The 72,089-nt window shown below is 45.4% G+C and overlaps 1 long non-coding RNA gene across 1 annotated transcript; it reads left to right on the top strand.

Moving 5' to 3' along the window:
• The first annotated feature begins 2,934 nt into the window (after nucleotides 1-2,934).
• Nucleotides 2,935-50,235, top strand: LOC130267234 (uncharacterized). The gene is made up of 5 exons (XR_008843113.1): nucleotides 2,935-3,681; nucleotides 11,841-11,894; nucleotides 12,391-12,494; nucleotides 47,887-48,044; nucleotides 50,137-50,235. It is a non-coding gene; the product is annotated as an uncharacterized LOC130267234 (long non-coding RNA).
• The last annotated feature ends 21,854 nt before the right edge of the window (nucleotides 50,236-72,089 follow it).

A 72,089-nucleotide genomic window follows, 5' to 3' on the forward strand; every position in this document is an offset into this window, starting at 1 on the left:
AGGCCGGTGCGTGGTATACCCCGATAAATACGGTATATACATATTTGGTATCGCCGCGTGCATAAATATCCCAACTATTAAAATAAAATGTTAATTTTACTGTACGGCGAATGGCGTGAATGTTATAAAAAAGCAGCTATTATGGAATTATTTTTTTTTAACATTTTATTCCCCAAAATTTTTTTTATAAAAAAAGTATTAAAAGCTTTATATAAGCAAATATGGTATCAATAAAAAGTACAGATCACGGCGCAAAAAATGAGCCCTCATACCACCGCTTATACAGAAAAATGAAAGTTATAGGTCTTCAAAATAGGGCGATTTTAAACGTATTAATTTGGTTAAACAGTTTGTGATTTTTTTTTAAGCGCAACAGTAATAGAAAAGTACGTAATCATTTTAATCGCATTGACCCAAAGAATAAAGAACACATTTATTTTTACCATAAATTGTATGGCGTGAAAACGAAACCTGGCAAAATTGTGGTTTTCTTTTTAATTTCCCCACACAAATAGTATTTTTTTGGGTTGCGGCATACATTTTATGGTAAAGTGAGTGATGGCATTACAACGGACAACTGGTCGCTCAAATAACAAGCCCTCATACTAGTCTGTGGATGAAAATATAAAAGAGTTATGATTTTTTGAAGGCGAGGAGGAAAAAACGAAAACGTAAAAATACAATTGTCTGCGTCCTTAAAGGGGTAGTCCAGTGGTGAAAAACTTATCCCCTATCCTAAGGATAGGGGATAAGTTTGAGATCGCGGGGGGTCCGACCGATGGGGCCCCCTGCGATCTCTCTGTACGGGGCCCCGGCTCTCCGCCGAGATAGCGGGTGTCGACCCCCGCACGAGGTGGCGGCCGACACGCCCCCTCAATACATCTCTATGGCAGAGCCGGAGATTGCCGAAGGCAGCGCTTCGGCTCTGCCAGAGAGTTGTATTGAGGGGGCGTGTCGGCCGCCGCCTCGTGCGGAGGTCGACACGCCCCCTTCCCGCGGGCTGTCGGGACTCCGTACAGGAGATCGCGGGGGGCCCCAGCGGTCGGACCCCCCGCGATCTGCAACTTATCCCCTATCCTTAGGATAGGGGATAAGTTGCTCACCACTGAATCACCACTGGACTACTCCTTTAAGGCCCAAATGGGCTTCGTCCTTAAGGGGTTAACTTTCTGGCATCAGTTGATTTAAAAAAAAAAAAAAAAAACATTCACCAGAGTATACCTTTAAGGTACGGACCAATTTTCGTTTTTGCACTCGATTTTTCCTCCTTGCCCTATAATAGCCATAACTAATTTATTTTTATATTTACAGACATATGAGGGCTTGTTTTTTGTGGGACAGATTGTAGTTTGTAATAACACCTTTTATTTTTCCATAACATATGCTCCAAAACAAAACAAAAAATTATTTGTGATGCGAAATTGAAATAGAAAAAAAAAGAAAATTTAGCAAATTTGGTGGTTTTCTTTTATACTCCATTTATCTTGTGGTCATGTTATTTTGATGCTTTAGGTCAGCCTGAGAACAGCAATATTGTACCAAATTTGTATACTTTCCATCACGTTTTACAAATAAAAAATTTTAAAAAATCAAAACTTTTTAGAATTTTTCTTTTAATTGCCATTCTATGACCCCTGTGACTTAACTTTTTCGTACACTAGGCTGTATGAGGGCAAATTTTTTTGTGCTGTAATCTGTTTTTATTGGTAAAATTTTAGTATTGACAGACTTTTTTATCACTTTTTACTCTATTTTTTTCTGGGATATGAGGTTATGATATAAAAAAATGAAATTCTGTTTTATCTTATTTTACATTTATGACATTTAGCGCACGGGACATAAAATGTTATATTTTAATAGTTTAGATTGCGATTGCGAGCGGATAATACAGGGATAATACACACAGTGATGTCACAGTACAGGGATAATACACACAGTGATGTCACAGTACAGGGATAATACACAGTGATGTCACAGTACAGGGATAATACATACAGTGATGTCACAGTACAGTGATAATACACACAGTGATGTCACAGTACAGGGATAATACACACAGTGATGTCACAGTACAGGGATAATACACAGTGATGTCACAGTACAGGGATAATACATACAGTGATGTCACAGTACAGGGATAATACACACAGTGATGTCACAGTACAGTGATAATACACACAGTGATGTCACAGTACAGGGATAATACACAAAGTGATGTCACAGTGCAGGGACAATACACACAGTGATGTCACAGTGCAGGGATAATACACAAAGTGATGTCACAGTGCAGGGATAATACACAAAGTGATATCCCAGTACAGGAATAGTACCCAGTGATGTCACAGTACAAGGATAATACACCGAGTGATGTCACAGTACAAGGATAATACACCCAGTGATGTCACAGTACAGGGAGAATACACACAGTGATGTCAGAGTACAAGGATGATACACACAGTCATGTCACTGTACAGGGATAATAAGCAGTGATGTCACAGTACAGGGAAAATACACAGTGATGTCACACTACAGGGATAATACTGCACAGTGATGTCACAGTACAGGGAAAATACAAATTGATGTCACAGTACAGGGATAATACACAGTGATGTCACAGTACAGGGATAATACACCCAGTGATGTCACAGTACAGGGATAATATGCACAGTGATGTCACAGTACAGGGGTAATACAAAGTACAGGGTTAATATTGAATTACAAAACAGTACAGGGTTAGATTTCAGAAGGGGGGGGGTAGTGAGGAACGGCAGGGGTCAGGGGCACAATATTTATAATGTTACCTGTGTAACCTTTACTTTGACCCCAGCAAGCCTCCGTTTGAGTCTGTGATCACATGACCAGCAAGGGAGGGAGGAGCTAAGCAGGAGGCCGAGATCGCTGTGTGTATGGCAATGTCTCTCAAGCTGGGTGCCTACAGATATGGCAAAACTACAACTCCCAGCATGTCCGGACAACCTTTGGAGCATGCTGATGACCTCTAGGAATGCTGGGAGCTGTAGTTTTGCAACAGCTGGATGCACACTGCTTGGGAAACACTTCTGTATGTAGGCAGTGAAGGGTGGATGGGGTGACACCATTGTGGGATTCCTTCCCACTTGGTGTTGTCACCCTATTTGTGGTTGTCACCCTGTGTGGTCCACACCCCCCGCACCTCCCTAGCAATGCCACTGACTACTAAAAGTCTCAGAACTGAACTATGGAGCAATAGACTAAGCTGAATTGGTCTGATGAATCTTTTTTTATGTGGACAGCCAGGTGCATGTGAGTCACTTACCTAGGGAAAAGGAGGCATTATGGGGAAAAAGCAAAGCAGTGAAGGCTATTTGACGGGTGCTACCTAGACCCTGGACATTTTTTTTTTCTTTTTTAGTCAGTGAGTGGGCCCGCCACCCACTCCTGACTGATAACTTACAGTTATCTTGGGTCACACACGACGACGATGCTGCTTCTGCACATTGGGCCTGTCTCTTTAAGTTTGCAGTGGTCGGCGGGAGGTGCTACTTACACCCGCATGGCCGCTGCGCTGCCTGCGCATTGATACAGCCGCGGCCTCACAGTAGCGCTGTGGCGGAGGCTGAGCAGAGGAGAGTCTGTCTTCTGCCTCCTGAGAAAGTCAGCTGCGCCGTCCGCAGCTCCGCTGTCAGTAAGGATGGTGAATAGGTGAGTGGTGGCAGTCCTAAATTAGCGCAATGCCGGCGCCATAATAAATGTATATAAAATCTAAATATATGATCATTTGGGGCTGGGAGGCGAGCAGTTGCATAGCGCAGCAGGTGGCACTGGCAGCTGAGCTGATCTGGGGCCTGCTGCCAGTGCCTGGGCAAAAGATTTGATGAAGACTCGGAGGCATTCAGGCATAAACTAATGGGGGCAACCATTTGCAGCAAAAAGGGGCCTACAACAACTATATAGTGGAAGTTGTGCCCCGGCCCATATAGTTGTTGTAGGCCCCTCTTTGCTAATAGTTTCCCCCCAATATAGTTGAAGGCCTCTCTGAGAGGGGCCTACCACAACTATGGGGGCAACTATTAACAGAGGGGCCTACCTCAATTATATTAAGCCACCTATATAGTTTGGGTAGGCCTCTCTGTTCATAGTAGCTGCTTGCTTCCATATAGTTTGGGTAGGCCCCTCTGTTAAAGCAGTAGTCTGGTAAAAAATAACATCCCCTTTCCAAGGATAGGGGATAAGTTATAGATCGTGGGAGGTCCAAGCACGGGGCCCCAGCAGTTTGCCGGAAGCTGACGTCTGTACCCCGCATGAAGCCGCTGCCGGCACACCCCCTCCATGTATCTCTATGGGGTACATAGAGGGGCGTGTCGGATGGCACTATGTGCGGGGTACGGCATGCCCCCCTTCCAGCCAACTTCTCCGATCCCGTGCAGGAGATAGGGGGGGGGGGGGGGGGACACAGCTTTCTGCTGAATCACGAGCACAGTGCTCTCTGCTGACATCTAAAAACTGTCCAGAGTAGGAGAAAATCCCCATAGCAAATATATGCTGCTCTGGACAGTTTCTAAAATGGACAGAGATGTCAGCAGAGAGCACTGTGCTCGTGATGTCAGCAGAGAGCTGTGTGTTCCAAAAAGAAAATAATTTCCTCTGTAGTATTCAGCAGCTAATAAGTACTGGAAGGATTAAGATTTTTTTATAGAAGTAATTTACAAATCTGTTTAACTTTCTGCCACCAGTTGATTTAAAAAAAAAAAAAAAAGTTTTCCACCGGAGTACCCCTTTAAAACCCCTTAAGGACACATGACGTACTGGAACGTCATGTGTCCACTCCCGATCTATAACGCGGGGCCACGGCGTGGCCCCGCGTCATAGCGGTTCGGGCCCGGCCTCTAACAACGGCCGGGACCCGTGGCTAATAGCGCGCGGCATTGATCGCTGTGCCGCGCGCTATTAACCCTTTAGACGCGGCGTTCAAAGTTGAACGCCGCGTCTAAAGTGAAACCAAAAGCATGCCGGCTAGCTCAGTGGGCTGTTCGGGATAGCCGCGGTGAAATCGCGGCATCCCGAACAGCTGACAGGACAGCGGGAGGGCCCCTACCTGCCTCCTTGCTGTCCGATCGCCGAATGACAGCTCAGTGCCTGAGATCCAGGCATGAGCAGTCATGCGGCAGAATCATCGATCACTGGTTTCTTATGAGAAACCAGTGATCAATGTAAAAGATCAGTGTGTGCAGTGTTATAGGTCCCTATGGGACCTATAACACTGCAAAAAAAAAGTGAATAAACATCATTTAACCCCTTCCCTATTAAAAGTTTGAATCACCCCCCTTTTCCCATAAAAGAAAAAACACAGTGTAATTAAAAATAAAAATAAACATAAATGGTATCGCCGCGTGCGGAAATGTCCGAATTATAAAAATATATCGTTAATTAAACCGCACGGTCAATGGCGTGCGCGCAAAAAAATTCCAAAGTCCAAAATAGTGCATTTTTGGTCACTTTTTATATCATGAAAAAATGAATAAAAAGCGATCAATAAGTCCTATCAATGCAAAAATGGTACCGTTATAAACTTCAGATCACGCGCAAAAAATGAGCCCTCATACCGCCCCATAGACGGAAAAATAAAAAAGTTATAGAGGTCAGAAGATGACAATTTTAAACATATAAATTTTTCTGCATGAAGTTATGATTTTTTCCAGAAGTGCGACAAATTCAAACCTGTATAAGTAGGGTATCATTTTAATCATATGGACCTACAGAATAAAGGTAAGGTGTCATTTTTACCGAAAAATGTACTACATAGAAACGGAAGCCCCCAAAAGTTACAAAATGGCGTTTTTTTTTTCAATTTTGTCTCACAATGATTTTTTTTCCCGTTTCACCGTAGATTTTTGGGCACAATGACTGACGTCATTACAAAGTAGAATTGGTGACGCAAAAAATAAGCCATCATATGGATTTTTAGGTGCAAAATTGAAAGAGTTATGATTTTTTAAAGGCAAGGAGCAAAAAACGAAAATGCAAAAACGGAAAAAACCCCGGTCCTTAAGGGGTTAACCCCTTAAGGACTCAGGGTTTTTCCGTTTTTGCACTTTTGTTTTTTCCTCCTTACCTTTTAAAAATCATAACCCTTTAAATTTTCCACCTAAAAATCCATATTATGGCTTATTTTTTGCGTCACCAATTCTACTTTGCAGTGACATTAGTCATTTTACCCAAAAATGCACGGCGAAACGGGAAAAAAAATCATTGTGCGACAAAATCGGAAAAAAAACGCCATTTTGTAACTTTTGGGGGCTTTCGTTTCTACGCAGTGCATATTTCGGTAAAAATTACACCTTATCATTATTCTGTAGGTCCATACGGTTAAAATGATACCCTACTTATATAGGTTTGATTTTGTCGCACTTCTGGAAAAAATCATAACTACATGCAGGAAAATTTATACGTTTAAAAATGTCATCTTCTGACCCCTATAACTTTTTTATTTTTCCACGTACAGGGCGGTATGAGGACTCATTTTTTGCGCCGTGATCTGAAGTTTTTATCGGTATGATTTTTGTTTTGATCGGACTTTTTGATCACTTTTTATTCATTTTTTAATGGTATAAAAAGTGACCAAAATACGCTTTTTTGGACTTTGGAATTTTTTTGCGCGTACGCCATTGACCGTACGGCTTAATTAATGATATATTTTTATAGTTCGGACATTTACGCATGCGGCGATACCACATATGTTTATTTTTTATTTTTTTTACACTGTTATTTTTTTTATGGGAAAAGGGGGGTGATTCAAACTTTTATTAGGGAAGGGGTTAAATGACCTTTATTAACACTTTTTTTTTACATTTTTTTTGTAGTGTTATAGGTCCCATAGGGACCTATAACACTGCACACACTGATCTCCTATGCTGATCACTGGCGTGCATTAACACGCCTGTGATCAGCATTATCGGCGCTTGACTGCTCCTGCCTGGATATCAGGCACGGAGCAGTCATTCGTCGATCGGACACCGGGGAGGCAGGTAAGAGCCCTCCCGGTGTCCGATCAGCTGTTCGGGACGCCGGGATTTCACCGCGGCGGTCCCGAACAGCCCGACTGAGCAGCCGGGTCACTTTCACTTTAGAAGCGGCGGTCAGCTTTGACCGCCGCTTCTAAAGGGTTAATACCGCACATCGCCGCGATCGGCGATGTGTGGTATTAGCCGCGGGTCCCGGCCGTTGATTAGCGCCGGGACCGACGCGATATGATGCGGGATCGCGGCGCGATCCCGCTTCATATCGCGGGAGACGGCGCAGGACGTAAATATACGTCCTGCGTCGTTAAGGGGTTAATGAACTTTTATTAAAAAAATGTACACTATTTATTTATTTATTTATTTTTTGCCCCCATAGGGGGCTAAAGCATGCAATCTTCTGATTGCATACACTGTTCAGTGCTATGCCATTGCATAGCATTGATCAGTGTAACCGGCGCTCTACTACTCTAGCCTGCTGCGCAGGCAGGGAGCAGTAGATCGCCGATCCGACAACAGAGAAGCAGGTGAGGACCCTCCTGTCGTCCGGTAAGTTGATCGGGACATCGCGATTTTGTCGCTATAGTCCCGATCAGCTCCGCTGAGCTGCCGGGATACTTTTGTTTTAGATGCTGCGATCAACTTTGATGGCGGCGTCTAAAGGGTTAATGCCGGGCATCGGCCCTATCGGCCTTTCTTTGTAGTACTAAGAAGAAATACATAAAAAATTGGGTGTGGGTCGTAGGAGAGGTCTAGGGGCGGAGTTAGGGGCCTATGGGCGGAGTCGGGGCGGGCCCAGGTCTTTAGCTGTGTAAGGGGCCCCAAAATTCCTGATGGCAGCCCTGTGTGTGTGTGTGTGTGTGTAGGAGAGACCTGTTATGTGGGCTGGGGTTGGGGGGGGGGGGAACCTACCGTTACTACTGTGTGAGGAAAGGGAGCAGTTTGGTTTTCTTCTTTTACAATTTGTTAATAGTTTTTTAAATTAAGTATTAATATTTTATATATTCAACTATAGTTAAAGGGAACCTGTCCACCTACTCCTGCCCACATCAGCCTTATTCCCACCCATGCCCACACGTTTTTCATTTGGTCCTGCAGTATCCCAATCCTAATGTAAGGCTCTACCGCAGTTGACTTGCTTTTGCATCTTTATTGAGACTTATAGGGACATTTATCAAAACTAGGGATGCACCGAAATTTCAGCTGCTGAAAATTATCGACCGAATATGCCCCTTTTCAGCCTTTTCGGCTAAGGGGATTTCCTGCCGATAATTTTGGTGGGCGTGGCCTAAAATAGGGGCATGGCTTTCAACTTATACCCTCTCCAGTGTAAGGTGCAGAACCCCCCCCCCCGGGTTGTGTGTGGGCGTGTTCCAGGCTCCCCTCTTCCCCAGGTGACATGCGGCATGGCCCAGGTTCCCCTTCCCCCCTTGGGTCTCGTACGGCATGGTCCAGGCCCCTCCCCCTCTCTTCTCCAGGTCTTGTGCAGCGCAATTTTGCCCCTCCATTACGGGCCCACTGTCACTCTTCCCAGCAATGCAGAGTGCTGGGAGGAGGTGACTTAACCCTTACACGGCTGACCGCCGTGTGTATATGGCGCAGGCGGGCGTATGAAGCGAGCTCAGGAGCTGAGCTCGCTCCATATTGGCTAATGCCGGACATCACTGACCCATGTGAGGTCTGGCATTAACCCTTTAGACGCCTCGATGAAAGTTAGACACAAAAAAGTTCAGCACCAAAAAGTTATTTTGTATTTTGCAATCCACGTTTTATGCTTACTGCGTGCTGAGGGTCTAAATACTAGTAAGTCAGTATAGCTCCATAACTACTTAAACCAAAATGAAAGAGATCAAGAGCAATTGCTACTAAACAACTTTAAATTTACAGATTTTATTAGATTAAGTACATGTTAAAAAGTCACCACATGTGACTAAAAGGAAATAAGACAAAATACCAACAATAGTATCTAAAACAATATGAATGTGTGAACAGAATCAACCCTAATATGTAGGTGAGACAAGTAGTGAATATAAGTTACAATAACAAACCATGTACCAAGTGAGGTGGGAGCAGTAGTTAGAGGCTCTATGCGGTATGCGTGTAATACAGAGGGGGTATAAACTACCAACCCATGACCAGATCTTAGCTGCCTGCTCTGTAGTATGTAACACACTGCATCCAGAATAAAATGCCAAGCAATAATATGCCTCCTCACTTACCCATAGTGGACACTTGTCTGCACCGTCCCAACGCACGTTTCGTCACCCGACTTTCTCAAGGGACTCTACCTCTGTGTCGGTTATGCTCCCTTATATACCATGCCTATTGGCATTAGTTTGCGCAACACGGCGCATGCGCAAGGCCCTGACCCGGAAACATACGGCGCTCCCCGCCTCGTCACAGCCGCTACACGCAGGTCTCGGATGATTCACATCCGGACCTGCGCGCGCGGCCTCTTGACGCCCGGGGAGTCCGTGCCAAGAATCGGGCTCCGCGCATGCGCACAAGCGGAGATCGGCAATTACGTAAGAAGTATATGATGTGCTATCAGGTATTTAACCCTATATGCACTACCTAAACTGCAAGGATGTCCTGTAGCTAAATAGAGCCTCCCACTACTGCTTTCCATGTATAGGCGGTATCAATACAATAAATTATTGTATACCATGTGTCCATAGTACAATAATGATAAAGAATAACCACACATAAAAATATGTCTCGGAGGTGGCTGCCTATACTATAATACATAGTTACATTCCAACTATAGATAACCCATGAAAATAATAATAATAATGTGCAGAAACCCATTAAAACATAAAGTGACGTGTATAGCATGTGAAGAAATATAAATAAATAAAACAAAAAAATGAAAATTACCCCGTATATGGGGCTGTATGGCTAATGTATGCCGAGAATAAATTCATTAAGATCCATAGTGAATCAAAATGTGAAAAATATGAATAAATTAGTAAGTAGAAAAAAATTATATTTTTTTGGATCAATGATAAGACCATCATAAGGATGGAAGCTATATAAAAACCCCTGTGTGAAAAAAAAAAGTACAACCAATTGTGTACAAAAAGTATGTTAATCCAATTAGAAAAGTATATATGAATGTGATCAAATACCGTATATACTTGAGTATAAGCCATCCTGAATATAAGCCGAGGCCCCTAATTTCACCCCAAAAACCCAGGAAAAGTTATTGACTCGACTATAAGCCTAGGGTGGGAAATACATCATCCCCCCATGTCATCATCCCCCCCCTGGCATCATCCAGACCCCCATTATCATCACCCTGGTTATCATCACCCCGTCATCATCCCCACCCCCCTTTATCATCACCGCCTGTCATCGTCCAGCCCCCCGTCGTTAACACCCACATCATCATCACCCCGTCATCACCCCCCCTTCATCATCACCGCCTGCCATCAGCTGTCCGGGCATGCCGGGAGTTGTAGTTTTGAAACATCTGGAGGTCCGCAAGTTGAAGACCACTGCGGCCTTCGTGATCATCCAGACCCCCCTTTTGTTTTCTACTCACCTCCCCTTGGTGGGAAGGGCCATCTATGCTGCAGAGGCCGTCCGGTGGGGAGGGCTAGTAGTTCCGAGCTGTCCATCTTCACTGGGAGGCTCTCTTCTCCGCTCCGGCCCCGGAGTAGTGATGTTGCCTTGACGACGCCACGCACTTCACGTCCGTGCGCATCAACGTCCCTGCGCGGAGGCGTCAATGCAGCGTCACTAGTCCGGGGCCGGAGCGGAGAAGAGAGCCTCCCGGTGAAGATGGACAGCCCGGAACGACTAGCCCTCCTCACCGGTCGGTCTCTGCAGCATAGATGTCCCGGACCAGCTCACCCTTCCTTCCCACCGAGGGGAGGTGAGTAGAAAACAAAAGGGGGGTCTGGATGATGACGAAGGCCGCAGTTGTCTTCAACCTGCGGACCTCCAGATGTTTCAAAACTACAACTCCCAGCATGCCTGGATGGCCGATGGCTGTCCGGGCATGCTGGGAGTTGTAGTTTTGCAACATCTGGAGGTCTGCAGGTTGAAGACCACTGAGAAGGGATTTACAGGCCAGAAAGTTTTTTTGTTCACTCGAGGCCGAGCCGAGAGGGGGCGTTTTCAGCAGGAAAAATTGTGCTGAAAAACTCGGCTTATACTCGAGTATATACGGTATGTGAGGGGAAAGGAAAAATTTTTTTAAAAGATTGCAGAATAAATATGCGAATAACAATATACTAAAAAAGGGGGGTCTGGATGATTTTATACTCCCACATGGGAATATGACTAAAAATGTATATAGTGGGCTGCAATCCTACTCCTAAATTATATACTCAAATATGGCAGACCACTCAAACTAAAGTAACACCTACGCATTATGCTATATCACCTAGCCAAGAGGCCTAAAAATATATGTTCATTTAAAGTGACGGTGCAAGAGTATATTTATTACTATGTTACAATATAGTCAGGTACAAAATATAATAAATAGTATAGTAAATAGATGTACTGTCTAGCAGCATAGTCTTGGTAGGATAAGATACTTCATGGATCATGGGCTGTGGCCAATGGTAGATATACAGGGAGCTGGTTGATGTAGATGGAGAAAAATCCAAACAATTAAAACCTTAGAAGAAAAGAAGATAGCATTAAAATCAAGGCAAATATCTGTACAAAGACAAGGAAGACCTATAGGAATTGTGAAAAATTAAGTTGCTCGTTTAAACCGTTGGGTACCATTGTGCCCAATTTCACTATCCACCTAGCCTCATTTTGGGCAAGGATTTTTTTTGTAATTTCCACCTCTAATATTCATGTTTAAACATTATTTTCCTTTAATTTTAGGGACATGGGATCTGAGCTATGAAACTCGCTGAAATGTCTTGGAAGTGTTTTGAGGTGGGTGACATCTTCTACCTCTTTTGTCACCAGTATGTCTCGTACATGCTCCCTCGTTTTTATGCGTAATTCTCTGGACGTAAGTCCAATATATATTTTAGAACATCCACATGTGGCATAATAAATCACATAGGTGCTACTGCATGAGACATACTGGGGAATTTCAAAATGACGTTGGCCATCTGCTGAACAAAAATCTGAGGCCCGCTGGATGTTACTGCAAGCGTGGCACTGGCCACAGAGGTAACATCCCACTGTGGGTCCTTTTGACCCGAACAAATTTGGGGTCTTGGATATATAGTGGCTTTTGACTAGCATATCGTGTAAATTACGACTCCGTCTGGCTGTCATTTGGGCACTTTCAGGTAAAGTAGCTGCTACCAACGGGTCTGTCTGTAGAATTGCCCAATTGTTATGGACACAGGACCTCATTTGCTCCCATGTACAATTATATGTGGAAATAATTCTCACATTATTACTTTGTTTATTTTTTCAGTTTTGGTCCTACCTTGGAGAAGATCTTCCCTGCAGGCATGCTGAGCTCTCTGATAGGCTTTTTTAAGGGATCGTCTGCTGTAACCACGCTGGAGGAAACGTTTGGTAAGTATTTTACTCTGTTTCTTAAAGTCCTCGTCTGAGGAACAAATTCTGCGTACTCGTAGGAATTGTTCTGTTGGTATTGCTTTAACCCCTTAATGACCCAGCCCATTTATACCTTAACCCCCATAAGGACCATGGACGTACGCGTACGTCTAAGCATCCTGGTAGATTAGGACCAAGGACGTACGCTTACGTCCATGGGAATTTCGGTCCCTGCCGGGCGGGGACAGAACGGGGGTGACTGCTGATATCGATCAGCGGTCAACCCGCGCAAATGCCCAGGAGGGTCATCACACCCCCCCCATGTCGGTGATCGCTGAAAATTGCAAGTGAATTCACACTTGCGATTTGCGGCTATTCCAGGTCATTCGGGTCTATGGTGACTCGGTGACCCGGAATATTACACCCACGATCCCCCTGAACCGATAGGAGTGAGGTGGCAGGGGTGCCACCCCTCCTATCCCTGCTATTGGTGGTCTAGACGCGACCACCAATAGCAGATCGGGGGCGGGGGGCTTTACTTTCGGTTTCCCCGTTCTGCACACCCACAATAGGCGGGGCAGAACGGGGAACCGACAGAGGACCGGCGCCGACGTCCACTTACACCGCGGGCGAGGCTGCGGGCGACCATTGGTGGAGGAGATCGGAGTCCGGCGATGTCGTGCGGCAGGCTCCCTGGATCCGATGGAAGCCGGTAAGTTGCCTAGCAACATCTGGAGGATACAGTTTGAGACCACTATACGGTGGTCTTTAAACTGTAACCCTTTAGATGTTGCAAAACTACAACTCCCAGCATGCCCAGACAGCTGTTTGGGCATGCAGGGATTTTTAGTTTTGCAACAGCTGGAGGGCCCCAGTTTGGAGATCACTGGCAGTGATCTCTAACTGTGGCCCTCCAGATGTTGCAAAACTGCAACTCCTAGCATGCCCAAAGAGCAGTTTGCTGTCTGGGCATGCTGGGATCTGTAGTTTTGCAACAGCTGGAGGTCCACAGTTTGGAGATCTCTAAATTGTAGCCCTACAGATGTTGCAAAACTGCAAATCCCAGCATGCCCAAACAGCAAACGGCTGTCTCGCTATGCTGGGAGTTGTAGTTGCGTACCTCCAGCTGTTGCATAACTACATCTCCCAGCATGCCCTTCTGCGATCAGTACATGCTGGGAGTTGTAGTTTTGCAACAGCTGGAGGCACACTGGCTGGTAAATACTGAGTTAGGTAACAGAACCTAACTGAAGATTTTCCAACCAGTGGGCCTCCAGCTATTGCAAAAGTACAACTCCCAGCATGCACTGTCTGTCAGTGCATGCTGGGAGTTGTAGTTTTGAAACAGCTGGAGGTTTGCCCCCCCCCCCCCCCCCATGTGAACGTACAGGGTACATTCACATGGGCAGGTTTACAGTAAGTTTCCTGCTTCAAGTATGAGCTGCGGCAAATTTTTCACCGCAGCGCATACTCCTAGCGGTAAGCTCACTGTAAACCGCCGCCAGTGTGAATGTACCCTAAAAACACTACACTACACTAACACATAATAAAAAGTAAAACACTACATATACACCCCTTTACACTGTCCCCCCCAATAAAAATGAAAAATGTATTGTACGGCAGTTTCCAAAACGGAGCCTCCAGCTGTTGCAAAACAACAACTCCCTGCATTTCCGGACAGCCACTGACTGTCCAGGCATGCCGGGAGTTTACAACAGCTGGAGGCACCCTGTTTGGGAATCACTGGCGTAGAATACCGCTATATCCACCCCTTTGCAATCCCTAACTTAGTCCTCAAATGCGCATGGCGCTCTCTCACTTTGGAGCCCTGTCGTATTTCAAGGAAACAGTTTAGGGCCACATATGGGGTATCTCCGTACTTGCACTACAAATTTTGGGGGCTTTTTCTCCTTTTACCCCTTATGAAAAAGAAAAGTTGGGGTCTACACCAGCCTGACATGCTGGTGTTGCCCCATACTTTTTATTTTCACAAGAGGTAAAAGGAAAAAGACCCCCAAAATTTGTTAAGCAATTTCTCCTGAGTACGGAAATACCCCATATGTGGGCGTAAAATGCTCGGGGGGGCGTGCGCACAACAAGGCTCAGGAGTGAGAGTGCACCATGTACATTTGAGGCCTAAATTGATGATTTGCACAGGGGTGGCTGATTTTACAGTGGTTCTAAATGCAAATAAAGAAATACCCACATGTGACCTCATTTTGGAAACTACACCCCTCACGGAACGTAACAAGGGGTATAGTGAGCCTTAACACCATACAGGTGTTTGACGAATTTTCATTAAAGTTGGATGGGAAAATGAGAAAAAAAAAATTTTTTCACTAAAATGCTGGTGTTACCCTCAATTTTTCATTTTCACAAGGGAAAATAGGAAAAAAGCCCCCCAAAATTTGTAGCCCCATTTCTTCTGAGTAAGATCATATCCCATATGTGGATGTAAAGTCCTCTGCGGGCGAACTACAATGCTCAGAAGAGAAGGAGCGCCATTGTGATTTTGAAGAGAAAATTTGTCTAACTTTGAAACTCTCTGCTTGTAAGGAAAACAGACATTCCAAATAAATTATATTTTGATTCACATATACAATATGTCTACTTTATACTTTCATCATAAAGTTGACATGTTTTTACTATTGGACGACATCAGAGGGTTTCAAAGTATAGCAGCAATTTTCTAATTTTTCACAAAATTTTCTACATCGGAATTTTTCAGGGACCAGTTAATTTTAAAGTGGATTTGAAGGGCTTTCTTATAAAAAATTCCTCATAAATTACCCCATTATAAAAACTGCACCCCTCAAAGTATTCAAAATGACATTCAGAAAGTTTTTTTTAACCCTTTAGGTATTTCACAGGAATAGCAGTAAAGTGGAGGCGAAAATTCAAAATCTTCATTTTTTACACTCGGATGTTCTTGTAGACACAGTTTTTTTTATTTTTACAAGGGGTAAAGGAGAAAAAGCCCCCCAAAATTTGTAACCCAATTTCTCTCGAGTAAGGAAATACCTCATATGTGGATGTCAAGTGTTCGGCGGGCGCTGTAGAGGGCTCAGAAGGGAAGGAGCTACAATGGGATTTTGGAGAGTAAATTTTGCTGAAATGGTTTTTGGGGGGCATGTCACATTTAGGAAGCCCCTATGGTGCCAGAACAGCAGCAAACCCCCACATGGCATACTATTTTGGAAACTACACCCCTCAAGGAACGTAACAAGGGTTCCAGTGAGCCTTAACACCCCACAGATGTTTGACAACTTTTCGTTAAAGTCGGATGTGTAAATGAAAAAAAAAAAAATTTCACTAAAGTGCAGTTTTTCCCCCAAATTTATCATTTTTACAAAGAGAAATGGGAGAAAATCCCCCCCCAAATTTGTAAACCCATCTCTTCTGAGTATATAAATACCCCATGTTAGGACGTAAAATGCTCTGCAGGCGAACTACAATGCTCAGAATAGAAGGAGTCACCTTTAGCTTTTAGAAAACAAATTTTGCTGAAATATTTTTCGGGGGGCATGTCACATTTAGGAAGCCCCTATGGTGCCAGAACAGAAAAAAAAAAAAAAAACACATGGCATACTATTTTGGAAACTACACCCCTCAAGGAACGTAACAAGGGGTACAGTGAGCCTTAACACTCCACAGGTGTTTGATGACTTTTTGTGAAAGTTGGATGTGTAAATGAAAAAAAAAAATTTTTTTCACTAAAATGCAGTTTTTCCTCCAAATTTTACATTTTTACAAGGGGTAATAGTAGAAAATGACCCCCAAAATATGCAACCCCATTTCTTCTGAGTATGGAAATACTCCATGTGTTGACGTCAAGGGCTCTGCTGGCGCACTACAATGCTCAGAATAGGAGGAGCTCCATTGAGTTTTTTGAAAGAGAATTTATTTGAAATGGAAGTAGGAGGCCATGTTCGTTTACAAAGCCCCCTGTGGTGCCAGAACAGTGGACCCCCCCACATGTGACCCCATTTTGGAAACTACACCCCTCACAGAATTTAATAAAGGGTGCAGTGAGTATTTACACCCCACTGGCGTTTGACAGATCTTTGGAACAGTGGGCTGTGCAAATGAAAAATAAAATTTTTCATTTTCACGGATCACTGTTCCAAAAATCTGTCAGACACCTGTGGGGCGTAAATGCTCACTGCACCCCTTATTACATTATGTGAGGGGTATAGTTTCCAAAATGGGGGTCACATGTGGGGGGGGGGGGCTCCATTGTTTTGGCGCTATGGGGGCTTTGTAAACACACGTGGCCTTCAAATCCGGATACATTTTCTCTTCAAAATCCCAAAGGCGCTCCTTCTCTTCTGAGCATTGTAGTTCGCCCGCAGAGCACTTTACATCCACATATGGGGTATTTTCTTACTCAGAAGAAATGGGGTTACAAATTATGGGAGGCTTTTTTCCTATTTTCCCTTGTGAAAATGAAAAATTTAGGGTAACACCAGCATTTTAGTGAAAACATATTTTTTTTCTCATTTTCCCATCCAACTTTAATGAAAATTCGTCAAACACCTGTATGGTGTTAAGGCTCACTATACCCCTTGTATGTGGGTATTAATTTTTTTTGTGTTTGTCAGAACCGCTGTAAAATCAGCCACCCAATTTAGGCCATAGTATGTACATAGTGTGCTCTGACTCCTGAGCCCTGTTGTGCGTCCGTAGAACATTTTACGCCCCCACATATGGGGCATTGCCGTACATATGGGGTCTTTTTTTCTGCTTTTACCGCTTGTCAAAAAATAAAAAGTATGGGGCAACACCAGCATGTTAGTGTAAGGGTGCATGCACACCACGTGTTTGCTATACAGTTCCCGTATACAGTTTCAAGTTTAAATCCGTATGGAACTGTATAGAAAACTGTATGCATTGACTGAACATTGTAAACTGTATCATCCGGTTTAGTCCGTATTGCATCTCATACGGTTTTGTCCAGTTTTTTACCTTTACCCAAAACTGTAGTCTACCACGTTTTTTGGTCCGGTTGAAAAACTGTATTAAACCGTGTACGTTTTTTTTTTTTTTTACATGGGAGTCAATGGGAACCATACAGAACTGTATGTGCATACTGTTCCATCAGGTTTTCACCATACGTTATTTTTCTTGGAAATTCAATCAAACAAGTGAAACTTTATTCAAAATGGAGTGAAAAGTTAACAACGTATACGTTTTCTTCTTAAAAAACGGATGCAACCGGACATCATTTTTCAAACTGTATACGGTTTTCAACTGTATATGGGTTAAAATTTGTACACACTTTTTGATACAGTTTAGTCAGGTTTTGAGGAATCCGTTTTTCATCAAAAACCTGATACAGGAACTGTATTGCAAAAACGTGGTGTGCATGCACCCTAACATTTTTTATTTTTTTTACACTAACAGGCTGGTGTAGCCCCCAACTTTTCCTTTTTCTAAGGGGTAAATGGAAAAAAGCCCCCCAAAATTTGAAGTGCAATTTCTCCAGAGTACGAAAATACCCCATATGTCACCCTAAACTGTTTCCTTGAAATACGACAGGGCTCCGAAGTGAGAGAGCGCCATGCACATTTGAGGACTACATAGGGATTGCATAGGGGTGGACATAGGGGTATTCTACGCCAGTGATTCCCAAACAGGGACAGTCAGTGGCTGTCCGGAAATGCTAGGAATTGTTGTTTTGCAACAGCTGGAGGCTCCGTTTTGGAAACACTGCGATACCTTTTTCATTTTTATTGGGGGGGAGACAGTGTAAGGGGGTGTATATGTAGTGTTTTACCCTTTATTATGTATTAGTGTAGTGTAGTGTTTTTAGGGTACATTCACACTGGCGGGCGTTTATGGTGAGTTTTCCGCTAGGAGTTTCCGTTGCGGCGAAAAATTTTAAGCAGAAAACTAACTGTAAACCTGCCCGTTTGAATGTACCCTGTACATTCACATGGGGGGGGAAAAACTCCAGCTGTTAAACTACAACTCCCATCATGTACTGACAGACTGTGCATGCTGGGAGTTGTACTTTTGCAACAGCTGGAGGCATACTGGTTGGAAAACCTTCAGTTACCTAACTCAGTATTTTCCAACCAGTGTGCCTCCAGCTGTTGCAAAACTACAACTCCCAGCATGTACTGATCGCCGAAGGGCATGCTGGGAGATGTAGTTATGCAACAGCTGGAGGTATGCAACTACAACTCCCAGCATGGCGAGACAGCTGTTTGCTGTTTGGGCATGCTGGGATTTGCAGTTTTGCAACATCTGCAGGGCTACAGTTAGAGACCACTGTACAGTGATCTACAAACTGGCCCTCCAGATGTTGCAAAACTACAAATCCCAGCATGCACAGGCAGCAAACTGCTGTGTGGGCATGCTAGGAGTTGTAGTTTTGCAAGATCTAGAGGGCCACAGTTGGATCACTGCACAGTGTTCTCCAAACTGTAGCCCTCCAGCTGTTGCAAAACTGCAAATCCCAGTATGCACACACAGCAAATACCTGTCTGGGCATGCTGGGAGTTGTAGTTTTGTAACATCTGGAGGGCTACAGTTTAGAGACCACTGTATAGTGGTCTCAGACTGTAGCCCTCCAGATGTTGCTAGGCAACTCACCGCATTCTGTAGGATCCAGGGAGTCACATATCCATCCTCTTCTTCTGCTGATCGTCGCCCGCTGCCACCGCCGATCATCGTCCGATCATCGTCCGCTGCCGTCGCCGATGGGTGAGTGGATTTCTCCCCCGGTCCTCTTGTTGGTTTCCCCGTCCTGCCCCGCCTATTGTGGGTGGGCAAAACGGGGAAATCGAGAGTTAACCACCCCGCCCCCGATCTGCTATTGGTCATCACGTCTTGACGACCAATAGCAGGGATAGGAGGGGTGGCACCCCTGCCACCTCACTCCTATCCCTTCAGGGGGATCATGGGTGACATGGACAATCTCGATCCCCCTTATTTTCTGGGTCACCGAATCACCATAGACCCGAATGACCAGGAATCGGCGAAAATCGCAGGTGTGAATTCACTGACATTGGGGGGGGGGGGGGGGGGGGGCTGGGGGCGGTAGGATAAGACCTCCTGATCGATATCAGCAGTCACCCTAGTCCAGTCCCTGCCCGGCACGCGGCGGGGACCGAAATTCCCACGGGCGTACAGGTACGCCCCCGGTCTTTTAGTACCAGGGACCTAAGTTGTACCTGTACGCCCTGCGTCCCTATGTGGTTAACCCCTTAAGGACTCAGCCCATTTTGGCCTTAAGGACTCAGACAATAAAATTTTTACGTTTTCATTTTTTCCTCCTCGCCTTCTAAAAATCATAACTCTTTTATATTTTCATCCACAGACTAGTATGAGGGCTTGTTTTTTGCGCAACCAGTTGTCCTTTGTAATGACATCACTCATTATGCCATAAAATGTGTGGCGCAACCAAAAAACACTATTTTTGTGGGGAAATTAAAACGAAAAACGCAATAATGCTGATTTTGGAAGGTTTCGTTTTCACGCCGTACAATTTACGGTAAAAATGACATGTGTTCTTTATTCTGAGTGTCAATACGATTAAAATGATACCCATTATTACATACTTTTATATTATTGTTGCGCTTAAAAAAAATCACAAACTTTTTAACCAAATTAGTACGTTTATAATCCCTTTATTTTGATGACCTATAACTTTTTTATTTTTCCGTATAAGCGGCGGTATGGGGGCTCATTTTTTGCGCCATGATCTGTACTTTTTTTTGATACCACATTTGCATATAAAAAACTTTTAATACATTTTTTATAATTTTTTTTTAATAAAATGTATTAAAAAAGTAGGAATTTTGGACTTTTTTTTTTTTTTTTCGTTCACGCCGTTAACCGTACGGGATCATTAACATTTTATTTTAATAGTTCGGACATTTACGCACGCGGCGATACCAAATATGTCTATAAAAAAACTTTTTTACGCTTTTTGCGGGTAAAATAGGAAAAAACGGATTTTTTACTTTTTTATTGGGGGAGGAGATTTTTCACTTTTTTTTTACTTTTACATTTTTTTACATTTTTTTTTACACTTGAATAGTCCCCATAGGGGACTATTCATAGCAATACCATGATTGCTAATACTGATCTGTTCTATGTATAGGACATAGAACAGATCAGTATTATCGGTCATCTTCTGCTCTGGTCTGCTCGATCACAGACCAGAGCAGGAGACGCCGGGAGCCGCACGGAGGAAGGAGAGGGGACCTCCGTGCGGCGTTATGAATGATCGGATCCCCGCAGCAGCGCTGCGGGCGATCCGATCATTCATTCAAATCGCGCACTGCCACAGATGCCGGGATCTGTATTGATCCCGGCACCTGAGGGGTTAATGGCGGACGCCCGCGAGATCGCGGGCGTCGGCCATTGCCGGCGGGTCCCCGGCTGCGATCAGCAGCTGGGATCAGCCGCGCATGACACGGGCATCGCTCCGATGCCCGTGGTTATGCTTAGGACGTAAATGTACGTCCTGGTGCGTTAAGTACCACCGCACCAGGACGTACATTTACGTCCTGCGTCCTTAAGGGGTTAATGGTCGATGGGGAATGTGAGGAGGCTGCATGCAGGAGGGTATTGGTGGCAGTGGGTTTGCGGTATACATCTGTTGACAAGAGATCATGTGTGTTATATTTATTTTGTATATCCAAAAACTCAATGCATTCTCTGCTGGTCTTGTAAGTAAGTTTCACATTAATGTCATTGGTGTTAAGTATTGTCATGTAGTCCTTCAATTGGGATGCCGACCCCTGCCATACAAAAAAGAATATCGTCTATATATCTTATCCAACACTGCACATGGGAGCCCCCCTCCACCTCTCCGCACTGAAACAAACCCCTCTCCCGGTATCCCAGGTAGAGGTTTGTATACGAAGGGGCGCAGGCAGCAAACATGGCTGTGCCCGATTTCTGTAGATAAAATGGTTTTTGAATGTAAAAAAAAAACTTAGTCAAAATATACTCTAATAGTTCTAGAATAAGCTGGCAGATGTCGGCATCCTACTGATTGGACTCAAAATAAAACTTCGTAGCCCTCAGGCCATCCTGATGGTTAATGCATGTATATAGGCCCTCCATGTCTGCTGTTACTATGCACATGTCTTTCTCAAGGTAAATTCCATCAATCCGTGCCAGGGCGCCCATTGTGTCTTTTATGAATGACCTAAAGCATTCAACTAAAGGCTGCAAATAGTAGTCAACAAATTTGCAGATGGGATCGCATAATTCGTCGATCCCTGACACAATCGGGCGTCCTGGTGGATTGAGAGGGTCGTTGTGTACTTTTGTAATGATGTAGAAGATAGGAATCTGTGGATATGGCAACATAAAACCATCACGTTTTCTTACTGATGATACCATTTTCAAATGCTTTGTCTAAAATATGACTAAGTTGTAAAGAAAAATGAAAGTCTAAAATGCCGAAAACAATCTGCGGTAGCTCAGTGGAGCTGATCGGAACACCCGCGGGGTACCGATCAGCTGAGAGGACGGACGGAGGTTCCCTACCTTCATCTGTCCTGTTTGATCGACACTCCGATAATGCAGGTATCCTTAGCAGCCTGTATTAATGGAGCACCGATAACACTGATCAGTGCTGTGCTATAGGCTCCTATAGAATAGCATTGATCAGTGTCCAGAAGTAAAAAAACTTCTGTGTGCCTCCAGCTGTTACAAAACTACAACTCCCAGCATGCCCTACAGCCATTGGCTGTATGGGCATGCTGGGAGTTGTAGTTTTGCAACAACTGGAGGCACACCGTGGAAAACACTGCCCTATGGGGGACAAAGAATATTGTGAAAATAAATTTGTAAAATGTAAAGGCAAAAAATGCTAAATATTTTGAAATATTATGTGTAATATAACTAAATAGCTCACTAAGATTGTTTGGGTCGTATGTGGCTGGGAAAGAGTTAATCAACTCTTCTACTCACCCTAATTCTTTTCCACCTGGATGGGTTGCTGCTCGGATGTTTCTCAGCCAAAATTCATCATTTCCTGTTCATAAAGGCAGGGAGGTTTTGTTCGCGGTGGGTTCCTGACATGATTCAGTGGCTATTTAAACCCCCGTGTGACATGATATCAGTGCCATGACGAAGAGCGTTTGCTCGAAACGCGTTGGAGTTTCACTCTTGTTTTAACGAGTGACATGTCACTTGCCACCCTATCCCTAAATAAAAGATTAAATAACCCCCCCCCTTTTTTCAAATAAAATAAAGTTAACAATAATAAACATATTTGGTAACGCCACGTGCATAAATGTCCGAACTATTAAAATATAATGTTACTGAAACCGCACGGTCAATGGCATAAATGTAAAAAAAAAATAAAAAATCAACGGACAGAATTGCGGATTTTTGTTCACTTAATGTAGCAGAAAATAAAAAGTTATCCAAAAATAAAAGAAAAATGGTACTGATAAAAAATACAGAACACAAAAAAAATACAGTGCAAAAAATTTGCTCCTATACAACCCCATATATGGGAAAAATAAGAAAGTTATAGGGGTCAGAAGATAACATTTTAAGCATACTGATTTTATTTTTATTTTTTTACGATATAAGGGAGGGATTTATCGGAATGTGCTGGGGAAAAATGGAGTAGGTGCCCATAGCAACCAGATAGGTGTGTATCCTGGAGTCAATGTATGGTGAGTGACAGTGCTGTGGCTGCAAGCCCGGCCAGCACCTTCTATAGCCACCCCGAATGTGTTCCATTGTCACCTTCAAGTACGTGACATCAGGAACTAAAAAATTCTGATAATACAATTTTACAAAAACTATTGTGGTGAGTCACCGGTGTTATGGCAGGACCACGGGGTGTATCGGTGTAGGTAGCAGGGCCAGATGGTATTAACCCCTGGGGCAAGATGTTGTTAACCCCTAGTGTTCGTGACGCCAGGATGTGGTTGTATGGTGTGGGGCACCGCCAACGACCAACCCAAAACGGCATATAGTAAATGAGATTCCAAAGCAGAGTTTTGATTCAACTGGAACTTTACTGAAGAAGGCAGTACAGTGGTCCCTCAACATACAATGGTAATTCATTCCAAATTAACCATTAGTTGAAACCATCGTATGTTGAGGGATCCGTGCAGTATAGTATAGGAAGTTATACTCACCTGTCCCCGCCACTCCAGACTGTCACCGCTGCCCTGGATGTCGCCCTTGTAGTTGCAGTAATAATGATGCAGGTCACTGTACTACTGTTATGACTTTGTTAGGGACTGTAGAGACTTGACTTGTACTCACTGATTCACTGATTTGATGTGGCTGCAGATTTATAGGCTTTGTCCTAGATATGCTGGACTTGACTTGCTTTCTTGTCCAGGTCTAAAAAGCAGGAACTAAGAGCGAGAATGTGGAGACTACAGCCCCTTATATATCAGGGGGCTGGACTAAAGCCCATTGGTATCTGGTTGCCTGTGGTTACCTGTGTCCCTGGAACTCTGGGTATATCATGTGAGCCCATAGCACATGACATATCACATGACCTTAGGAAGGTCCTATACAAGGTAAATATCCTAACAACCTTCATATATTACTTACATTCACTGTACAATACATACAATAGCTGTACATACTTAATATACAAGACAATACCATATCATGACTTAGGGGGGAACCCTGCAGGAGAGCCCTGTGGACCTGAGGGACTCTACCTGAGGGGACTTTAGGACTGTACAGAACCAGGTTCTGTTCCAGGACACAACACTATATTGAAAAAAGTGGGCAGGGCAATGCAATTTTGGTTTTCGGCCAAGCACAGTCTAAACTTTCCCTTTCGGTGCATCCCTCAGGGGTGTGGAAATTAAAAAAAAAACTACTTGTCCAAGGGACTAAAGCGGAACACAATCTACTTGTCCCTCAAGAAAATCCACTTGTCCTGGTAGATAAAATAATTTCAACCAAAATAGTACGATCCACCCCACTAGACAACCAGGGATGGATATAAGATCCTTTTAGACACTGCTGTCAACTTTAACAGCGGTGACCTAATGGTTTAATAGCGGCCACGGCAGCATGCCAGGCTATTAGTGGCGGGAGAGCTGTAGCTAGCTCCTTTTACACCCGAGGCAAGCCCAGGAAATTGCCCCCCCCCCCCCCCATCTGACCCCTATAACTCCAATTTTTCCATATACAGGGATGAGGGTAATCTTGTGTGACATGATCTGTAGTTTTTATCGGAACTTTTATTAGGAAAGGGGCTTATTCACATATATACGCACTTAAAATATTTTAATCACTATTTTCAATCTTCATAGGGACTTATATATGGAGTCTTTTGATTGGAAACCACTGAACAACGCTGTGTTACTGGGGGGGGGGGGGGTTCTGCTTCTCCAGTTTATGTGGTGCATTTTATTTACTCTAATTATGTGTCAGAAAATGCTGGAAGTTGCATTTAGTTACTAGATAACTACAACTCCCAGCATGCCCTGATGCAGCCTATGGTTGTGTGGGTGTTGCAGCATGTTGCACTGTATAGAAGTACAGTTAAGGTTATTGTGTAACATGATGAGAGTTGTAGTTTTGGTTTGTGTCAGCTGCAGAACTATAGGCTGTGTCAAGGAATACTGGGAATTGCAGTTAGTAACTACAACACCCAGCATGCCCTGATGCAGCTTATGGCTCTGCAGCTGACCCGAACCAAAACTGCAAAACCCAGCATGTTATGATGCAACATGCTGAAAGTTGTAGTTTTGGTTCGGGTTTGTTTGCGTCCATCTGTGGGGCTCTTGGTTGGCAGGGGAGTATGAAGGGGTTGGTTGGCAGGGGATTCTGGGGGTACAATTTAGTTTGGGTGGCCAGAAGCCACTGAAAATAAATAAAATGAGATGGCACAACTGACAGCACTTGTCAGTCCGCCCCTGAACAAAACATACATGCATACACATATACATACACATACACCGGGCCACTGACCCCTATATTATACAGTAAATACATACATCATACATAGACACATCATACATACACCTGCCGCTGCTCCCCCCCCCACATCATACATTACATACACACATCACACCTATACCATACACACATCATATATACACATACACTCACACCCTAAATATACACCATACATATGCACACATCATACATACACCTGCTGCTGCCCCCTATATCATACATTACATACACACATCACACATACACAGACACCATACACACATCATATATACACATGACACATACACCATACATATGCATACATTATACATACACCCGCCGCTGATACACCCCACATCATACACACATCACACATACAGACACCATACACATATACACTTCAGTTTTGGTCGCCTGTTCATAAAAGGGACACTGCGGAGTTGGAAAGGGTGCAGAGACGCGCGACTAAACTAATATGGGGCATGGAACATCTTAGCTATGAGGAGCGATTAAAGGAGTTACAATTGTTTAGTCTTGAGAAGAGACGTTTAAGGGGGGATATGATAAACGTATATAAGTATATAAATGGCCCATACAAAAAATATGGAGAAAAACTGTTCCAGGTTAAACCCCCCCAAAGGACGAGGGGGCACTCCCTCCGTCTGGAGAAGAAAAGGTTTAGTCTAAAGGGGCGACACGCCTTCTTTACCGTGAGGACTGTGAATTTATGGAACGGTCTACCTCAGGAACTGGTCATAGCAGGAACAATTAACAGCTTTAAAACAGGGTTAGATACATTCCTGGAACAAAATAACATTAATGCTTATGCAGAATTATAAAACTATATCCCTTTCCCTTATCCCCTTACACCCTTCACTTCAATTCCCTGGTTGGACTTGATGGACGTATGTCTTTTTTCAACCATACTAACTATGTAACTATATATACACATGACACATCCACCATACATATGCACACATCATATATACACAGACATCATACATATGCACACATCATACATACACCCGCCGCTGATACACCTCCCCCTAATTATACATTACATACATATACAACCACCCTTCCCGCCGCCTGCATGCTCGGCCTCCTCACCTGAGCTGGTGTGAGGTGAAATCCCCAGCCAGTGCAGTGCAGTCTCCTCACACACGTCCTCTTTCCGCTCTGTATTTTCCCCTGTGAATACTTAAAACCTCCCCGTGATAAATGACGTCCTGTGTAGACAGAGCAGGGGGAAGGGAGAGGCTGTGTGTGGGGGAGGGAGGAGCTGTGTATGTCCTCATTCTCCCCGTCTTCTTGTATTATGCAGAGCTGCGCTCTCCATCCTCCGGGAGGGGGGATGAGGGGGCGTGGCTTAATTCTCTCCTGCAGACGTGCTCTGCCCTCGCTCCTGAGATCCCCTCACACCGGCTGGGGGGCTCTGAGCAGCGGCCCCCGGCTACTGGAATCATCTGGGGGCCGCCACTGCCCCCTCCATACACTCTGAGCGCCGGTGTGAGGTGCAGACTTGCATCGGCTCCTGCACCTCACACCGGCATTAAAGAAAAATAATGGAGAAGTCTGTCTGTCCCTGCTAGCCCGATACAGGGCTAAATCTATAAAAAATTCACCTGCCCGGCGTCCAAAACTACTTGTCCCGGGCTTTGGGCGATAGGATTTCCACATCCCTGATCCCTAATCAAAACCTACGAAGATGAAAAGCTGACTAGTGGCCCATACTAACCGCTTAGATTGCCTGTTTAAAAGGCCTTTGAAAAATGACAAAAATGAATCTGATTGGTTGTTATGGGAAACTGGGCAACTTTTCCTCTGCACAGGTTTTGTACCCAGTCCCTCACAGACTCACTGCACCCTTTTTTGCTTGGTGGCTCCTATCTTAAATGTACTGCTAATGTTTGATTTTATATACACAAATTTATTATTATTAAATCTGTTGTGTTGCACTTTTGATGCTGTGCTGTTCACTCAAAGGTTGAGTCAAAGGGCACAGCATCAAACCCGCAACACGATTGAGTCGGAAGCCTGACAAATAAAATGCCAGGCTTCCCTCTTCATGCCTGTGTAGCGGAAGCCTAGAATTTGATTTACCAGGTTTACCTCTTATATAGTGTAGCTGCGTACTCTGACTTCAGGGTGCAGCCGCAGCATAGTTTTTTTTATTTTTTATAGAAGCCTGGCCAAACAAATTCCAGGCTTTCCTCACGCGGTGGCTGTACCTTTACACCTTGTGTGAAGTCAGGGCACGGAGTCCTGCTACAGAAGCCTGGCAAATCAAATGCCAGGCTTTCCTGTCCCTTCCCTGCTGCCACTATCTTCCACAGTGATGCAATGCTGTGGGGCTGATATGCAAATATTTCCAAGGCTAGTTTACATCCCCAGTCCAGCCCTGGTTCTCGGCGTTAGTTTGACCTTTGGATTCCCTAGATTTTTATTTAATTGATTATTTGTGGGATGTTTAAAAAAAAAAAAAAAAAAAAAAAAAGTAAGCCTAATTTATGAAAGTCCACTTAGCATCTTGCAGGAATGAAAAGATCTGCTATTAAAGTTCTGATGCCAGACACCACAAGGCAACTTTAGACATCTTGTGAAGTCCATGCCTCAACAGGTCAATGGTGTTTTGGTTTTTACAGTATTCGGGAGCAGATACAGCATTCACTGTGGCGCAATATTAGGCATGCAGTATTAAAGGAGTTCTAGTGAAATATAATTTTTTATGTTGCTCGACATGTTGCAAAAATTAATTTGAAAGCTAATTTATCATCCGTATTTGTGGGAGGGGCGGAAGGCCTTTAAGAAACCTCAGGATCCGTTGGGCTGCACGTCTCTTCACCTAATTGATACTTACCTACCTTAGTCTCTCAAAGCTGCAAGTCCATGGACTTCTAATCCCCTGGTACTTGTCTCTTCTCCCTGCTTCTGAGACGCGAAGCATAAACCTGAAAGCTCAGCCAGTTATTGGCCAAGTTGCTTTTACATCATGCCCAGCAGCATATAAAAAAATAATTTCACTGCAATACCCCTTTAATAACATGGATAATCAATATACGTTTACTCAATATACATTTACTCATGACAAATGGATAAAGTTGCTTCACTGTTTTCACTTATACAGACTTTTAAATGAAGCACATAAACAACTATCAAATTGTAGGAGATGGACATATGAGTTCAGTAATACTATTGTATTACTGAACTCATATGTCCATGCGGTAGGGCCTTAACTGTGGCAGCTAAAGAACAAATAATTAAATCTTACATACCGAAGATACAAAAAAAAAAAAATAAATCACAGAAGTTAACATATTACCCCTCAGAGATTGCGGGGACATTTAAAACATTTTATGAAGATCTATATAATATAGACAGACCCAATCCAGCCACGCTCAATGTAGAGTTTAGAGAAAACGTTAAAGGGGTTATCCAACATAAGGTGATTTTAGTACGTACCTGGCAGGCAGTAATGGACATGCTTAGGAAGGATCTGTGCTTGTCTTGGGGCTAAATGGCTATGTTGTGAGTCCACCATAACATTGTGGCTAGCTTTTTGTGAACTGGCATTTCCTGTTTTTAGTTTTTCTTTTTTGCCTACAAATCCCATAATTCCATATTCCTCCCTCCCACACATCAGTCATCCACCCATTGAAACATAAATGAGCTGCATCCATTCAAAACCTGTGCTTTTCAACAAGGGTGCCTACTGTGGCATTAGTTGAAGATTGATCTCTCTCCCACCAAGCGATCGCTCCACCCATTGAAGCAGACAGGCTTCCTGTCATCAGCTGACTAGTGAGTCAGGTCTCGGCCACTTTACAACCTGGGTAAAATCTGATACAACAGTCATTTTGTATGGTGGTAAAAATAAATATTGGGGTGAAAATCACATAAGAATTGTGAGAAAACCATCACACACAGGTACAGACACTATATTATGAACTACACTAACTTTACAGCCCCTGTAGCATAGTTAAATATAAAAATCCTGGAATACCCCTTTAACCCCTTAAGGACCACGGACGTACTCATACGTCCCAGCGAATTTCGCATCCTGCCGCGCGCCGGGCGGGTTGCGAAACCGGACGCCTGCTGAAATCATTCAGCAGGCCTCCAAGGCAAACGCCAAGGGGGGTCCCGGGACCCCCACATGTCGACGATCTCCGCAAATCGGAAGTGAATTCACACTTGCGATTACGGGTCTATGGTGACCCGGAATATAAGGGGGATCGCGGGTGTCTAAGACACCCACAATACCCCTGAAGAGATAGGAGTGAGGTGGCAGGGGTGCCACCCCTCCTATCCCTGCTATTGGTGGTCTAGACGCGACCACCAATAGCAGATCGGGGGCAGGGGGGTTAACTTTCGTTTTCCCCGTTCTGCCCACCCACAATAGGCGGGGCAGAACAGGGAAACGACAGAGGATCGGCGCCAGAGTCCACTTACCGATCTGCGGAGGCTGCGGGCGATGATCGGCGTCGGAGATCGGTGGGCGGCGATGACGTGCTGCAAGCTCCCTGGATGCGACGGAAGCCGGTAAGTTGCCTAGCAACATCTGGAGGGCTGCAGTCTGAGACCACTATATAGTGGTCTCTATACTGTAGCACTCCAGATGTTGCAAAACTACAACTCCCAGCATGCCCAGATAGCTGTTTGGGCATGCTGGGAGTTGTAGTTTTGCAACAGCTGGAGGGCTACAGTTTGAGACCACTATATGGTAGTCTCTGAACTATAGCCCTCCAGATCTTGCAAAACTACTACTCCTAGCATGCCCACACAACTGTTTGCTGTCTGGGCATGCTGAGATTTGTAGTTTTGCAGCATCTGGAGGGCCACAGTTTGCAGTGGTCTCTATACTGTAGCTCTCCAGATGTTGCAAAACTGCAAATCCCAGCATGCTGGGAGTTGTAGTTGTGATCCCTCCAGCTGTTGCATAACTACATCTCCCAGCATGCCCTTCGGTGATCAGTACATGCTGGGAGTTGTAGTTTTGCAACAGATGGAGGCACACTGGTTGGAAAATATTGAGTTAGATAACAGAACCTAACTGAAGGTTTTCCAACCAGTGTGCCTCCAGCTGTTGCAAAAGTACAACTCCCAGCATGCACGGTCTGTCAGTACATGCTGGGAGTTGTAGTTTTGAAACAGCTGGAGGTTTGCCCCCCATGTGAACGTACAGGGTACATTCACACAGGCAGGCTTACAGTAAGTTTTCTGCTTATAGTATGAGCTGCGGCGAAAAATTAACACATAATAAAGGGTAAAACACTACATATACTCCCCTTACACTGTCGTCGTCCCCCCCCCAATAAAAATTAAAAACTTATTTTACAGCAGTGTTTCCAAAACGGAGCCTCCAGCTGTTGCAAAACAACAACTCCCAGCATTTCTGGACAGCCGCTGACTGTCCAGGCATGCTGGGAATTTAGCAACAGCGGGAGGCACCCTGTTTGGGAATCAATGGCGTAGAATACCCCTATGTCCACCCCTATGCAATCCCTAATGTAGTCCTCAAATGCGCATGGCGCTCTCTCACTTCGGAGCCCTGTCGTATTTCAAGGAAACAGTTTAGGGCCACATATGGGGTATCTCTGTACTCGGGAGAAATGACACTACTAATTTTGGGGGGCTTTTTCTCCTTTTACCCCTTATGAAAAGGAAAAGTTGGGGTCTACACCAGCCTGTTAATGTAAAAAAAAAAATTTTTTTACACTGACATGCTGGTGTTGCCCTTACTTTTTATTTTCACAAGAGGTAAAAGGAAAAAAAGACCCCCAAAATTTGTAACGCAATTTCTCCTGAGTACGGAAATACCCCATATGTGGTTATAAAATGCTCTGCGGACGCACAACAAGGCTCAGGAGTGAGAGCGCACTATGTACATTTGCAGCCTAAATTGGTGATTTGCACAGGGGTGGCTAATTTTACAGCGGTTCTAACATAAACGCAAAAAAATAAATACTGACATGTGACCCCATTTTGGAAACTACACCCCTCACGGAATGTAATAGTGAGCATTAACACCCCACAAGTGTTTGACAAATTTTTGTTGGATGGAAAAATTAAAAAAAATAAAAAAAATTTCACTAAAATGCTGGTGTTACCCTAAATTTTTCATTTTCACAAGGGAAAATAGAAGAAATGGGGTTACACATTTTGGGGGGCTTTTTTCCTGAGTAGGAAAATACCCCAAATGTGGATTTAAAGTGCTCAGCGGGCGAAATACAATGCTCAGAACAGAAGGAGCGCCATTGGGATTTTGAAGAGAAAATGTATCCGGAATTGAAGGCCACATGTGTTTACAAAGCCCCCATAGTGCGAGAACAATGGACCCCCCAACATGTGACCCCATTTTGGAAACTACACCCCTCACGTAATGTAATAAGGGGTGCAGTGAGCATTTACGCCCCACAGGTGTAAGACAGATTTTTGGAACAGTGGTCCGTGAAAATGAAAAACTTAATTTTTCATTTGCTCAGCCCACTGTTTCAAAGTTCTGTCAAATGCCAGTGGGGTGTAAATACTCACTGCACACCTTATTAAATTCTATGAGGGGTGTAGTTTCCAAAATGGGGTCACATGTGGGGTGGGGTCCACTGTTCTGGCACCACGGAGGGCTTTGTAAATGCACATGGCCCCTGACTACCATTCCAAACAAACTCACTCTTCAAAAGCTCAATGGCGCTCCTCCTCTTCTGAGCATTGTAGTTCGACCGCAGGGCACTTGACGTCCACACATGGGGTATTTATTTCCATACTCAGAAGAAATGGGGTTACAAATTTTGGGGGGTATTTTCTGCTATTAACCCTTGCAAAAATGTGAAATTTGGGGGGAAACACTTTTTTTTTTTTTTACATATGCAAAAGTTGTGAAACCCCTGTGGGGTATTAAGGCTCACTTTATTCCTTGTTACGTTCCACAAGGGGTCTAGTTTCCAAAATGGTATGCCATGTGTTTTTTTTTTTTTTGCTGTTCTGGCACCATAGTGGCTTCCTAAATGCGACATGCTCCCTGACCAAAATTTGCTCTCAAAAAGCCAAATATGACTCCTTCTCTTCTGAGCATTGTAGTTTGCCCGTAGTGCACTTCAGGTCAACTTATGGGGTACCTCCATACTCAGAAGAGATGAGGTTACAAATTTTGCAGGGTATTTTCTGCTATTAACCCTTGCAAAAATGTGAAATTTGGGGGGGGGGGGGGGAAACACACATTTTAGTGAAATTATTATTATTTTTTTTACATATGCAAAAGTCGTGAAACACCTGTGGGGTATTAAGGCTCACTTAATTCCTTGTTACGTTCCTCAAGGGGTTTAGTTTCCAAAATGGTATGCCATGTGTTTTTTTTTTTTTGCTGTTCTGGCACCATAGAGGCTTCCTAAATGCAACATGCCCCCCAAAAACCTTTTCAGAAAAACGTACTCTCCAAAATCCCCTTGTCGTTCCTTCGCTTCTGAGCCCTCTACTGCGCCCACCGAACACTTTACATAGACATATGAGGTATGTGCTTCAGGGGTGTGGAAATTTTATAAAAAACTACTTGTCCACGGGACTAAAATGGAGCAAAATCTACTTGTCCCTCATGACGATCCACTTGTCCGGCCAATTTTTGCTTTTACGCTCTGATTTTTTCCTCCTCGCCCTATAATAGCCATAACTACCTACTATAATGATACCTTTTAATTTTTCAATAACGTATTCTCTGAACCAATATATATATATATATATATATATATATATATATATATATATATATATATATATATATGTTAAGGGAAGTGAAATTGAAATAGTAAAAGATAATTTAGCAGATTTGGTGGTTTTCTTTTCTGCGCCATTTACCTTGTGGCTGAGATAACATGTTAGTTTTATACTTTAGGCTGGCTGATTACAGCGATACCAGATTTGTATCGTTTACGTCATGTTTTACTAATTCTGAACTTTTTCAAATTTTTTTAATTGCCATTTTTTAACCCCTGTAGCTTTATTTATTTTCCGCATACCAGGCTGTATGAGGGCAAATTTTTTGTGCCATAATCTGTTTTTTGTATCCGTACCATTTTGGCATTGATCTGACTTTTTAATCGCTTTTTTACTTTTTTTTCTGGGATATTATAAAAATTGCAAATCTGTGGTTTGGTATTTTTATTACATTTACCGTACGGGATACATAATGTTTTAATAGGTTGCACAATTACGCACGAAGCGATACCAAATATGTTTATTTTTATTATGTTTGCATGTTTTTATATAGGAAAAGGGGGTGATTTGAACTTTTAACATGGAAGGGGTTAATGCAGCGGTCTTCAAACTGTGGCCCTCCAGATGTTGCAAAACTACAACTCCCAGCATGCCCAGACAGCCAACGGCTGTCCTGGCATGCTGGGAATTGTAGTTTTGTAACATCTGGAGGGGCACAGTTTGAAGACCACTGGGTGTCTTTCAAACTTTTATAAAAACTTTTTATTTATTTATTTATTTATTTTTTACACTTTATTACACTTATAGGAGGAATCATTAGATTCCTCAGACAGATGAATAGAGTTCTGTTGAACTCTATTAATCTGTGTGCTCTGTGATCCATTGATAGAGCCTAGTCCAGCCAGGCTCTATCAATGACAGAGCCGGGACAGCAGGGAACAGAGGTAAGCCCTCCGGCTACCTCCATAGTGGTGCGCCCCCCTGTGATCGCGCTGTGGGGGGGGGGGGGGGGCGATCCACCCCTCTAGCCCACCAGGGAGCATTCACATGTCCCTTTAGATTAGTGGTTCTCAACCTTTTCGGCGACCGTACCCCCAAGGCCTGAAAGTATGTCCACGGGTACCCCCTCACGCGGAACTTGCGAGCGAGGGGTACCCGCAGACAAAAGGCGTGTTCTTACCTTTATACTAATGCATCCCTTCTCCGAAGCCGGGCTAAGGGCCGGACAAATTCACCTGCCCGGTGCCCAAAACTGCTAGCCCGGGGCATCGGGCGATAGGAATTCCACATCCCTGTGCTTACTCGAGAGAAATTGGGCTACAAATACAAGTATAAATTTTCTCCTTTTACCCCTTGTAAAAATTCAAAAATTGGGTCTACAAGAACATGCAAGTGTAAAAAATTAAGATTGTGAATTTTCTCCTTCACTTTGCTGCTATTCCTGTGAAACACCTAAAGGGTTAAAACGCTGACTGAATGTCATTTTGAATACTTTGGGGGTGCAGTTTTTATAATGGCGTCCTTTATGGGGTATTTCTAATATGAAGACCTTTCAAATCCACTTCAAACCTGAACTGGTCCTGGAAAAATTGTGAGTTTGAAAATTTTGTGAAAAATTGGAAAATTGCTGCTGAACTTTGAAGCCCTCTGATGTCTTCCAAAAGTAAAAACTTGTCAATTTTATGATGCAAACATAAAGTAGACATATTGTATATGTGAATAAATTTTTTTTTATTTGGAATATCCATTTTCCTTACAAGCAGAGAGCTTCAAAGTTAGAAAAATGCTAAATTTTCAATTTTTTCATAACATTTTGGGATTTTTCACCAAGAAAGGATGCAAGTTACCACAAAAATTTTCCGCCATGTTAAAGTAGAATATGTCACGAAAAAACTTTCTCGGAATCAGAATGATAACTAAAAGCATTCCAGAGTTACTAATGTTTAAAGTGACAGTGGTCAGATGTTCAAAAAACGCTCTGGTCCTAAGGTGTAAAATGGCCTGGTCCTTAAGGGGTTAAAACATACACAACAGCATCAGGTTTGCCACAAATAGATCGTAAGGCATTGGAAAAAGAAGAGGAGTTAGAGCACGCAATAAGGGACACCTCAGATGAAAAAGCACCAGGCCCCGACGGGTTCTAGTTGGGGTACTATAAAGTGTCAAAAGGGATTCTAGCCCCCTACTTTTTGAAAGCATTCAATGCATTTAGTCAAGGGTCGCCACTACCAAGGGATACAACTAGAGCATACATAACCTTGATCCCTAAAGAAGGTAAGGATGTAACCCAGTGTGCAAGCTACAGACCGATATCATTATTAAACATCGACTTGAGCTGTTCTCAAAGATACTGGCCTTTAGGTTAGCTGCTGTGCTAGGAAAGGTTGTTCATATTGATCAGGTGGAATTCATGGCGGGTAGAGAGGCAAAAGATAACACTATACGGTCCATAGATTTGATCCAGTTTCTCCGGTCAACAAAGATTTCATCAATGCTGTTACCTACCAATGCCAAGTTTGACCGGATGAACTGGATCTATTTGGAAGAGACTTTAAAACATCTGGGCTTACAGAAACACTTTCTAAATTGGACTATGGAATTATACAGACAGCCCTCGGTAAATGGTATGTTATCAGAGGAATTAGAGATAAGAAATGGCACCAGACAAGGGTGCCCGCTTTCCCCCCTGATCTTCATTCTTGTATTGGAGACCTTTATTTGTAGGATTAGAGCGAACGAGGATCTGGGGTGGATAGCGACACAGAGGACAATACATAAAGTGGTTGCATATGCGGATGACCTGATATATTTGTCACAAAGCAATTAGTCACATTACCTATACTAATGTGTGAATTTGAAAAATACACCCAACTGTCTAACTTTGAGATAAATTTTAACAAATGTGAAGCGTTGAACATCTCGCTTGCTTACAAAAGACTGTCAGTGACGTAGCGACCGGGGTGTGGACCGCACCGGGTGACACCAACCTGATGGGGGTGACACCACAATGCTCCACGCCACCCCCCCCTCCACCCTGTCCCCAGCTTCCCGGCATTACCTGCACTAGACCCCCCCTGGAACTCATTGGCGTCCACTTGCACTAAGCATCTCCTTCTCCTCCCCCACCCAGGAATCAGCGGCATCACTAGCACCCCTAAACCCCCCCTTCCTCAGATGCGCCGCCCAGGGGTGTCACCCCTCATGTACCTGTTTGCTGTTAAGCAAACTCCGCCCAACCGCCGATGATGTCCCGTCACGAGATTGCAACAGGACGTCATGCTTGACGGCGCCGACGTGATTAGCACTGCCGGCAAACCACCCAGCAAGGAAGAGTGGCGTTCCCCCTGCCCTTGTAAGCTACTGCCAGGGAGAAAGGTGGTGCTGGGGGCTCTAGGCTTTTGGGGGGGGGGGGGTCTGCTGAGATAAAAGATAAGGGGTGGTATTACTGGGGGAGGGGGGTAGTTTGCTGCCTGTAAGATGGTCCTGCCTCTGGATGATAAGGGTGCTACTGCCAGGGGGGGGCAGTAGCACACTTGTCATCCATTGGCAGGATCATCCCTCTGGCAGTAGCACCCCCATCATCCAGGAGGATGGTGATTCCGATGGATGATGTGGGTGCTACTGCCCCCCTGGCAGTAGCACCCTCATCATCCATTGGCAGGATCATCCTCCTGGATGATGGGGGTGCTACTGCCAGTAGGATGGTCCTGCCACTGGATGATGGGGGTGCTACTGCAGGGGGGGGGGCAGTAGCACCCTCATCATCCATTTGTTCTTGACAAGCTGGCACATCAGAAAAAAGAAAAAAAGGAAGTGGAGGATGGAGATGGAGTCCATAAACAACAAAAAAGAAGACCTCGTGGACTCGGAATCCTTATGATTATATGATAATTCTGCCCAAGGGAGAAGGTCGACCCGAGCAGAGACAAAATGACGAAGATAAGTCTCCAGGATTTGATTAACCCGCTCCACTTGACCGTTGGACTGAACGTGGTAGGCTGAGGAGAAGTCCAGATTGATGTCTAGATGGGTGCAAAGAGCTCTCCAGAACTTAGAAACAAACTGAACTCCGCGGTCCGAAACAATATTCTGTGGAAGACCATGTAGAAGGAAAATATGTAGCAAAAAGTACTTCGCCAGATGTGGAGCATGAAATGAGCCATCTTGGTAAAACGATCAACCACAACCCAAATGACCGAGTTATTACGGGATGGTGGCAGATCGGTGATAAAATCCATAGCGATGTGGGACCAGGGAGTCTCTGGAATGGGTAAAGGCTGTAAAAGTCTTGCAGGTTTCTGGCATGGAGTCTTTTCTCTGGCACAAGTGTCACAGGACAATATCGGAAACATCACGTTCTAGATGCGGCCACCAGTAATGCCGAGAGATTAGAAGTAAAGTCTTACGTACTCCAGGATGACCTGCCAACAAAGAAGAATGACCCCATTTCAGAACCTTGTGTCTTAATCTGTCGGGCACAAATGATTTTCCAGGAGGAACTTGCTGAATATTGGCAGGAGTGGCAGAAATCAAGTGATCTGGAGGAATAATATGCCTTGGTGTGGAGTCCAAACCTATGATATTAAAGGAGAGAGCATCTGCTCTGATGTTCTTGCTGGCTGGACGGAAGTGAATGAAGAAATTGAATCTAGAAAAGAACAAAGACCACCTTGCCTGGCAGGGATTCAATCGCTGAGCAGACTGAAGGTACAGAAGATTCTTATGGTCTGAGTAGATGCTGACCAGATGAGAAGACCCTTCCAATAAATGTCGTCATTCTTCCAAGGCAAGCTTGATAGCGAGGAGTTCTCGATCTCCAATGGAGTAGTTCCTATCAGCAGGTGAGAAAGTCTTGAAAAAAAACCCACAAGTTACAGTCTTGCCCTTGGCATTTTTCTGAGTAAGAACGGCACCGGCTCCAACTGATGAGGCTTCAACCTACAGGGCAAAAGGCTTAAAGATGTCATCTAGGTACACAAAAACACAGGTCTAGAGAAGATCTTGGAAGATATCATTTACAAATTCTTGAAAAACGGCAGGAGCATTGCAGAGACCGAAATGCATCACAAGATACTCAAAATGTCCATCACGAGTATTGAAGGCCGTTTTCCATTTATCTCCCTCGTGGATATGAATAAGGTTATAAGCTCCCCGCAAGTCCAATTTGGAGAAGACCTTGGCTCCCCGGAGACTGTCAAAAAGTTCGGAGATCAGAGGAAGTGGAAAACGATTTTTGACCGTAATCTTGTTAAAGGGGTACTCCGATGGAAAACTTTTTTTTTTTTTTTTTTATGAACTGGTGCCAGAAAGTTAAACAGATTTTTAAATTACTTCTATTAAAATATCTTTATCCTTCCAGTACTTATTAGCAGCTGTATGCTACAGAGGAAATTCTTAGCTTTTTTTTATTTCTTTTTGGTCTTGTCCACAGTACTCTCTCCTGCACCTCTGTCCATGTCAGGAACTGTCCAGAGTAGCATAGGTTTTCTTTGAGGATTTTCTCTTGCTCATGACCGTTCCGGATACGGGCATAAGTTGTCAGCAAAGAGCACTGCTAAAAAGTACTGTAAGGATAAAGATTTTTTAATAGAAGTAATTTACAAATCTGTTTAACTTTCTGGCACCAGTTGATTTAAAAAAAATGTTTTCCACCGGAGTACCCCTTTTAAGTCCCCTGTAGTCAGTACATGGACGGAGGGAACCATCCTTCTTCCCAACAAAGAAGAAACCTGCTCCAGCAGGAGAAGAGGACTTATGGATAAATCCCTTTTGAAGGCTCTCCTGGATATATTAAGACATGGCTTGGTTCTCGGGCAATCGTAAGGACGATGTGGAGGTAGGGTCTCGGCCTGCTTCTCACTGTATACATCTGAGAAATCTTGGTAGGGTAGAGGCAGACTAGGCAAAGGAGGAAGACGAGAAACTTTAGGCTGGACTGGTCTATGACAAAGATTTTGACAGAACTGTCCCCAGCGAGTAATTTCTCCAGTTCTCCAATCAAATTGCAGAGAACGACGCCGGAGACAAGGAAAACCAAGAATAAGCTCTGAAGTAGTGAGGAAGCACGTAGAAATCAATCTTTTCCTTATGCAAGACACCCACTTGCATGATGAGAGGCTCAGTACAGAATAGCACCTTACAGTCCAGATTTTGTCCATTAAAGGGGTTCTACGGTGCTTAGATATCTTATCCCCTATACAAGGGATAGGGGATAAGATGCCTGATCGCGGGAGTCTCGCCGCTGGGGACCCCCGGGATCTTGCACGCGGCACCTCATTTGTAATCAGTCCCCGGAGCGTGTTCGCTCTGGGTCTGATTACGGACGACCACAAGGCCGGCGGCGTGTGACGTCACGCTCCGCCCCTCAATGCAAGCCTACGGGAGAGGGTGTGATAGCTTCCTTTGGATAGGGGATATCCGCGGGTCACTAACCATTCCCCGGCCTATGCGCTCCTCCTCTGGTCCTCCTGCTGTCTTCCTGCGATCCTCCGCCTCTCTATGGTTGTACGCACGGGACCTCAGTATCGTCCCGTGCGTACAACCATAGAGACGCCGGAGGACCGGAGGAAGATGCGCGCCGACCGGGGCCTGGTAAGTGACCGGCGGTGTGTAATCTTCAGCGTTCCAGTCACCGCTCCTTCGGTCCCGGCACCTACTGCTATGGTCCATAGGCCATAGCAGTGGATTGTGACACCGGGCCAGAGGAGCAGTGACCGGAACACTGTGGGGGCAGCAGTACAGACATACAGCCTCCAGCCATACACTGTATATGGCTGGAAGCTGCATGTCTGTGGGGGGGGGGGGGCTGCCTACCATTGTGGGGGAACTATACTGCCAACTATTGTGGGGGGACTATACTGCCAACTATTGTGGGGGGGACTATACTGCCAACCATTGTGGGGGGACTATACTGCCAACCATTGTGGGGGAACTATACTGACAACCATTGTGGAGGGGGGGGGAGCTGCCTACCATTGTGGGGGAACTATACTGCCAACTATTGTGGGGGGGGGGAGCTGCCAGTGCCTACCATTGTGGGGGAACTATACTGCCAACTATTGTGGGGAAACTATACTGCCAACTATTGTGGGGGAACTATACTGCCAACCATTGTGGGGGGGAGGGGGGAGGAGCTGCCAACCATTGTGGAGGAACTATACTGCCAACCATTGTGGGGGAACTATACTGCCAACTATTGTGGGGAAACTATACTGCCAACCATTGTGGGGGAACTATACTGCCAACTATTGTGGGGGGAACTATACTGCCAACCATTGTGGGGGGGAGGAGCTGCCTACCATTGTGGGGGAACTATACTGCCAACCATTGTGGGGGGGAGGAGCTGCCTACCATTGTGGGGGAACTATACTGCCAACTATTGTGGGGGAACTATACTGATATAAAATATTTTACTACAGTATTTGGTTCAGAATCTTTTTTTTCTAGATTTTCCTCCTTTAAAATTGGGTGCGTCTTATATGCCGGAGCGTCTTATATGGCAAAAAATACGGTACCTTGTGGTCAGATAACATGTTAGTTTCACACTTTAGGCCACCTGATTACAGTAGTACCAGATTTTTATAGTTTACGTCATGTTTTACTAATTAAAAAAAAATTCTGAACTTTTGATCTAGCTTTTTTTTCCCCCACATACCAGGCTGTATGAGGGAAAAATTTTTGCGCCATAATCTGTTTTTTGTATCGGTACCATTTTGGTATTCATCTGACTTTTTAATCGCTCTTTAACTTTTTGGGGGGATATTATAAAAATTGCAATTCTGTGGTTTGGTATTTTTTTTTTTAGATTTACCGAATGGGATACATAATGTTATATTTTAATAGGTCGTACAATTACGCACGCAGAGATACTAAATATGTTTATTTTTACTATGTTTGCATGGTTTTATATAGGAAAAGGGGGTCATTTTAACATGGAAGGAGTTGAGGTGTGTTTTTTTAAACTTTTATAAAAAAAATTCAATTTTTTTAACACTTTATTAGACTTTTAGGAGGAATCATTAGATTCCTCATACATATTAATAGAGTTCTATTGAATTCTATTGATCTTTGTGCTCTGTGATCCATTGATAGAGCCTAGTCCAGCCAGGGTCTATCAATGACAGAGCCACGGGACAGCAGGAAGCAGAGGTAAGTACCTGCACTGTGGATCGCCCGCCCGCGATCACGCTGCGGGGAGGCAATCCACCCCACTAGCCCCACCAGGGAGAATTCACAGGTCCCTTTTAGACGCTGCTGTCAGCAGTAAACCCGAGGGTTTCATAACCCCTTACATTTAAAGATCAATGTTTAAATTTGCATTAAGCATGTATTTAGCTACTGCTAAACATCCAAAAATGAAAAGCCCAAGGCCCGAAGCATCAGTGAGGCAAGTAGTTCCTGAAAGACATAGGATGAGTCAGGAGCAGGCATTCGCAGTACCCAAGAGGGTTTCATAACCATAATTGTGAAGTGTTGGAGCATGGTCAATCTACTCTGAGGCATCTGGCAATTGGTGGCTGGAAATTGTGGCTGTTCCATCCCTGATTCATCTTCACAAAGGTCTGTCTCTCCACATTTTTCGTGGACAGACTAGTTCACCTTGAGGTGACTATGGCCCCGACCCCACTAAACACCTGCTCTGATGGCAGACCACTGGCCGGGCAGGACAGGACAGCTTTTCCAGGGCAAACTCTGCTAGTTGCGGCCAATAAATCAAGTTTGGCTGCCCAGAACTCAAGCGGATCTTCAAGGATTGTTGGCATGGCCATGTCAAGGTATGCCACCACCTGCTGGTTCAGGTCCTGCTCCATGTCTAACTGCTGCTGATGAGTTGCTTCACTATGCAGGTGAAGAAAGCTACTCATCACCGACTGTAGACTTAGGCTGTTGATAATGGAGCTGCTACTGCTCCTGCCACTCCTCCCCTCCCCAGCAGCCATGGCAGTGAAAGGTGAGGGCAGAGGGCCCCCCCGAGTCAGACCTACGAGTGGATGGACCATGCGATTGCGATAGGCATTGGCCAACTGACTACGTAGGATCTATCTGTAGTAGTTCAGTTTGTCCTCCCTCTCAGTGGGTGTAAAAACTGAGAGGTCACTACTCGGGGGTCGCTACGCAAGCAACTGAGCATGCATCGTGCCATTTGCGCCAGTGACTCGGAGGGACTACCTGCCTCCATCTCCACTGCATACTGCCATGGTGTGTCTGGGTCCTCTGTCTCGCCTTCCTCATAACCCTCTGGCTGCTCCTCCTCTCCTGTCCGATGACTAGAAACACTGCCTATCTCATCCAACCTAAACTGTGCTCCACTCTGCCCCTCATCCCCCTCCTCCAGTTCAGCCCCCACAGGGCCCATGTAGCCATGAGATGTAGGCGCAACGTCTCCATTGCCGTGACCAGCCATCATTTTAATCATTTGTTGTAGGAAATGTAGGAGTGGAATTACGTAGTTCATCCCGTAATCCAGGCGACTTGCAAATAATGTGGCTTCCTCAAAGGCCTTCCTCAGCAAATGGCAAGTGTCACGTATGAGCTGCCACTGGTTCACATTGAAGTTACACAGGGGAGTACTCCTATCTGCTTGGATCATCAAGAAATCGGTGATGGCTTTTCTTTGTTTGTATAGTCTGTCCAAAATATGGAGGGGGGGAATTCCAACTTGTGGCAACGTCCCAACTAAGACTATGTTGTGGGATACCGTTCTGACGCTGCAGCTCAAGGAGGGGTGTGCTTTGTGGTGTACGAGTGGCAGAAGTGCATGCACAGTTTCCTTGCCGTTTTCAGGATGTCTTGCAAATGGGGTGAAGACTTCAGGAAGTGCTTGACAACCAGATTGAACACATGTGCCATGCAGGGCGCATGTTTCACACTTCCTTGTCGCACCGCGGACATGATGTTCTTCCCGTTGTCGGTCACCATGGTTCCCATTTCGAGATTTCGTGGAGTAAGCCATACTCCGATTTCTTGACTAATGAATTTTAGCAGTTCCACCCCTGTGTGACTCCGTTCGTTAGGCAAACCATGTGAAGAACAGCGTGACACCGCTGTGCCCTACACACATGGTACGATGAAGGACCACTGAGAATTGTACGTGCAGTGGAGGCCAAGGACACGGTGGAGGATGAGGGAGGCGGAGTCTCACACTGTCACAGGACCAACTGCCTGAGAGCGAGAGCGTGGAGATGGAGTCGGCGTGACCTGTCCAAGTTGTGGCTGTGCAGGAACCAAAGACATGTATTATCCCTGCCTGTAGTTACAGCTCCACACGTCGGCGCTGCTGTGCACTTTTGAACACACCGACAGGCTCAAAGACTGGCCCACCTTCTCTTGTACAAACTTATGCAGAGCTGGTACTGCCTTCTTTGCAAAGAAAATGACGGCTTGGGACTCTCCACCCGGCACTCGCACAAGCCAAGCAATTCCCTGAAAGGTGCAGAGTCCACAACTTGAAAAGGGAGGGACTACAGCACCAGCAACTTAGACAGGAGCACATTCAACTTCTGCGCCGTTGGATGAGTGGGCGCATACTGTTGTCTCTTGGACATGGCTTCGCCGATGGATTGTTGGCGGAATGGCTGACTAAAAGCGGGAGAAGCAGGAGCATCTGGAGCGACAGAAGGAGGGTTTTGACACACAGCTCCCTTCGGCTGAGGTGGTGGAGCCTTGACTGGATGGAGGAGGGAGCGGCTGGCCACTGCGTGATGCAGCAGGCTGGACCACTACATTGGAGCCAAGGTTCTCCCAGGCCGCTTTTATGGTGGCAAAGCATGTGTTAACGCAGGACTGTTGTGCCGACATTGGGACCTTGGCCACGCTTCACCTTCTGTTGACATATCTTGCATGTGGCTACTTAAACCTCCTCTGGATGTCTGATGAAAAACTGCCACACCGCCTAGTAGCTGATTTTCCCACCTACAGTCCGCACTAATTAACTGCTACTGGCGCCGTCTCCATAACCCCTGTTCCACTACCTCCCGGAAAGGTAGGCTGCCGGAAAGCGGGTGGTCTCCCCCGGGCACATTTGGCTCCAGAATTTCCACTTCTGCCACCATGCTGACTGCCAACCATGCTACCGCCTTGCTGGCTCAGCTGCTGCCTCGAGGGCAAACCTGCATCTCTCTTCTCCTGATGATGATGAAGCCCCTTCTGCACCCAGCTCCCAAATGTGATCGGCTTCATCATCATCTACAGGTGTCTGCATGTCACTGATGTCCTCCTCAGGTTCCTAGACAGTGTCTGCTTCAGGACCTTGAACCTTGGCAACACCGCCTCCTACGTCACTCTCCGCATCACTACTTGGCCGCCTAGCGGAGTATGCGGTGCATGTCTCCTCCCCTTCTTGGCTTAGCAGTAGCTGCTGACTGTCCTCTATTAGATCGTCCTCAGTGAATAGTGGAGCTGAACCCATAGCATAAGATACTTCTGTAGGAGAGGGAACAGCTTAGGGCAAAGGCAATGGGAGGACAGGGACAGCTCCGATTCCATGCCAACTGTGGGTTGTGTCTGAGGAACCCACAGACTGTTGACTGGGGGTGTCAGATCTCACTTGTGATGAAGTGGATGAGTGTGATAACCAATCGACGATGACAGATGGGTTGCTGGTCGAGACATGACCGCTGGCTCTCGCTGCGACTCCTGCTGCCACTCGCCCCTAGTCTGCTGCGACCTCTGCCTGAAGTGCTTAGGCCTCTGCCACTCCTCTGTGCACATCCTGGCACTTCTCTGCCTGACATACTTAGTGCCTATATGAGGGTATTACAATATGCTTCACTACTCTTTAAACAGTATTTGTCTAGAACAGCAGCAGATGATTACTTTTGGCTGTCCTTTCACATTATGTAGGCCCTTGACAGATTAACAGGTACAAAATGGTACACTACTTAGATGTACGTATGCGGTATGCCCTGATGAGGGCAGAAAAATGTGCAACAATACACAGAAAAACTATGTATTTTTGTAATACACATTGTTTGGACTTTCACAGTATATAGGCCCTTGACAGGTGTACATATGCGGTATGCACTGATGAGGGCAGAAAAAAAAGTGCAACAATACACAGAAAAACTATGGGGAAGATTTATCAAAACCTGTGCAGAGGAAAACTTGCCCAGTTGCCAATAGCAACCAATCAGCTTGCTGCTTTCATTTTTATGAAGGCCTGTGAAAAATGAAAGAAGCGATCTGATTGGTTGCTATGGGGCAACTGGGCAAGTTTTCCTCTGCACAGGTTTTGATAAATCTCCCCCTATGTATTTTTGTAAAACGCATTGTTTGGACTTTCACAGTATATAGCAGGGGTGTGGAAATTTTATAAAAAACTACTACTAAAATGGAGCAAAATCTACTTGTCCCTCATGACGATCCACTTGTCCGGGCCAATTTTCGCTTTTACGCTCAAATTTTTTCCTCCTCGCCCTATAACAGCCATAACTACCTACTATAATGACGCCTTTTAATTTTCAATAACATTCTCCGAACCAAAAAAAATAATATATATATTATATATATATATATATATATATATATATATATATATATATGGAATTGAAATAGTAAAAGATAATTTTGCAGATTTGGTGGTTTTTCTTTTCTGCGCCATTTACCTTGTGGTTGAGGTAACATGTTAGTTTTATACTTTAGGCGCCTGATTACACCGATACCAGATTTGTATCGTTTACGTCATGTTTTACTAATTCTGAACTTTTTCTAATTTTTTTAATTGGCATTTTTTTACCCCTGTAGCTTTATTTTTTTTTCCACATACCAGGCTGTATGAGGGCTCATTTTTTGCGCCATAATCTGTTTTTTGTATCGGTGCCATTTTGGTATTGATCTGACTTTTTAATCGCTTTTTAATTTTTTTTCTGGGATATTATAAAAATTGCAATTCAGTGGTTTGGTATTTTTTACATTTACCGTACGGGATACATAATGTTATATTTTAATAGGTTATACAATTACGCACGAAGCGATACCAAATATGTTTTATTTTTATTATGTTTACATGTTTTTATATAGGAAAAGGCGGTGATTTGAACTTTTAACATGGAAGGGGTTAAAGGGAACCAATCATCAGATTTTACCCCTATATAATGCTTGGCAAAGAGTTATATAGGGTAAAATCTTTATTTTCACCATTCCCGGGGGATGCTCCTGCCCCAGGGATGGTGAAGATATGAAGTTATAAACTAGTCACCGCCGCCGCCGTAAGTAGTCACCTGGGCGGGGAGCTCTTCTCACCTACTCCCGTTCTTCGGCCGGCAGCGACGCCCCCCTCCGCTTGATTGATGGGCCGCGTCATCGTTCACTGAACAGACGGAGCAGAGCGATGACGCGGCCCATCAATCAAGCGGAGGGGGGCGTCGCTGCCGGCGAAGAACGGGAGTAGGTGAGAAGAGCTCCCCGCCCAAGGTGACTACTTACGGCGGCGGCGGTGACTAGTTTATAACTTCATATCTTCACCATCCCTGGGGGCAGGAGCGTCCCCCGGGAATGGTGAAAATAAAGATTTTACCCTATATAACGCTTTGCCATGCGTTATATAGGGTAAAATCTGATGATCGGTTCCCTTTAATGCAGCGGTTTTCAAACTGTGGCCCTCCAGATGTTGCAAAACTACAACTCCCAGCATGCCTGCACAGCCAACGGCTGTCCTGGCATGCTGGGAATTGTAGTTTTGTAACATCTGGAGGGGCACAGTTTGAAGACCTCTGGGTTAATGTGTGTCTTTCAAACTTTTATTAAAACTTTTTTTTTTTTTTTACACTTTATTACACTTATAGGAGGAATCATTAGATTCCTCAGACAGATGAATAGAGTTCTATTGAACTCTATTAATCTGTGTGCTCTGTGATCCATTGATAGAGCCTGGTCCAGCCAGGATCTATCAATCACAGAGCCGGGACAGGAGGAAGCAGAGGTAAGTCCTCCGGCTACCTCCATAGTGGATCGCCCCCCTGCGATCACGCTGCGGGGGGGGCGATCCACCCCACTAGCCCACCAGGGAGCATTCACATCTCCCTTTAGACGCCGCTGTCAGCTTTGACAGCGGCGATCTAAAGGGTTAATAGCCAGCCGCGGCGATCGCCGCATGCTGGCTATTAGCGGCGGCCCCCGGCTACTGAGAACAGCCGGGGGCTGCAGAGTATGGAGCGGGCAGAAGTCCCGAGCCCGCTCCATACATGCTGCAGAGCGCCGCATACATTCTCCCCGTGCAGACGTGCGGGGAGCGAAGGCAGAGGACACAGGTCTGCACGGGGAGAAATAAGCCACGCCCCCTCATCTCCCCCCGCACGTCTGCAGAGCAGGGGAAGAGAACACAGATACACAGCTTCTCATCTCCCCTGCTCTGCTTCGGAGGACACAGGCTGCAGAGTATGGAGCGGGCAGGAGTCAGGTGCCCGCTCCATACAGACTGCAGAGGTCCAAGCGACTTGTCAGGTCCGGCCCTGCTTGCCCGAAGCCGGGCTAAGGGCCGGACAAATTCACCTGCCCGGCGCCCAAAACTGCTAGTCCCGGGCGTCGGGCGATGGAAATTCCACATCCCTGATATAGACCCTTGACAGATGTACATATGCGGTATGCACAAAAATGAAAAATGCACAATGATCCTAAAAACTTTTTCATTTTGTAAAACACCAGCTGGTGAGTACTATTGTTTGGACTTTCACAGTATGTAGGCCCTTGACAGATTAATAGGTACAAAATGGTACACTTATTAGATGTACGTATGTGGTATGCACATATGAGGGCAACAAAATGATTTTTGTAAAACACCAGCCGGTGAGTACTATTGCTTGGACTTTCACAGTATGTAGGCCAGTGATTCCCTGCTGCGGTGACAGCGTCCCCCTCTCCCCTGCGTCCGCTGTGACCCGATGGTGCCCTGGTGTGGAACGAGAGCTGTGTCTGCACCGGACTCCCGTGCCTGCCGTGGAACTACAAGCTGCGCGGGCTGGCTTGCATAAGGTATCGTACCCTCTCCACCCCTCTGTTACCCCTTCTCAACCCCCCCACATTAGGTGCAGCAGAGTTCCCCCCACATTAGGTGCAGCAGAGTTCCCCCCACATTAGGTGCAGCAGAGTTCCCCCCACATTAGGTGCAGCAGAGTTCCCCCCACATTAGGTGCAGCAGAGTTCCCCCCACATTAGGTGCAGCAGAGTTCCCCCCACATTAGGTGCAGCAGAGTTCCCCCCACATTAGGTGCAGCAGAGTTCCCCCCACATTAGGTGCAGCAGAGTTCCCCCCACATTAGGTGCAGCAGAGTTCCCCCCACATTAGGTGCAGCAGAGTTCCCCCCACATTAGGTGCAGCAGAGTTCCCCCCACATTAGGTGCAGCAGAGTTCCCCCCACATTAGGTGCAGCAGAGTTCCCCCCACATTAGGTGCAGCAGAGTTCCCCCCACATTAGGTGCAGCAGAGTTCCCCCCACATTAGGTGCAGCAGAGTTCCCCCCACATTAGGTGCAGCAGAGTTCCCCCCACATTAGGTGCAGCAGAGTTCCCCCCACATTAGGTGCAGCAGAGTTCCCCCCACATTAGGTGCAGCAGAGTTCCCCCCACATTAGGTGCAGCAGAGTTCCCCCCACATTAGGTGCAGCAGAGTTCCCCCCACATTAGGTGCAGCAGAGTTCCCCCCCACATTAGGTGCAGCAGAGTTCCCCCCACATTAGGTGCAGCAGAGTTCCCCCCACATTAGGTGCAGCAGAGTTCCCCCCACATTAGGTGCAGCAGAGTTCCCCCCACATTAGGTGCAGCAGAGTTCCCCCCACATTAGGTGCAGCAGAGTTCCCCCCACATTAGGTGCAGCAGAGTTCCCCCCACATTAGGTGCAGCAGAGTTCCCCCCACATTAGGTGCAGCAGAGTTCCCCCCACATTAGGTGCAGCAGAGTTCCCCCCACATTAGGTGCAGCAGAGTTCCCCCCACATTAGGTGCAGCAGAGTTCCCCCCACATTAGGTGCAGCAGAGTTCCCCCCACATTAGGTGCAGCAGAGTTCCCCCCACATTAGGTGCAGCAGAGTTCCCCCCACATTAGGTGCAGCAGAGTTCCCCCCACATTAGGTGCAGCAGAGTTCCCCCCACATTAGGTGCAGCAGAGTTCCCCCCACATTAGGTGCAGCAGAGTTCCCCCCACATTAGGTGCAGCAGAGTTCCCCCCACATTAGGTGCAGCAGAGTCCCCCCCACATTAGGTGCAGCATAGTTCTCCCCACATTAGGTTGGCAGTGCTCCCCCCACATTAAGTTGGCAGTGTTCCACCCCCCCCCCCCCCACATTTGGCAGGCAGTGTTCCCCCACATTAGGCTGGCAGTGTTCCACCCCCCCACATTTGGCAGGCAGTGTTCCACCCCCCCACATTTGGCAGGCAGTGTTCCCCACAGACATACAGCCTCCAGCCGTATACAGTGTATGGTTGGAGGCTGTGTGCTTGTGTACTGCCCCACTTCAGTGCTCCGACCACCGCTCCCGCCGGTCACTTACCAAGCTGGCCAGCGTACGTCTACCTCCTCCTCTATGCTCCGGTCTTCTGTGCCTCCGTTGCTAAGGGCGCACGCACGGGCCGGCAGTTTTTAAACTAAACGCAGGGCCGCAGAGAGTTAATGGGGGCATCCCTGTGTCCCGAAAGCATCTTTTGGGACACAGGGATGTCCTTAATAATGATGGGGGAATTGCCCTGTCTCTACAGGACGGGCAAGCACCGGCTCTGCTCGGGGCCCCAAGCAATTGCTTGGTTTGCCTGTCCTGTAGCGATGGGCCTGCCTTTGTCACCCATGTACACTCCTCTACACCCTTCTCTACACTCCTCTACACCCCTTTGTCACCCATGTACACTCCTCTACACCCCTCTGTACACTCCTCTACACCCCTTTGTCACCCATGTACACTCCTCTACACCCCTCTGTACACTCCTCTACACCCCTTTGTCACCCATGTACACTCCTCTACACCCCTCTTTCATTCATGTACACTCCTACACCCCTCTTTCATTCATGTACACTCCTCTACACCCCTCTACACCCCTCTGTAACCCATGCGGAAACTAATTGGTTTGTTTTGCAGGTTTAATGGTGAAGAATTGTGTGTGGAAGAAATCGTGATGATGGCCCGGACCAGATGGAGAAGAGAAGGCAACAAAGCAAATTAGAGAAGACGTCATTGGTGAGTTGCTGTATAAAGCAGCACTTTAAACTACATACCCACTGATAAATAGATATAGTGCAGTGCGTTTTGTAACTCCCCCCCCCCCCCCCCCCCTTTTTTTTTTTTGCTCGTCAACCTGTGTAGCGGTGCCCAGCGGAAACAAAAATTCTGAGGTGTGCTCCGACCCGAAAAAGGTTGGGAAACACTGATGTAGGCCCTTGACAGATTAACAGATACAAAATGATACACTTATTAGATGTACGTATGTGGTATGCACGTATGAGGGCAAAAAAAAATGCGCAACAATACGCAGAAAAACTCTGTTATTTTGTAAAACACCAGCCGGTGAGTACTTTTGTTTGGACTTTTACAGTATGTAGGTCCTTGACAGATTAACCAGGTACAAAATGGTACACTTATTAGATGTACGTATGCGGTATGCACTGATGAGGGCAGAAAAATGCGCAACAATGAGCCTAAAAACTCTGTAATTTTTGTAAAACACCAGCCGGTGAGTACTATTGTTTGGACTTCGCACAGTATGGTACAAAATGGTACACTACAAAAGGTACAAAATGGTACACTAATTAGATGTACGTATGTGGTATGCACGTATGAGGGCAAAAAAAAGCGAAACAATACGCAGAAAAACTCTATTTCTCTATCGGCTCCATTGGGGGGGACACAGACCGTGGGTGTATGCTGCTGTCTCTAGGAGGTGTGACACTATGATGATAAAAAATGTTGGCTCCTCCCAGCAGGATATACCCGCCTCCAGGCCCTGAGCTAATCCGTTTTAGCTTAGTGTCTTGCAGGAGGTGGACATGGTCTGGAATTCACCAGACCAGGTCTTCTGATTTATTATTTTCCTAGTATAGGGATGTGTTAGTTTTTTATTCCTTTTTCTTTCTTGTTTTCAGGTGGGGACTCAGGGTCTCCGGTTCCCTGTTTCCCCATTGCGAGTATATGCTCTGTTCCCCATTGCGAGTATATGCACAGACATTGCGTATATGCTCTGTTCACCCCCTCACCAACGGTCAGCGCCTGGGTTGGTACCTCATGGGTCCGGGTCCCCCTATTCCCCTGCTCGCCTCGCTCGCGCATAGCAGCCAGGCATGATGCAGGTGACAAAAGCTGACTGAAGACCTCATGGAAGACTCCATTAGGTAAGTTCTTCTGACTGAGGTAAATACATTTCCCTTTTCTCCCTTAGGTGCGGACTTGCAACCTCTGGAGACCCTCAGTTTTTTGGCCCACCTTTTCAGGTTTATGGGGCTGGCTTATACTGGGACTTGACTTTTATTCTGTGGTGAGCAGTGGCATCTTATGGGGCATACATTCTTTGTTTAAACTGTGTGAATGTGTTTTTTCTACTTCACTGTGTGTGTGGTGTTTACTGTGCGGCTATGACCGCAGTGCCTCATATGCGGCTGACAGCCGTGGCGCTCGTTCTGGCCGGGTGCTCTGAACGCCGGCTTACTTTCGTTTTCTCCGGCAGCTGCTGCCGACGTTTGGGCCGCCCACTCACTGCCCCCCGAGCGCATATGCGGCTGACATGTGCGCTTGGGACAAGGAGCGGGCGCCATTACGGCTTCTTCTCGCTCCTCTCATAGCTCCGCCCCCTGGGCTGTCGGAGCTTCCTAGAGGCGCAAAGCGGCCTTCATTCAGCGCCGGGGGCGCAAATTTCAATAGGGGCCAATCAGATTGTGCCTCTGCCTCAGGCACGCCCCTCTCTGGCTATTGGCTGGCCCATTTTTCACTCTAGCTGCACGGAGCTGAGTTCTCCTCCCTGCAGCTGCCAGGGGACACAGTCTGGAGTGAGAAAGTTCCTGTTCTTTTCTCATTATGTCCGCCCAGAGCTGTTCCTCCCTCTAAACAGATAACCGGAATGTCGGTGTCTTGTTTTGTCTGTAAGCACTGTAATGCTAAGATGCCTGGCTCTACTGAGCCCACTTGCTCTGCCTGCTCCACTGCTCCCCCAGACCCTCCGGTACCCCCGGATACCCTTTTGGTTCTGGTGGATTCAGCCGACCCTCCAACCTGGGTTTCTTCTCTGACCCAGTATATGGCTGGCTTGACTCAAGTCTCCCGTTCGGTGGCTGAGGCCTCCCGGGAAGTGGAGTCCGCCTTGAAAGGGTCTGCCCTGCGCCGGCCCTCTCTGGGGGCCCGCTCCTCTTCCCCACATACTTCACGCTCTCACAAGCGTACGAGGGGTGCCTCTTCCGACTCTTCCATTGAGTCTTCAGATAGTTCTCCGACGTTCTCGGAGTCGATGCTCTGCCCTCCAGGACTGCCTCCACGTCCGAATCGGCATCTGACTCAGAGGACCACTTGGGTACAGTTGAAACAGTGAACTCATTGGTCGCTGCCATAATAGACACCTTTCACTTAAGAGGACCCAGGATCTTCGGACGTAACTCCTGAAGTATCCTTTCATCGTGCTAAGCCAGCACCTCAAAGGTTCAGCTCTCACGCTGACTTTGACGCCATTCTGGAATCTGCATGGAAACATCCAGACAAGAGGTTCCCGGGAATAAAGACAATTCAAGAACGTTATGCATTTGACAAGTATCTGGTCACTAAGGTGGTTCCCCTCCTTCAGTCGATCCACCAATCTCCCGGATCTCTAAGGCTTCTACACTGCCACTGGCAGATGCGGCTGTCTTCATGGATTCCACGGACAAGAAGGTGGAGTCCTTAGCGAAGTTTGCCTCTGAAGCAGCTGGCTCTTCGCTTCTTCCCATCTTCACCTCGACATGGGCGTGCAAGGCCCTATCGGAGTGGTGCCTATAACTCCGTCAGAGTATCCTAGCAGGCTCCCCCCAGAGGATCTATCTGCTCTGGCCCTCCAATGCTCTAAGTAGGGAATTTCTGTGCACAGCTTCCATGCAGTCAGCCCGTTGTTCTGCTTTTGCTGTGGGTCACCTAGCTGCTCTCCGCCGTTCTATGTGGCTTAAAGCTTAGAATGCGGATGCTGCTTTCAAAAGGTGTCTCACTAAGCTTCCTTTTTGGCAAGCGCCTTGACGAGATTATCTCTGAGGCGACGGGGGGTAAGGGTTCCTTGTTGCCTCAAAACAAGGCGTGCTCCACTTCCCAATGGAAGTCCTCTTCCTTTCGGACCCTTGGCCCCAGCAAGGGGTCTGAGCAGTTGCCTTCGTGGGACAAGAAGGCTCCGTCGTTCCAGGCGCGCCCGTCTTGGAAGTCAGACACCAACCGTTCCGGCCGGTTTGCAACCAAATCAGGCAACTGCAAACCCACTTCCGCATGAAGTGAAGCCCCCACCCACAGTTTTTTCTCAGGTGGGAGGTCGCCTCTTACTTTTTCGAGACATCTGGACCACACACATTCAGGACTCCTGGGTCAGGGATTGAATTCGCCTCCCTCCCGAGGGATTGCTTTTTTCGATCCCGGGCCCCCCCGGTCTCCTTCTCTGGCGAAGCGATTTCGAGAGGCTCTCCAGTCTCTGCTTCTCCAAGGGGTTATCGTTCCCGCTTCCTCCAGGGGAACGTTTTTCGGGGGTTCCTATTCCATTCTTTTTGTGGTCCCCAAGAAGGACGGTTCTGTACGACCAATCCTAGACCTCAAGCGTCTCATCCGTCATCTTCTCATCCGCCACTTCCGAATGGAATCTCTCCGTTCGTTAGTGGCATCCCTAGAACAAGGGGAGTTTCTTCCTTCGGTGGACATCAAGGATGCCTACCTCCATGTGCCAATATTTCCAGGCCATCATCGGTTTCTCCGCTTTGCAGTTCCGGAGGGGCATTTTCAATTCGTAGCCCTCCCCTTTGGCCTGGCTACGGCTCCTCGGGTCGTTACCAAGATCCTTGCGCCAGAGATGGCCCTGTTGCGGTCGAGCGGAGTCTTGGTGATACCCTACCTGGACGACCTTCTCATCAAGGCTCCCACCAGAGCCCAGTCTCTGGAGGATGTGGATGTCACTCTTCACACTCTGGATCGCTTCGGGTGGATGGTCAACCGGGACAAGTCAGTCCTCTCTCCCACCCAGTCTCTGATCTTCTTGGGACTTCACTTCAACACGGCCCCTGCCCGAATTTGCCTTCCGCCGGTCAAACGTCTGACTCTTATGTCAGGAGTCCGCTCCCTTCGGGCTCAGGTCCCAGTTTCCATCCGCACTTGTATGAAAGTCCTGGGTCGGATGGTGGTGGACATGGAGGCCGTACCCTTTGCCCAGCTTCATTATCGCCGTCTTCAGCTGGCTGTTCTTCCCTCGATGGTACAGATTTCCTCTGTCCCTCGATCGCAAGATTGTTCTCCCTCCAGGATCCGTCAGTCTCTGCTCTGGTGGCTCTGCTCCCCCCTTCTTCAGGGGAGGTCATTTCTTCCCCTTCGCTGGCAGGTAGTTACAATGGATGCCAGTCTGTCGGGCTGGGGCAGTGTGTAAGTGGATTGGACGGTTCAGGGACTCTGGTCTCCCCGAGAAGCCCTTCTTCCTATAAACATATTGGAACTACGGGCGATTCTTCCTTGTCTTTTTCTTTGGGAGTCTCGGCTTCGGTCCTGTCCTGTCACCGTCCATTCGGACAATGCCGTGGCGTACATAAATAGCCATGGCGGCTCTCGCAACTCGGCAGACATGGCCGAGGTGACAAAGATTCTCATCGGGGCGGAAAGCAAGGTTCCGGCCATTTCGGCGTTTCTCATTCCGGGGATCTGCGACCTCTGGGGCATTCCAGACGTGGACCTCTTCGCGTCTCGGCACAATCGGAAGATCCTTCCTTTTGTGTCCAAGTCCCGGGACCCTCAGGCTCCAGCCGTGGACGCCATAATGATCCTTGGGCGGGGTTTGCCCTACCCTACCTGTTCCCTCTCCTTCCGCTCCTTCCCAGAGTTCTGAGGAAGCTCAATGCGGACGATGTTTCCGCCATTCTGGTAGTTCCAGTTTGGCCCCGAAGGTCGTGGTATGCCGACGTAGTCAGGCTCCTGGACGACGCTCCGCTGCGCCTTCCGCTTCGTCCGGACCTGCTCTCTCAGGGTCCTCTTTGCCACCCCAATTTACAGTCTCTGCATTTGACGGCGTGCCGGTTGAGACCGCAGTTTTGAGGGTCCGCGGGTTCTCTTCCCAAGTCTTCCTCACCATGCTCAGGCTCGTAAGCCCTCCTTTGCAAAATTTACCACCGTACTTGGCGGTCTTATTTTCGCTGGTGTGAAGCTCAGGTACTGTCTCCTGTGACTTTCTCGGTTCCACGTCTTCTCTCCTTTTGCTGTCGGGTTTGGAACTGGGGTTGTCTCTCAGTTACCTTAAGGGTCAGTTTTCGGCCTTTTCTTTTCCAGCTTCCTCTGGCTTCTAATTCTCATGTCCGAATTCTCATGTCTCATGTCCGGAGTGGCGCATGCGGTCCCTCTTTACTGGTCACCCTCTCCCCCTTGGGATTTGAACCTGGTTGAGCCCCTTAGAGAGGTGTCTCTGCGCCGCTTCTCTTGGAAGGTGGCGTTTCTTGTTGCTATCGCCTCCATCTGGAGGGTGTCTGAATTGGCGGCTCTCTCCTGCCGTTCTGGTGGTCCACCGGGACAAGGTTGTTTTCCGGCCAGATCCTTCCTTTTTGCCTTAGGTGGTTTTGGCTTTTCATCTCAATGAGGACGTTGTCCTCCCGTCTTTTTGTCCCGCTCCTTCTCATCCTAAGGAGCATTTACTCCACAAACTGGATTTTGTTCGGGCTGTTAGGTCCTATCTCTCTATTACTTCTTCGTTTCGTCAGTGTGATTCCTTTTTCGTCCTCACGGAATGTTGTCGTTAGGGACAACCTGCTTCCAAGGCCACCATTTCTCGGAGTATCTGCCTTTTCGGAAGCCTATCACTGTAAGGGGAAGATTCCTCCTTTCAGGGTTGTGGCTCATTCTACCCGTTCTGTTGGGGCATCCTGGGTTCTCCTGAACAGAGCCTCAGCCTCGCAGATTTGCAAGGCGGCTACCTGGTCGTCTTTGCACACTTTCTCGAGGTTCTACAGGGTTCATACCTTCGCATCGTCTGATGCTAGTCTGGGCCATAAAGTGTTGCAGGCGGCAATGGAACGGCCTTCTGCCTGGCTGCTTATCTGCCCACCCAAGGGAGGGCTTTGGTACGTCCCACGGTCTGTGTCCCCCAATGGAGCCGATAGAGAAAAGGAGATTTTTTTAACACCGTAAAATCTCTTTCTCGAAGGATCCATTGGGGGACACAGCTCCCACCCTTTTTTGTTTTTTTTTCTTCGGTTCTCTGTCCGAGGGTGTGTTCAGTTGTATTTTTTCTTCTGGTTCTCGGACAGTTTGGGTCTTCTTTGACCTGTCGGTCCTCTCCTATTGCTCTGGAACTAAAACTGACTAGCTCAGGGCCTGGAGGCGGGTATATCCTGCTGGGAGGAGTCGACTTTTTTTATTACCATAGTGTCACACCTCCTAGAGACAGCAGCATACACCCCCGGTCTGTGTCCCCCAATGGATCCCAATGGATTTTATGGTAAATCTCCTTTTTTGTAAAACAGCCGGTGAGTACTGTTTCTTGGACTTTCACAGTATGTAGGCCCTTGAAAGATTATCAGTTACAAAATGGTACACTAATTAGATGTACGTATGCGGTATGCACTGATGAGGGCAGAAAAATGCGCAACAATCCGCCAAAAAAAACTCAGTATTTTTGTAAAACACCAACGGGTTATTACTTTTGCCAGGACTTTCCCTGTATCTAGACTTGTTACAGATACAAAATAGTAGACTGCTTTGATGTAGGTATGTGGTATGCACGTATGAGGGCAAACAAATGCACTACAGTCCGCTGAAAAAACATATTTTTGAACAGCAGCAGGACACAACAATGCAGCACCACCAAAAAAAACAGGGATTAACCTCTTAAGGACCAATGACGTTGTGGAACGTCATGGCACCCTGGGCTTTAAGGATCATGGCGTTTTCCGGTCCCTGACGCTCGCCGGGCAGAGATCGGAACGGAATGCCTGCTAAAATCGTTCAGCAGGCATGCCGTGCAAATGCTTAGGGGGGGTCCCGCGACCCCCGCATGTTGGCGATCGCAGAAAATCGCATGTCAATTCAGACATGCGATTTTCTCCTATTCCGGGCTGATTGGATCTCTGGTGACCAGATCACCCGGAAAATAGGGATGCTCGGACCTGTGAGTGACAGGCCCCAGCGTCCTGCAGGGTAGGAGTGAGGTTGCAATGCTGCGATCTCCTTCCATCCCCTGCCATTGGTCAGAACTGATTCTGACCAATGGCAGAGCAGGACGGTGGGTTGACATGGAAACCCCCCGTTCTGCCCACCCCTGGATGTCAGGCAGAACGGGGGGAGAACATGGAGGCCGGTACCTGGAGGAGAAGACTCATGGGGCCCGGCAATCATCACAGATATTCACCGCAGATCCCGGCTCAGGTAGGGAATCGACGGTGGGGGGGAGAAATTAAACTGAAAGTAAAGTGACTTTTACTGTGGCAACCACTAGGAAGGCCGAACTGCAACTCCCAGCATGCCCAGACAGCCAAAGGCTGTCTGGGCATGCTGGGAGTTGTAGTTTTGCAACATCTGGAGGGTCACAGTTTGGGGACCACTGTTACAGAGGTGCCCAAACTGTAGCCCTCCAGATTTTGCCAAACTACAACTCTCATCATGCCTAGACTGCCCAGGCATGCTGGGAGTTGTAGTTCTGTAACATCTGTCCCTTCAGATTTTGCAATTTTCATGACATTTTTGAAAATTGCTGCTCTACTTTGAAGCCCTCTAATTTTTTCAAAAAGTAAAAATATGTCCATTTTATGATGCCAACAAAAAGTGGACATATTGTATTTGTGAATTAAAATAAAATTTATTTGGAATATCCATTTTCCTTACAAGCAGAGAGCTTCAAAGTTAGAAAAATGCTAAATTTTTTTAATTTTCATGAAATTTTGGAATTTTTCACAAAAAAGGATGCAAGTAACGCCGAAAATTTACCACCAAAATAAAGTAGAATATGTCACGAAAAAACAATCTCAGAATCAGAATATTCGGTAAAAGCATCTTAGAGTTATTAATGCTTAAAATGACGGTGGTCAGATGTGCAAAAAACGCTCTGGTCCTTAGGTGTAAAATGGCCTGGTCCTTAAGGGGTTAAACCCTAAATTGCACTCTGTTACAGAGTGCTAAGAATGGTGTGCACTGGTTTTTATATAGTCTACACACAATTCTAAGCAGCAGATGATTTCTGGAGGAAAAAAAGCACAGAATTGCGCTGAAAAATAAGGTAATAAGGTGGTTCATAAAGTTCAGGCAGCTTGTTGATATGTATGAGGCAACGAAAAGCTATCTGCCTTTCTCTGATGAAATGCTCAATAATGTGAATAGGAGGTTTATGGCGTAAGATCCTTCTCAGTGAGAACAACCAAAGCACTGCACTTCTGTCTGTCCACAATGCTGATGTGACTAGCAGTTGTAAGTGGTATGCTGGGGTATAAGCAATTCACACACACACGCAGTCCGTCCTCTCTCTCTGAGTGCATGGATGAAATGAGCAGCAGCAAGATGGCTGCCAATTATATAGGGCTGTGACATCACAGGGGTCAATGAATGCTGATAGGCTGCATCTCGCATGTGATTCAGGGTCATCCCGCCTACCTCCCTTCCCGCTGTACTTTCCCGTCCTCCCATAATCCCCTGCCCCATGTACTCACATGTGGATCCGCCATTTTAAGTCTCCTTTAGCCAGGCACACTGTAAAATGGAATTTAATGAAGCGATCCGCGCGATAGTCGCGGTGATATTCGCATTCCTTGCGAATCGAATATTTAACTAAATTCGTAACGAATTTGAGTTTGTCAGCTTCTAATCTTAAGGATAGGGGATAAGATGTCTAAACTCTCCGGGCCGGCAGTCATCACGCCTCCTCCCACAGACATGCATGGAGGGGGCATGGCAGCTGTAGTTGCCAGTTATCCAGCACGGAGGTAAGTTCAATCCGTGCACAGATAACTGGGGTGCCACAGAGGAAATTAGGGGGGTTCCCAGTGGCAGGATCTCTACAATTAGACATCTTATCCCCTATATTTTGGTGCTGTTTTCTGGCAGAGTACCCCTTTAACAACTCTTCCCCTGTGCTGAGCCTCTGTAGAGTGGAACTTCATTCTGCAGCAGATAAGACGTTTATATGAAGATGACTGCCAGGTGTCTCCATATGCTGGGAGAGCCTTCCGTGCACCAAGCAGGTCATTCGCATATGACAAACAGGTGGCGGCAGAAGGGAGGCCAGGAGCGGTAACCAGTAGGTGTCATTGTCATCAAAGTCACTACAAGAATATACAACATGTTAGTGCAGATGATACTGTGGTAATGGCCTGTAGTGTAGACTTTTGGGTGATGTGACTGAGGTGAACCTTCATGACACTAGGAGTGTTAACCACACTCCAAGGTAAAGGGGTTTCTGGTGCCAAGTGCGAAGTAAAGAATACCTCAAATGCCAGGTTCAGGTAACCACTTGAACTTTATTCAAACAATTGCAGGAAGGTAGTACAGACAGTACAATTTAGCATATGTGCATTTGTAGTAGTGGATGAAGCTGAGGCTTATAGTCTTGACAGACTCTGACTTGATTTTTCAGGACGTACATAGACTTGACTAGACTGTATTTAGACTTGACTCTTTGGGAGCTAACTAGCACTGATTAAAGCTACTTCACAATATGGAATCCAATTTGAGTGGTTATTTCGGACAGATGGGGGCTGAGGATCTTCACACCTTTATCCTTTGGTTGCTAGACTGGACTGACAACTTGGTTGTTGGGATCCTTGTGAAAAGTGCGTAGTCACTCTTTATCCAGTAATTCAACATCGGGGTCTTGGGCCTCTCCTCATGAGTTAAGTGACAAGTTACACAGGAGAGATCTTGACTCTCTTCTGTCTCACACTACTCTCACTGAACTAAACTCCACCCTGTCTGGTCAGACCAAGGTGCAGAAGGGCAAGAGGCCCTGATTGGCTCCTTACATGACATAAGAATGCAAACACATAGACAGGTTTCAACATTTTAACATGGAGCTGTGGGCCAGAAGTAGATGCATAAGCGGGCAGGTAGACAACGGTGTTCCACATCGGGACACTACGATACTGATGACTAATTTCCTTTAAGAAAATAAACCAGGAAATGATCAGATTGATGAAGGAGAAAATCAGTACAGTGATGTAAGGAAAAACACATATATATACTCATTTAAATTAGTATGTGATGCACATCAGATTTTACCAATTTTGCTTAGTGGGGAAACAGCTTTAGGTCCCGGTTATACTTACATGTACTTACAACCTCCCCTTAGAGACAATGGAAGGTGGTCAGAATCGCTGCAAACTCAATTTTTGTAGGTAACAAATAGTTTTCAAGTTAAATCAATCATTGTACTTTATGTTTGTGTTCTATGTAAAAATATTAAACACAGTGGGGCAGATACAGTATATTAAAACCTGTGTAGGGGAAGAGTGGTGCAGTTTCCCATAGCAACCTATCAGCTTGCTTATTTCATTTTTCACAAGCCTCTTTCAAAATGAGAGGCTATCTGATTGGTTGCTATGGGCAACTGCACCACTCTTCCTCTACACAGGTTTTGATAAATCTCCCCCAATGTTGTTAAATATGTTAAATATAACTGAAAGTGATGACTTTCTATGGTAGAAAAGGAAATGTTGATGTTTGATGGCATACAGCCCTCAAAATAAAAGAGTGAAAGGCATTTCCCATACTAATGTCCAATCGTAAATGAGGGCTAATCTAGCAGTGAAAATATTCCATCAATATAAAATGTAGAACATGTAGTTTAATAGTCCATTTCTTCTGTCTGTATTTTCTGTTGACTTGTTCACCTGACCATACGTCTGATTTTAGTAAGCAAAATGTTATGCCCAGCTTGGGTGAACAAGACGCTACCTATTTATCATGTTATCATGTGATTCCACTTACAGCCAAAAAGACCTGGGGGGGATAAGGAAGTTATTATAAAAATCATTAACTTAAACCTTATTATGTAAATTAAGGCCTGGTAGAGCTGGTTGAACACTTTCTTGCAGACTAATTAAGTGTTTATTTTGGAAAAAGATATATACATGCTATAACAAAGACTTTTGCATGTGCTTTACTCAGATTTGCACGTTTTAATTTCTCTTACACTATATAGGGAAAGGCTGTGTACTCTTCTCAAAGTCATGGTCAACCTTCTTAGTGTCCTGACTCTTACTTCAGGCATCATACATGCTATATTGACCTTGAAGTGAAATTTTTATAAATTGTATAAGGAGTCGAGAACACTATAGTCAGGGGAACTGGATGATTAATAGCCCCTCTAAATAACTTCTTTTTCTTACTTGTATAATTATTACTTTTTAAACATGTGACAATTTCTTGCTTATATGTAACTATAGATAGCTTAATTCATAATGTCAGAAAATGACATGTCAATAATATTATTATTCATATTAATTGGATTGTATGAATCAGAGCTGGTGTTGCCAATAGAAAAGGCCTTGTTGTGCCACTTTTGTTGAAAAATTCAGGGAACGTGCCAGCTTCAGTGCATAAAGAGGGAAACGCATCATCATGTAGCAATTTCGCATATCCAGTGGCTTACATGATGATGTGTTTCCCTCTTTATGCACTGAAGCTGGTACGTTTCCTGAGTTTTTCCAGCAAGATGGTGCACCACCACATTATGGGTGTCAGGTCCGAGCATTCCTAGATGAACAGTTTCCTGGAAAGTGGATTGGTTGTCGTGAGCCAGTTGAATGGCCCCCAAGGTCTCCCGATCTGACCCCATTAGACTTTTATCTTTGGGATCATCTGAAGGCAATTGTCTATGCTGTGAAAATACGAGATGTGCAGCACCTGAAACTACGGATACTGGAAGCCTATGCTAACCTTTTTCCTGCGCTGTTGCTATCAGTGTGTGAAGCGTGGGAGAAGAGGGTTGTATTGACAATCCAACACAATGGGCAGCACATTGAACACATTTTATAAGTGGTCAGAAACTTGTAAATAACTCATGAAAGAATAAAATTACGTTAAAAGCAAGCACATCATTGTTTTTCTTGTGAAATTCCCAATTAGATTGATTTGTCACATGACCCGCTTCCTATTGAAAAAACTAAAGTTGGATTCAAAATGGCACACTTCAAAATGGCCGCCATGGTCACCACCCATCTTGAAAAGTTTCCCCCCTCACATATACAAATGTGCCACAAACAGGAAGTTAATATCACCAACCATTCACATTTTATTAAGGTGTATCCATATAAATGGCCCACCCTGTAGTTAATTTCAACAAAAGTGGCACAACAAGGCCTTTTCTATTGGCAACACCAGCCAAAACTCAATACTCTAAGCATCTCATCAATCATCTAGGTATTACAATTAGGGATTTTGAGACACATTTATATTACATTAAAAATATTTTGTGTGTGGAAGATCACCGGAAATGGCTGTTCCATGCTTAACCCCTTAACGACAATGGACATGAATGTATGTCCTGATGTGGTGGTACATAACACACCAGGGCATACATTTATGTTCTGTGCTTGACGCATCACCGATTGCATTGATGTCCACCATTAACCCCCTTAGATGCCTTGATCAATACAGATCACGGCATCTGTGGCAATACGGGAGTCCTAATGGATGATCGGATCGTCCGTGGCACTGCCGCGGGGATCCGATCATCCAAGATAGTGGACTGAGGTCCCCTTAGCTACTCTGGGTGTCATCCTGGGGTCTCCTTTTTTGCTCTCGAATCGAGCAGAGCAGAGAAAAAGATCACCATTAATACTAATCGGTGTTATGCCTATGTGATTTTCACCCCAACATTTATTTTTGACAGCATACAAAATGACTGTTGTCTCAGATTTTTCCCAGGTTGCAATGCGGCTGAAACCTTACCCACTAGTCAGCTGATGACAGGGAGCCTGTCTGCTTCAATGGATGGAGTGATTGCTTGGTGGGAGAGAAATCAATCTGCAACTAATGCAACAGCTGTAGGCACCATGATTGAAAACCACAGGTCTTTTGAATGGATGCAGCTCATTTATGTTTCAATGGGGGGGGGGGTGGCGGCTGATGTGTGGGAGGGAGGAAAATCGAACTATAGGATTTGTAGGCAAAGAAGAAAACTCAAAAAGGAAATACTAGTTCACAAAAAGCTAGCCACAGTGTTATGGTAATCTCACAACATAGCCATTTAGCCCCAAGACATGCGCAGATCCTTCCAAAGCATGTCCATTACTGTCTGCCAGGTAAGTACTAAAATCATCTTATGGTGGATAACCCCTTTAAAAGGGTACTCCACTGCCCTGCTTCCGAAACTCCGCTCCCCAGTGTCCGGAAGTTTATTGTTCCGTACGCTGTGTGCCGGCTTCCGTGTTCAGGGCCGTCCCTCGTGACGTCATGCCAGCCCCTCAACGAAAGTCTATGGGAAGGGGGCACGACGGCCGCCACACCCCCTTCCCATAGACTTTCATTGAGGGGGCGGGTGTGACGTCACGAAGGGCGGCTCTGAACACGGAAGCCCGAGTAGTAGTTGGGAAGCCAAAAAATATATATATGTATTAGGGACAGCTAGTCCCCTTGTTAACTTACTACGCTGTAGGGTTTCCAACTTGATTCTGTCGCTGCCCCCCTTCCAAATGAAGGATCTAAACATGGTGTTAATCCGTTTAAAATAGAATGCTGGGATCCATACTGGAGAATTATGAAGAACATAAACTAACTGTGGAATCAGAATCATCTTAACCAAGTTACATCGACCAACCACATCTTTACCAAGTTACATCGACCAACTACAGACAGTGGCAGTCGTGACCATGCATTGGCCTTTCTCTGGAATATATTTAACAGTGGTGCTAGATTATCAGGAATATAGTCCCGCATACTCACTGTAATCATCAACCCCAGATATTTAAACTGTTCTACCAGCTGTAAAGGAGTAGAGGACAATGGAGGAGTTCCCGAGGAGGAGGACATTAACATAACTAGCGATTTGTCCCAGTTAATTGTAAGACCAGAGTGGCCCCCAAACACTGAGATAAGGAACATAATGGGTCCAATAGAAAAATCATAATCTCTAGTGTACAACAGCATATAATAAGCGTAGAAAGACAGTGCTGTGGAGTTGGAGTCGGACGAAATTTTGGATATCTGGTGTCTGAGTCGGCAAACAATGCACCGACTCCGACTCCTACTAAATTTTGATTGGAATAAAAAAAAGCAAGTTTAAATGTCCCAATTCACAAAAAGTTATCAATTATCAAGTCTCTACTGTAAGAATAGAGACCAATGCATGCAGTGCCTCACGTAACCGCAAAACGAACACGTTAAGTGACCGTGAAGAAGCATGCTTTTCATGTGCTTCACTATATGGCACGCAATGCACAATTTGGAGCGGCAATACTTATACTTTCCATAGTGTTGTGTTCTGCTGTTACAGGGAACCCATGGATAATCTAGCCTCTCACTGATAAGGGATTAAATATGTTTTTTGCAGGACTAGAGACACTTGTATAAGTAAAGGGAATGGAGGGTCAATAGTTCAAGACTGAAGCTGTAAACCATTGGAAAAACTGCTGCCATTCAGCTAAGGCTATAAAAACTTGTAAACTCCGATTGTTAGCTTAAACTTTAAACATGACTATGGGATTCTACTAGGGAAATCAAGTTTTATAATAAATGCCCCTTCCTGGATCCTCCCACTGCCCTATCTTTAGCAGCAGATCAGCACACAAAACGGAGAAGGCAGCAGCTTCTGCCCAACTACCTCTCTCTGCTAGAAGAGCTTAGAAGAACTTGGTGGAACAGCTTCTTGGATTCAACTGTAAGTGTTTATAAATACATTTGCATATTAAAACAGAGGAGTCGGGGAGTAGGAGTCAGAACATTTATCTACCGACTCCACAGCCCTGTAGAGAGATATTCTCTCCTCCATTCCCCTCCAAAGAAAGCCCCTAAAATCTGTTGAGGTACAAAGCAGGGATGCCAGAGGATCAATTGCAATAGCGAAGAGCAATGGTGATAATGGGCATCCCTGCCTCATTCTCCTGCCTAAGGCAAAGCTTTCCGATAGACCACCATTGGCCCCAATTCTCGCTTTCGGATTAGAATATAATAGCTGCACCAACGTAAAAACTGTACCCAAAACCCATTTGTTGCATAATGGCCCATAAAAATTCCCACTTGACGATGTCAAAAGCTTTTGCAGTGTCGAGTGACATAATAGCCGCACACCCCTCATCTCCCCTGATAAGCCTGAATATTAAGATGTAGGTGCAGCAGATTATGAGATGTAGAACAGTTGGGCATAAAGCCTAACTGGTCCAGATTAATAAATTCACCAATCACTTGTGAGAATCGGTTTGCTAATGCCCGGGCCAACAGCATAACATCCAATGTTAGCAGCGAGATTGGGCGTTAAGATCCCAGAAAACTCGGGTCTTTTCTGGGCTTTGGAAGGACCACTATGATTGCCTCTCTCATTGTAGGGGGCAACTCACCATTATTCAGAGCATCTTCAAATACTCAAGGGGAGCAATATTTCACTATGGAGTTTAAAAAATTCACCTGGCAGGCTATCCACTCCTGGGCCTTTTCACTGGCCAGGGACTGGAGAGCCTGCTCTAGTTCTAGTAGGTAAAGCTATATCAGCAATATAGGTGTCTATAACTTTAGAGCAGACAGATGTAAGCCTGGTCATATATAGATCCCTGTAAAATTCATAGAGACAGTGTAATATGTCTGAGTCGGAGTGTACCCAATCACCTTTAGCATCAGACATTTAAGCAATATCGTGGGAGCCCAACTGTGCCTGGGCAATAGTTGCTAACATACGACCAGCACTCTCCTCCTCCTGAAAAAAAGGATTGTTTAACCCCTTAAGGATGCAGCCTTTTTTCACCTTAAGGACTGAGCCCTTTTTCACAATTCTGACCACCTTCGCTTTACGAATTAATAATGCGAAAACGCTTTTACCGAATATTCTGATTCGGAGATTGTTTTTTCATGACATATTCTACTTTATTTTGGTGGTAAATTTTCGGCGTTACTTGCATCCTCTTTTGGTGAAAAATCCCCAAATTTCATGAAAATTTTGAAAATTTAGCATTTTTCTAACATTGAAGCTCTTTACTTGTAAGCAAAATGGATATTCACAATAAATTTTATTTTTCTCCACAAATACAATATGTCCACTTTATGTTGGCATCATAAAATGGACATATTTTTGCTTTTTGAAAAAATTAGAAGGCTTCAAAGTAGAGCAGCGATTTCCCAAAAATTCATGAAAATTGCTTAATCTGAAGGGACAGATGTTACAGAACTACAACTCCCAGCATGCCTGGGCAGTCCAGGCATGCTGAGAGTTGTAGTTTGGCAACATCTGGAGGGCTACCGTTTGGGCACCACTGTAACAGTGGTCTACAAACTGTGACCCTCCAGATGTTGCAAAACTACAACTCTAAGCATGCCCAGACAGCCTTTGGCTGTCTGGGCATGCTGGGAGTTGCAGTTTGGCCTTCCTAGTGGTTGCCACAGTAAAGATCGTTTTACTTTCACTTTCAATTCCCCCCCTACCCCCCACCGTCGATTCCCTACCTGATCCAGTATCCAGCAGTCTCCAGCGAAGATCCCGGGTCCCCAGGCATCTTCTCCTGCAGGTACGGCCTCCATCTTCTTCCCACGGTCCCCTCAACATCCAGGGGCGGGCAGAACGGGGAGTTGCCATGGCAACACCCTGTCCTGCGCTGCCATTGGTCAGAACTCCGTTCTGACTAATGGCAGGGGATAGGAGGAGATCACAGCTCTGCGACCTCACTCCTATCCCTTAGTCTGATCGGGGCTGTCGCTGGCAACTCCAATCAGCCCTATTTTCCGGGCTGATCGGGTCTCTAGTGACCCGATCCCCCGGAAAATAGGGCTGATCCGAGTTGAATTAGCATGCGATTTTCTCCGATCGCCGACATGGGGGGTCTCTTAGGACCCCCCTGGGCGATGTGCCAGGGTACCTGCTGAATCATTTCAGCAGGCATCCCAATCCGGTCCCCAACCCGCTAGTGGCGGGGACCGGAATTCCCACGGGCGTATCCATACGCCCTGCGTCCTTAAGGACTCGGGATGGATACGCCCTGCATCCTGAAGAGGTTAATAAAAATACTTTTATTATGTGCAACATGGAGGAGATGTCTGTGCCTCCCTCCAGTGGGTTGCGGGAGAGGGGTCCACTGTATATGCTGATTCAGTCTTTGTCACCCTACGTGGATATACCACGGTCTTTTCTCTGGATTTAATCTTATAACAACTAATTCTCTTGATATATAAACCTCTGACATATGCCTTCATTGCTTCCCATGTACTGCTTATACTGTGTTGAAAACATAGGCAGAAAAGGAAAGAAAAAAAAAATACAAAAAAATTACACAACAAGAACAACATCGTCTCCAGCATGGGAGAACTGGATAGGAGCCAAAACTGTCCCAAAAAAATAAATACCCATATAGTAACAAAAAGAAAAAAGACAGTCCATTAGCACGCTGTTAGTCCTTCCGGAAAAAAGAAAAGCCGCAGGATCAGGAAAAGATTTATCAGGGAAAACAGTATAATATAGTGGAGAGCTGTCATAGTCAGCCATCCTCAGGTTCCTGGCATACATTCATTAGCGTCCAACCACTGTAGAGCCTGTTTAGGTGCTTCAAACATATGGCTTCACCCCAGGGCTACCACCCCTTATTTAGCTGGGTAAAGCATGGAGTAACCAACGTTAAGCACCATAAGTCGTTTCTTGAAGGGGTACTCCGGTGGAAAACTTTTTTTTTTTTTTTTATCAACTGGTGCCAGAAAGTTAAACAGATTTGTAAATTACTTCTTTTAAAAAATCTTAATCCTTCCAGTACTTATTAACTGCTGAATACTACAGAAGAAATTATTTTCTTTTTGGAACACAGATCTCTCTGCTGACATCACGTGCACAGTGCTCTCTGCTGACATCTCTGTCCATTTTAAGAACTGTCCAGAGTAGAAAATCCCCATAGCAAACATATGCTGCTCTTGACAGTTCCTAAAATGGACAGAGATGTCAGCAGAGAGCACTGTGCTCGTAATTCAGCAGAGAGCACTGTGTTCGATAGAGAAAATAATTTCCTCTGTAGTATTCAGCAGCTAATAAGTACTGGAAGGATTACATTTTTTTAATAGAAGTAATTTACAAATCTGTTTAACTTTCTGGCACCAGTTGATTTAAAAAAAAAAAAAAAAAAGTTTTCCACCGGAGTACCCCTTAAGTATCCACAAATTGGGCCCTTTTCTTTTGTAGCTCATTAGAAAGGTCTGGGAAAATAGAGATGCAACTCCCATTGATAGGAAGGTCAGGATGGTCATACGCAGCATGCAATATAACATCTATATCCTTAAAATGTAGAATTTTCAAAAGAATTGGCCGGAGTGGTGCCCCTGTGGTAGAGCCCGTAATGGCACCCTATGTGCTCATTCCACTTCGAATACTGAGGATAGATATTCTTTCCCAAACTTAGGAAGGAGCCATGCTTAAAAAAAAGTCCCCCACATCCTTCCCTTCAACCTGTTCAGGAACACCAATAAGTCTAAGGTTGTTTTGTCGGAGATGACTTGGCCATTAATAAGGACACATTTTGTATGATTTTCATCAAATCCTTTTGCTCAGTAGGAAGTTTATCCTCCATATCTCTGTCTCTCCTCTAAGGCCATTATCCTTTCATTAGTGCGACGGAGATCATGTTGGATCAAATTCACCTCCTCCTTAATTGTACCAGTATATTCCCATAGGGCCATTACAGCAGAGTAAATGTCCCTCATTGTTGGCTCCATCTCTAAAACTGACCCATGAGTTCTGCCGCGATGAGCTGCCAGCATGTCCTTATTAGCACAGTCTTCCACAGTAACCTGACCGGGTCGCAGCGGGATATCATCTTGTGATGCTGGCCCCCATGGTCTGTGCGCTCCATAGCTGTTTTAGATGTTGCGTCCCAGACCGGAACCCCGACAGCATCCCAGTCCTCGCTGACAGCTCCAGGAACGCGAGCAGGCTTCTCTGGGCGTGCCGCCGCATCAGCCAGGTGAGCAGGTGTAGCATCACCATTATGGTTGTGTGGAGCTACTAAGCTGGTTTCTTTCACAGGTTTGTTCCTCCTAGGGCTCCCACCCGGCATGTTTAGATGAGGGGCCGATAACTACCATTAAAGGAGAACTCTGGAATATAAAAATTGTCGCCCATACTGCCGGCAGTAAAAAAATAAAGATGTACATACCTTCCTCCGCTCCCCCGGGGCCTCCGGTAACCGGCTCCAGTCTCCTCCGTGATCCACTTCCTGGTTGCCGGTGGTCGGATGAATCAGCCAATCACCAGCCGCAGCGCAGTCTGACTCGGCCGGCGATAGGCTGAGCGGAAGTGTGAAAACGCTTCAGGACACAAAATTCTTCACTACAAACGTCACACTACAAACTTCATCTTTATGTTTTTTACTGCCGGCACTACGGGGGACTATTTTTATGTTCTGGAGTTCTTCTTAAGCCTTTAAAAAGAGGTGTAAGTAAATTTTGATGAGTATAATCCAGCTATTCAGGATAGATCAGAGGATCCGTTGGACCACGCACCCAGAACTGATCAGTATTATCGGCGATCTTCTGCTCTGGCCTGCTCAATCTTAGACCAGAGCAGAAGACACCTGGAGACGGCCAGAGGCAGGTGAGGGGACCTCCTGCTTCCATGCTAGATGATCGGATCCCTGCAGCAGCACTGCGGGCGATCCGATTATCCATTTTAAGTGCCACACTGCCACAGATGCCCTGATCTTTATTGATCACGGCATTTGATGGGTTAATGGCGGACTTCAGAGCGATCGCTGAAGTCCACCATTTCCGGCGGGTCCCTGCTGCTGATAGCATCAGACCGGTGCTCACGGTCATTACAGACCGTAAATGTACATCATGGTGAGTTAAGTACCATGGCACCATGGCGTACATTTACATCCATTGTCGTTAAGGCCCAAATGAGCTGTGTCCTTAACCCCTTAAGGACTCAGCCCATTTTTCACCTTAAAGGGACACTCCACTAGAAAACATTTTCTTTTAAATTAACTGGTGTCAGAAAGTTAAACAGGTTTGTAAATTATTTCTATAAAAAAAATTCCAGTCCTTCCAGTACATTTCAACTTCTGTATAATACACAGGAAGTTCTTTTCTTTTTGAATTTCCTTTCTAGTCTGAGTCAGAGCAAGCAAGGTTTGCTATGGGGATTGGCTCCTACTCTGGACAGTTCCTGACATGGACAGAGGTGTCAGCAGAGAGCGCTTGTGGTCAGGCAGAAAGGAAATCCCCCCCCCCAAAAAGAACTTACTGTGTATTATACAGCAGCTGAAAAGTACTGAAAGGATTGGGATTTTTTAATAGGAATAATTTATAAATCTGTTAAACTATCTGGAACCAGTTGATTTAAAAGAAAATGTTTTCCAGTGGAGTACCCGTTTAAGGACCGGAGCATTTTTTGCACATCTGACCACTGTCACTTTAAGCATTAATAACTCTGGGATGCTTTTACTTTCCATTCTGATTCCAAGATTGTTTTCTTCTTGACATATTCTACAAAATTTTCATCGATACATCATTTCTAGGTAAAAAATTCTAAAATTTGAACATTTTTTTAAATTTTGCATTTTTTTTAAATTTTAAACTCTCTGCTTATAAGGAAAATGGACATCCCAAATAAATTATATATTGATTCACATATACAATATGTCTACTTTATGTTTGCATCATAAGGTTTACATCTTTTTTACTTTTAGAAGACATCAGGGGGCTTCAAAGTTCAGCATCAATTTTCCAATTTTTCACACAATTTTCAAAATTGGAATTTTTAGGCCCAGCTCAGTTTTGAAGTGGATTTGAGGGGCTTTCATATTATAAATGACCCATTATTAAAACTGCATCCCTCAAAGTATTCAAAATGACATTCAGAAAGTGTGTTAACCCTTTAGGTGTTTCACAGGAATAGCAGCAAAGTGAAGGAGAAAATTCAAAATCTTCATTTTTCACACTCGCATGTTCTTGTAGACCCAGTTTTTGAATTTTATAAGGGGTAAAAGGAGAGAAATCACCCTATAATTTGTAACCCAATTTCTCTCGAGTAAGGAAATACCTAATATGTGGATGTTAAGTGCTCTGTGGGTGCACTAGAGGGCTCAGAAGGGAGGGAGCGACAATGGGATTTTGAATAGTGAATTTTTCTGAAATTTCATCCCCACAGGTGTTTGATGACTTTTCTTTAAAGCTAGATGTGTAAATACATATTTTTTTTCACTAACATGCTTGTTTTTCCCCAAATTTTACATTTTTTCAGGGGGTAATAGGAGAAAATGCCCCCCAAATCGCGGCATCCCGAACAGCTTACAGGACAGCGGGAGGGTCCCTACCTGCCTCCTCGCTGTCCGATCGCCGAATTACTGCTCAGTGCCTGAGATCCAGGCATGAGCAGTCAAACGGCAGAATCATCGATCACTGGTTTCCTATGAGAAACCAGTGATCAATGATAAAGATCAGTGTGTGCAGTGTTATAGGTCCCTATGGGAGCTATAACACTGCAAAAAAAAAAGTGAATAAAGATCATTTAACCCCTCCCCTATTAAAAGTTTGAATCACCCCCCTTTTCCCATAAAAAAAGTGTAAATAAAAATAAACATATATGGTATCACCGCGTGCGGAAATGTCCGAATTATAAAAATATATCGTTAATTAAACCGCTCGGTCAATGGCATACGTGCAAAAAAATTCCAAAGTCCAAAATAGTGCATTTTTGGTCACTTTTTTATATCATTTAAAAATTAATAAAAAGCGATCAATAAGTCCTATCA

The sequence above is a fragment of the Hyla sarda genome, chromosome 4 (assembly GCF_029499605.1).
Source record: "Hyla sarda isolate aHylSar1 chromosome 4, aHylSar1.hap1, whole genome shotgun sequence".
Taxonomy (NCBI): domain Eukaryota; kingdom Metazoa; phylum Chordata; class Amphibia; order Anura; family Hylidae; genus Hyla; species Hyla sarda.